Source organism: Microcaecilia unicolor, chromosome 3, assembly GCF_901765095.1.
Source record: "Microcaecilia unicolor chromosome 3, aMicUni1.1, whole genome shotgun sequence".
Taxonomy (NCBI): Eukaryota; Metazoa; Chordata; class Amphibia; order Gymnophiona; family Siphonopidae; genus Microcaecilia; species Microcaecilia unicolor.
In genome coordinates this window covers 268,048,494-268,120,582 of record NC_044033.1, presented here as the reverse complement: position 1 = coordinate 268,120,582, position 72,089 = coordinate 268,048,494, and the positions used below count along the sequence as shown (strand labels likewise).

Here is a 72,089-nt window from a genome sequence, read left to right as displayed (position 1 = left end):
AATCAAATGCCAATGATTAGGGACAGCTCTCTTAATTTCACAGAGTGCTGTGAGACTCTGTTTGACTTTTCTTTTATAAATGTGCATATCTCTAGCTTTTTTTAACCTCTGTCCTAATACTTAAGTATACGTATTATTTTGCCTCTAGCTAGAAACAAATATTCTGCAATGTGCAACAGGGCGTACAGTCACCTTATTCACACTGGCAGTAAGATGATAAGGATTCTGATAGAGAGCAATTGTGCAATTTTGTAATATATTTGGTTAGAATTAGACCCTGAATTTGAATAAGAGAATAACCCCCCTGTGCACTCAACTGATGTCCTAGATTTTACTATCATGCTTTTATGAATAAGAGATTGCAAATCAGCCTGGACTTCTACTTTGGGTGTGATGCGCACTGTCAACACTTTGCACCAGTGAAAAAAAAAATCCAACTGGGTTTCTCAGATTTGCCGGTCTCTGTCTTAATCACTTGCTTACTTCAGCTCACTATAGGGAAACATATGTACAATAAGATATGATTGAGCATCGTGTGGCATAGAAAATGAATTCTCTCACATTTTTTCACACCAATAGGAAAACTTCTTTCCCCATGGACATGCAGCCACACACTGGTGACACCATCTGACGAACCCGGAAGCGGATAAAGCTCTGAAAACGTCTTTCATGGCATCCCTGTTTTGTACATTTCTTCTTCAGTGGAGTGGAGGTATTCTATTTCTTACAAAAAGCAGAAAGTTTTTGCAAACCTCTTCCCATGATGCCGGCAGCAGAACGGCTGAGCAGCAGGAGGAAAGGAGCAAGTTCCCCCTGCAGTGAGGAAGATGTAGAAGCTCAGGGACCTGTAAGAGAAGGGGGCTGGGATGAGAGATGAGGCTGGGCTGGAAGGATGAGGCTGATGATAGGAGCAGATAGAAGGAGACTGGGGCTGGGACAACGGAGTTGATGTTGGGGGCTGGGACTGAGGCTGGAACAGGAAGGCTAATGCTGATCAATGTTCCCTCTAAGTGGAGCGCATGAGCGATTGCTCATACATTTTAGGAGCGTTGCTCACAAAAAAGTTTTGTGTGTGTGCTACGTACAGAAATGCATTGCTAATACTGGTGCTCAAAACTTGTTGGTTTTTAAAACTTGTTGCTCACAGAAAAAAATATTTGCACACACTAGGCCACTCCTTAGAGGAAACATTGATACAGATGTTTTGGCTGGGACTAGGAGAAAGGAGCTGATGATTATGCTGGGGGCAGGTAGGAGAAGAGGTTGGGGTTAATGCTAGTGAGTACTGAGAGACTGCAACTCGAGGTCGCAGCAGCCATTTTGTTAATGAAGCTGCATTGGGCAGGTGCAAATGGACATCCCTCTTGCCCTTAAGACCTCACTAGACTAAAAGGACTTGAAAAGTTAGGCCTGGGGGGGGCTATAGAGGTGGGAGGGGGAACTTGGTTGGCTCTCCTTAACAAATGGGGTGGGAAAGATGGGGCACCAGAAAGACAGATGCTGCAACCCAGAAGTTAAACAGACATCAGATAATATTCAGACTGGTGCCTGGTGTTGAGAATTGAGGGGTCCCGAGCCCCCCCAAGAAGGCTAGAGTGACCTTAATCTGACTCCATCTCCAAATAGCATTAGTACTGGGGTAATCAGGGAGTTGTGAAGTTCTAAGAGGAATTGCCACTGAGAGAGACGTTAGGTCTAAGGGACCCGCATTAGTCCGCCTCTCAGCACTGGCAAGGAATAGATACCAGCCTTATGACAAACTGGATTTAGGCTACAGGTTATACAATGCAGCGAATGATAGCCTGATACAGCAAAAGCATTTATACTTACAGCCTTTCATCATTAAGTGAAGCCCACAAATCATCATTTGGAATGAGGAGTTTATTTGCTAAGGTATAAGTCAAATCAGTGATTGACAACAGGCAAGTACAATCAATTAATTATAGGAATATAATAAGCTTCAAACAGGTGTTAATTAGTTCCTAATCTTTTATAATTTCTCTTACCAATTAGAGGTTTTACAAGGGAAAGCAATTAGGTAATTTGTTAATTCTTCTGGACACATTGGTTTCCCTTGGAGAGAGAGTGCCAACCCTTTTCTCTCTAACTTAAACCAGGAAATACCCTGATTTTTATAGGTGCCCTCAGGATATGGATAATATGACAGTAGATATACCTGATTGGATCTATGCTAATGTCATGGTTGTCACTGATTGGCTCATGCTAATGAGTAGCTTCTATCTTGCTAACATGGTTTTGTCTTTAGCTCGCTTGACCACAAATCGTAAGCAAGACCCTGCTCACAGGAAAGTCTCCCTCCTCTCTTGGACAGCTAGTTCCCTATTTCTCTGCACCTGGCATGACTCACTCATTTCTCAACTTGTTTTTCTAACTTACATTAGAGAAAATTCCACTTTGCAACAGATATGGGCTTCCATTTTGTGCTGAAATCCTCCACCATTCCAGTGGGGGGGTCTCTGGCTGTACCATAATTATACACTGGTTAGCTTTGTGAGTAGTTAGGACAGCTTCTCCCAGGCTTCACCCATGGTCCACTCCAGCACTAAATGAACAGTGCAAGGGCAGCTGAATATTAACACTTTGGTCACAATTGATTTAAATGGGCAGTCCTGGTTAAATTGCTTTGAATATTGGACAGATCCTTTTATGGAATAATTCCGTTAAATAACAGAACTTATAGCATGCTGTGTTGAGACAGATGAAGAGGAGAGGACAGTGATATACCACACTACTGTGAAAACAAAGGTTAGTTGTCATCAGAGATCACATTGAGATTAAAGCTTTAGGAACTGTTAAGCAGTGGGAAATACTATGGAATAGTAATAGGCTTTTAATTAGGTTTCTGAGTAGATGTAGCACCCACACTTTGGAATTTTTTCCCCTATACAACACTAAAACCTATCACTAAAACCTATCACTAGAGACCCAAGCAAAATCCACCATAAAGAAAATATTTCTCTCAATGTGGAAACTCTGCCCCCTCTTTTCAGCCCCCTTATTCCACCTGCCCCTAGTTCTAGCCCCAGCCCACATCTCCCACCTGCCCCCCTTTTCAGCCCCACTATCCCACCAGTCCCCAGCCCTTTTCTCCAATCAGTCCCGAGCTTCAGCCCCAGCCAGTTCTCCCTGTCCCCTTTAAAGCCCCCAGTTTCAGCCCCTGCCCCGTTTCAGCCCCCAGTTCCAGTACTAGCCCCCTTATCCCAAATACCCTCCTTTTCAGCCCCCAGTTCCAGCCCCCTTCATCCACCACATGCCTTGCATCCCCCCTTTTCAGCCCCAGACCCATTCTCCCACCTGCCCCAGGCATGGACCCATTTTCCCTCCTGCCCCCTTGTCAGACCCCCAGACCCCTTCTCCCATCTGAGCACTTCCCTCCCCAATCCCCTTCTCCCCTATGACCACCCCCACCCTCCCCAATCCCCTTCTCCCCTCTAAGCACCCTCCCCAATCCCCTTCTCCCCTATGACCACCCCCACCCTCCCCAATCCCCTTCTTCCCTCTGAGCACCCTCACCTTCCCCAATCCCCTTCTCCCCTCTAAGCACCCTCCCCAATCCCTTTCTCCCCTATGAGCACCCCCACCCTCCCCAATCCCCTTCTCCCCTATGACCACCCTCCCCAATCCCCTTCTCCCCTATGAGCACCCCCACCCTCTCCAATCCCCTTCTCCCCTATGAGCACCCTCCCCAATCCCCTTCTCCCCTACGGTATGAGCACCCCCACCCTCCCCAATCCCCTTCTCCCCTATGAGCACCCTCCCCAATCCCCTTCTCCCCTATGGTATGAGCACCCCCACCCTCTCCAATCCCCTTCTCCCCTCTGAGCACCCTCCCCAATCCCCTTCTCCCTATGAGCACCCCCACCCTCCCCAATCCCCTTCTCCCCTATGACCCCTCTGAGCCCCCCCTCCGTCGAGAGGCCTGAGCCCTCTTCACCCTAAAGCCACCACGCTGCTTTTTTTTTTTTAAATCCGTGCAGCGATGCAGGCAGCGCATCTGCCCTGCATGAACTGAAAAGAGGAAATCGCTTTGCTGACGTCGGGCCTTCCCTCGCTTGTTGTCCCGCCCTCTTTTGAGGTAACTTCCTATTTCCTCGAGGGCGGGACAACAAGCGAGGGAAGGCCCGACGCCAGCAAAGCGATTTCCTCTTTTCAGTTCATGCAGGGCAGACGCGAGGCGCTGCCTGCATCGGCGATCGCTGCATGGATTAAAAAAAACTGTCGGCTCTTGCGGAGCACCCCCCACCCGCTGACACCCAGGGCGGACCGCCCCCACCGCCCCCCCCCCCCCCCTTGGTACGCCACTGGTGTCATATACCTGTTTTTAGGGTGGAGGAGATAATGGAATGGAAATAGGAGACAGGAGGGTCAAGGAACCGTTTACAGAGGTTTTTGTAGAGAGAGTCAAAGCAGCATTACCAATGACCTTAGTGCAGTGTGGAGGTGTAAACTATTTGCTACAGTATCAAGTGTAGGAGTAGCCTAGTGGTTAGTGCAGTGGACTTTGATCCTGGGGAACTGAGTTCAATTTCCACTGTAGCTCCTTGTGACTCTGGGCAAGTCACTTAACCCTCCATTGCCCCTGGTACAAAATAAGTACCTGAATATATATAAACTGCTTTGAATGTAGTTGCAAAAACCTTAGAAAGGTGGTATATCAAGTCCCATTTCCCTTTCCCTCTTCTGGGATGGTTGTAATCATTCTGTCTAACCGTATAATAAGCAAGGGACCACTAGGTGGCAGTGTGGAGTTTGCTTTGTATTTGTTAGAGAGAGGCTACCACCGGCCCAACGCTGATAATGGCAATAGTCCCGCTCCAAACGCTCACCATTTCCAGGACAAAAAAGAAAACCCCCCAGAAATGGCTTGTGCGGCGGTAACCTGGCGGTAATCAGGCATTGCCGCACACTGCCTGGTTACCACCAGGTTAGCTCAGGAGCCCTTATCACCACCTCAGAGGGTGGCAGTAAGGGCTCCCCTTCGCATTTACATCCGGTAACCACATAGCCATGTACGCCTGGGGTCTTTTTACCTGCTGCGGTAAAAAGGGCCCTGGCGCGTGGGAAAAACATCCCCCGCAATTAGCGCAGGGCCCTTTTCCCGCAGCTTGGTAAAAGGACTCCTAAGTCATGTGAAAAAGCCTCTCTTGAGTTTTAAGTATGTCCTTTATGAATACATGTGAGAATCAGAGTTTAAACGACTCTTCTCCCTAGCTAAAAAAAAAAAAAAAAAAAGGAGTGAACTAAAAAATGCGAACAACAAAACACATGAGGAAGCAGAAAGTAAACACCAAATTAGAGCTTGACTGACAGAGATAAAGTGCAGTGCGAGTGAGTCTGTTTTGCACAACTCTTGAGTAAAGTTTAGATTGAGTCTTTGTGATGTTGGAGAAGAGCAAGATACTACACCTGGGCCTTGAAGGGAAATTCCTTCCCCTCTGCAGAAAACCTACCCCTGGAGATGAGAGTGCATATGCTGTGGTGTACCCTAACACTTGTTTTGGTAAATAGACCCTCAGTTAATATATGTATATGGAATATTCATATTCAGGATTTTGCTGAACAACCACAGGAGGCAGGAGGAAATGGGGTGGGTTTTTTTGTAATGTTTTCAAAGGGTTTTTTTTAACAGATGTCACTTTTAAAGCAGTACCTGAAGTTCCCTTCCAACTAGCAAAAACAGCAAAGAATCCACAGTGAAGTGGGACCCAAAACCTTCCCTGCGAGGGAGCAGCATGTTGACAGCTTGTGTTATTCTACTAAAGGCTCCATATGTGCAGTATTCATCCCAATTCACACTTTGCATTTACATTTTGCATTTACAAATGCCGTGTATTTGTAAATCCTGCTTGCCATAAATCTATAATGATTACACATTTGGAGGGTAATTTTTGCAAGCTGCCTGGCTTATGCAGCAGTTATGTGTATCATCTACACCAGTCTTTTCATGGGACAGACATGCAGAATTTCCTTTGGAAAATTATCCCACAAAGAGTACCCTCAGAGATTGACACCTGCTATTTAAGATGTAAAAATTGCCTGGCTTTAAATTATGCATACATGTATGTATTTTATAAAATATGCACTTAAACACTAACTCCTCTGTAATCCTGACCTCTGGATTGCCTTCAACACCTTTGCTCAGGTCAGATAAAATATATGTAGGGTTGCCATATTTGCAGAGACAAAAAAAGAGAACACAAAAAATAAAATGCTGTCCCGCCCCAGCCGCACAGTCACCTTGTTCCCTCAAGAAAGCCAGATTGTATAAGCAGTGAAAATACTGGTAAAATAACAGAAATGCACTTTCTTCCTTAGTCTGAATACAAAATTAGAAAATATGTATATTTCCAAAAAAGCAAGCATCCATGAGCTGCATGTCCACCTTTCCTTTCCCTCCCATCCATGAGCAGCATATCCCCCACTCTTCTCCATTCCCTTCTATCTATATGCTGCATTTTCCCCTTTCCCCCCCCCCCCCCCCCCCCCCCCCGGCCGGCCCTCCCAGGCCTATCTTGTAGCCCTGGTGGTCTAGTGGCCTCTTTGGGGCAGGAAAGATCCCCACGTTTTCCTGCCTGCTGCCACTGCATCTTGAAAATGGCTGCTGAGACTACAAGTTGTGGCCTCACAAGACTTTCATGCTTGTAGTCTCGGTAGCCATTTTCAAGAAGCGGTGGTAGCAGGCAGGAAAACGTGGGGATCTTTCCTGCCCCAAAGAGGCCACTAGACCACCAAGGTGTGCTATGACAGGCTGGGAGGGGAGGGAGAAGGAAAGTCTGTCCATCCACCTGCCGGCTCATCAGTTTGCCAGCACAGAAACCTGGACAAATGACCTGGCTGGAAAAAACATCCAGACCCCCGACAGTCTCCTGAAAAGGAAGATATGTCCGGGGAAATCTGGACATATGGAGGGGCATAATTGAACGAAAACGCCTATCTCCATGGGCGTTTATCTCCAAGAACGGGTCCGTGAAGGGGCGGACCGAACCGTATTTTGGGAAAAAATAGACGCCCATGTTTTATTCAACAATGTGTGAGCTGGGCGTTTTTGTTTTTCAGCGATAATGGAAAATGAAAGCGCCCAGCTCAAAAACGAATAAATCCAAGGCATTTGTTCGTGGGAGGGGCTAGGATTCGTAGTGCACTGGTCCCCCTCACATGCCAGGACATCAACCGGGCACCCTAGGGGGCACTTTTACAAAACCAAACAAAAAGGTAAAAGAGCTCCCAGGTGCATAGCACCCTTCCCTTGTGTGTTGAGCCCCCGAAATCCCCCTCAAAACCCACTGCCCACAAGTCTACATCATTACTATAGCCCTAAGGGGTGAAGGGGGGCACCTACATGTGGGTACAGTGGGTTTGGGGGGGTTGGACGACTAATAAGCATTAAGCAGCACAATTGTAACAGGTAGGGGGGATGGGCCTGGGTCCACCTGCCTGAAGTCCACTGCACCCCCTAACAACTCCTCCAGTGACCTGCATACTGCTGTCAGGGAGCTGGGTATGACATTTGAGGGTGAAAATAAAAAGTTGAGAAACTTCATTTTTTTGTGGTGGGAGGGGGTTAGTGACCATCCCCGATTCCCTCCAGTGGTCATCTGGTCATTTAGGGCACTTTTTGGGGCCTTATTTGTGAAAAAACAGGGTCCAGGAAAAGTGTCCTAAATTCTAGCTAAAAACGCATACTTTTTTCCCATTATCGGTGAAATGCGCCCATCTCTGTTCGGCAGATAACCCGCCCCAGTTCCGCCTTCGCCACACCTCTGACACGCCCCCATCAACTTTGTCCGCATCCGCGACGGATTGCAGTTGAAAACGTCCAAAAATCGGCTTTCAATTATACCGCTTTATTCGTTTTTGTGAGATAAACGTCCATCTCCCGATTTAGGTCGGAACTTGGGCGTTTTTCTCATTCGATTATAAGCAGGATGGTAACCTTAACTATATGCATATATTTACACATATACAGGAGGCCCACATTTTAAGAGCTCTATCCCTGATTTACACTGTAAATACTGGCATTTATATGCGTATATCGAATAAAATTTAATACCACAGGGGAACCATGTTTTCTTTCCTGGCTATTGCCACCCTACACCTCCTCAAGGACACTTACATTCTCGACACAACATTGTTTCATAGTCCCTACCTTCGGGGAACTAGTTCATGACAGCATTAGACACTCCATTTTTTCAGTACAGGGCTCTGAACTCTGGAACAAATTACCAGAGCACTTGAAGCTACAGATGTCCCTAGATCGGTTTAAGGCTGATCTGAAAACCTTTCTCTTTACAGATGCCTTTGGTTGAACCCTTACTCCCGAGGAACCTGAAGATGCACCAACTACCCCTATATGAGCTACTGAGTAGTGATGGTGTCCATCTATCAAGGAAGGGACGGAGTGTCTTTAGCAACAGACTGGCTAAAATACTAAAGAGGGCTTTAAACTAAAATTGCTGTGGATGGGTAAAAAAGATTCCCAAAGCCATAAATAACCCCAAGGAAGGTAGGACATCGAATGCCCCTATAGAAGAGGAAAACAAGAGTAACATCTGGGAGAACCTTGTATACCAATGCCCGTAGTATGGGAAATAAACTTCTAGATCTAGAGGCTACAATGATAGAAGCAGACTTGGATTTAGTGGTGGTCACAGAGATGTGGTTCATGAAGAACTGTGACTGGGATATAGCTATACCAGGCTATTACCTACAGTATGTAGGAAGGACAAGGTAGGAAAAAATGGTGGAGGAGTGACTTTATATGCTAAGAATGATATTAAAGTGACGGAACTGCAGGACACATGGGGTACAGAAGAAGCGCTGTGGGTTAAACTGGAAAGAGGGAAAGGAAAATGTATTTATATCAGAGTAATATACAGATCACCTACACAGTCAGAGACATCCACATTTGGGCCGGCGTTAGAGATGGCCAGCGTTAGAAATCGCCACCATTGGTTTCCGCCGATAATGGAAGCTAATGTCGGCCATCTCAAACCCGGCCAAATCCAAGCCATTTGGTCGTGGGAGGAGCCAGCATTTATAGTGCAGTGGTCCCCCTCACATGCCAGGACACCAACCGGGGCACCCTAGGGGGCACTGCAGTGGACTTCACAAATTGCTCCCAGGTGCATAGCTCCCTTATCTAGGGTGCTGAGCCCCCCAACCACCCCCCCCCCAATATCCACTACCCACAACTGTACAACACTACCAAAGCCCTTAAAGGGTAACGGGGGGCACCTAGATGTGGGTACAGTGGGTTTCGGGTGGGTTTTGGAGGGCTCCCATTTACCACCATAAGTGTAACAGGTAGGGGGGGATGGGCCTGGGTCCGCCTGCCTGAAGTGCACTGCAGTACCCACTAAAAACTGCTCCAGGGACCTGCATAGTGCTGTGATGGAGCTGGGTATGACATTTGAGGCTGGCATAGAGGCTGGTACAAAAATGTTTATAATTTTTTTTTTGGTGGGAGGGGTTTGGTGACCACTGGGGGAGTAAGGGAAGGTGATCCCCGATTCCCTCCGGTGGTCATCTGGTCAGTTGGGGCACTTTTTTGAGGCTTGGTCCGAAAAATAAATGGACCAAGTAATGCCGGCCAAGTGCTCATCAGAGCCGGCCTTCTTTTTTCCAATATCAGTCAAAGCCGGCCATCTCGTACCCACGCCCCCATCCCGCCCTCGGTACCCTGCCAACATGCCCCCTTGAACTTTGGCTGGCCCTGCAACGGAAAGCAGTTGAAGCCGGCCAAAATCGGCTTTCGATTATACAGATTTGGCTGGGTTTAGGAGATGGCCGGCCATCTCCCGATTTGTGTCGGAAGATGGCCGGCCTTCTCCTTCGAAAATAAGCAGGAAAGTAAACTCAAATTCTAAGAAAAAAACCCCAAAGCATACTAAACCTAAAAACCTTTAAAATGTGGTTAAAAACAGACTCTAGAACACTAATAAAAATGTGCATATTAATAAGGCAAGTCGATTGAATAAACTGATTAAAAGCATAAAAAACAAATGCATACAACTTAAGGCAATGTTTCAATAGTATCTTAAAAACAATGGACAGGATCGTGAAAAACTCTAAAACTTAGTAAATCAAATAATACAGCACAGTGCCTCCCTCTAAAAAAATGAATGTGTCCTTTATCTTAAATTTAAAAAGAAAAGCAATTATTACAGAAATACATCAGATCTAATTCTTGATTGAGACCATTAGGGCTCAATGTTTGCCATCTATAAATAAATTGTTGTTCAATTGTTAATGTCACCATCAATATGTTTATGAACAATCAAAAATCTGTAATCATTGAACTTATGTTTAGCTTTTACAGAATATTCAACTAGTGGCTTGTCAAGCAACTGCCTTTTAATAGCACTGCTATGTTCTATTAAATGCTCTTTTTGTTTTTCCAATATATATTAAACCACAGGGGCATATTGCTACATAAATCACTTTTTCCGTTTTACAGTTTGAAAAATGTCTCAATTCATATCTTTCATTAGTCGCAGACTGATAAAAGCATTTTCTGCTTGAGTTGACATCTCACACGGAACAATATCCACAAGGGAAATGACCTAATACATTATTAGAATAACCAGAGTGAATTAGAGGTAATGTCGAGGGTGCCAGCTTATCTTTTAAATTATGATTCCTTTTATGTGCTATTATAAGGATTTTATAACTAAAACCGTCTGCATTCTGTACTATATGCCAATGTGTCTTCAAAATCTTAACAATGTGTTTAGACAAATGATTAAAACCTTCGTTCTATTGTGGATGCTCTAGTAAACAATCTGTTTACTAAGCTGCGTTATAGGCACGTTAGCATTTTTAACGTGCGTTAACCATGTACGCACCTACAATATCCCTATAGGCACCTACACGGTTAGCACGCGCGCTAATTGTAGGCACATTTAAAATGCTAACGCACCTTAGTAAACAGGGTCCTTAAAAAAAGGAGAAGGAAAAAAACTCCGTGAATGGAACAAACCAAAAGACCAAGAAAAAAGTGAAGCCAGTCAATGAAAATAGGAACCAGATAATTGTTTATTATACTCAGCGGCTGAAAACAAGAGAAACCAGACACAGCTATGTTTCGGTAGATCATTCTTAAGACAGTGCTCAGATAAAAACAGCACAGCACTGCTGTATCTGAGACTGAGTGAGCGCATGGGAACTGTACAGTGTGACACTGTAACTGCTGGGCGAGGCTGAACACTGCCTTAAGAATTAGCTACCCCTGAGGCAGGCACATGTGACGAAACATAGCTGTGTCTGGTTTCTCTTGTTTTCAGCTGCTGAGTATAATAAACAATTATCTGGTTCCTATTTTCATTGACTTTTTTCTTGAACTTTTGGGATGTTCTATGAAAACATTTCTCAACTGTAGCCTCTGGATAATCCCTGGCTAAAAATTGATTACCAATATCAATTGATTCTTTCACAAAATCTCTCTTTGTAGAACAGAGACACTTAAGGTGTAAAAACTGGCTATATGATAAACTGGTTTTCAATGCCGTACTGTGACAGCTTGTAAGATGCAAAACTTTATTAGTGTCAGTTTTATTTCTGTATATAACAGTTCTATTTTACCACATTTCTTCTTGATCAAAATGTCCAGAAACGGACATTTAGTTTGGCAATTTTACTTGGAGTCTCTATGTGCCAAGTAAAACATGGATTGCGATGTAGATGCAGATCTAGCAGTATGTGTAGTTCTAAACCAAAATTTATTCCATAGTTGTTCGTCGAGTTGAAGATTTAAATCATGTTCCCAGGATTCCATAATATTAGTAGGTGCTTTGAATTTTGCTTGTTGAAATATTTTGTACCATTTGGAGGCAGCTCCTTTAGATAACATTAAAGTTCTACCAATTTGCCAATACAGAGTGGAGGAGTGGCCTAGTGGTTAGGGTGGTGGACTTTGGTCCTGAGGAACTGAGTTCAATTCCCACTTCAGGCACAGGCAGCTCCTTGTGACTCTGGGCAAGTCACTTAACCCTCCATTGCCCCATGTAAGCCACATTGAGCCTGCCAAGAGTGGGAAAGCACAGGGTACAAATGTAACAACAAAACAAAGGAGGAGGATCAGTAGAAAGTTTAGTAATGTCAGTAGCAGCAGTTATGCTGTGCTTAAGTTGAAGATAAAACAAACAGGAGGTAAAAACCCTCACAAAACCGTGAGATATGGAGGAAATTGAATGAGGATACCAAATATGTTTATTCACATAAAAAATGACAAAATTTTGGGCCGAAACACGGCCGTGTCGGGTCATTTTTTATGAAAATTTCATCATTTTTTATGTGAATAAACATATTTGGTATCCTCATTCAATTTCCTCACTTTTTTCTCCAGTGCTTAAGTTGAATCCATTTATAGTGGTGGGTAATAGGAATACCAAATTTCAAGCATAGCTGTGAGAAGGGAACCCAGGTTTTGTCTTTTATAATATCATTTAATGACCATGTGCCGGCTTTTTTCCATAGAGGCCAGTTTATACGAGTTTTGTTGATTTTAAAGGTAGGATTGTTCCATATTGTGGTAAATATGGAATGCTTTAATGGCTTTTTAACAACAGTGTCAGGTTCATTGAATACAGTATTAAGAGTTAGAAACACAACATTCTTATTAAACTTAGTATATTGAGACCATGGAAGATAATGTAAAGGCACATCTTTATGTTTATGAGTTTCTATATAGAACCAATAGAAATCAAACAAAATAAAACATGGAAAAGAAAATAAGATGATACCTTTTTTATTGGACATAATACATTTCTTGATTAGCTTTCGAAGGTTGCCCTTCTTCGTCAGATCGGAAATAAGCAAATGTGCTAGCTGACAGTGTATATAAGTGAAAACATTCAAGCATTACTATGACAGTCTGACAGGGTGGGAGGATGGGGGTGGGTAGGAGGTATGCATGGGGACATCAAAGCATATAATTGATATTCTAACAGGATGGGTGTGGATAGGTGAGGGGTGGAGAGAAATACAGCTTTATGGTTTATAATGGGCTAGGAACCCCAGATCCTTGTTAAGTCCTTTCTGTTGGGTGTTAAAATATTCAATCATTCTGAATATAGAACCAAGAAGGGTAATTAAGTAGTTCCTCTTTGGGCATAAATATTGAATTTTGTTTCAGGAGAAAAGACATGTGATAGTCATAAAAACTAGGAAAATGTTTGATGCTGCCTTTTATGTGCACTTCTATTTAACTGAGCAGACTTTATAGAATTGCCCCATGTATGTACATTTTTCAAATCCTGTAACCCAATATTTATGTGTTCCTCTACAGTTCAACAGAATAGCCACAAGAGGGCACAAGACAACCAGGAATGCTCTTTATATTTGAAAAACGTGCTGTATTAGTCTAATCAACTTTTGTGGCCTTTTGTGTAGTTTTGTTGTTTGTTTGTTTGTTTGTTTGTTTGTTTTATTGTCCATTTTTTATTTGTATCTGTTTTACAGACATATGATAATTATGTCATATGTTTGTTGTATCTTGCCTAAAACTATGTCTGAGTAGGTTAGAAGTACTTTTTACTAAATATATACACAAATAAATGTATTTGTTGACCGTTATTTCTGATAACACTAAATAACAAAGGGGCCCGTTTACTAAGCAGCACTAAAAAGTGGCCTGAGCCACCCCAGTGCAGGTCTTTCCTACATGCTCAGGCCACTTTTAGGGGTCTTTTTACTAAAGGATTGCTGTGCGGCAAACCAGAACCACCACCGGCCCAACACAGGCGCCGGTGGTAGCTCCACCCCCAGCGCACGTCATTTCCGGTGCTAGCGGAAATATTTGAAAAATGTTTCTGCAGGGGGTTACCAGGTGGTAATCAGGCACCGTCACATGCTGCCGTTGACCACCAGGTTAGTGCAGGAGCCCTTACCGCCACCTCCAAGGATAGCAGTAAGTGCTCTCTCCGAAATGGCCACATGGCAAGTGTGAACTTATAGCATGGCCATTTCTTTTTTCATTCTTTTTACCCACTGCAGTAAAAGGGGCCCTGATGCGTGGCAAAAACACACAATGCAGCTAGCGCAGGACCCCTTTACCGCAGCTTAGTAAAAGGGCCCTTTTAGCGAGGTTTAAATGCCCCATTTTCCATTTTTCCTATTAATGGCCATATGCTCATTTCCCCATTAGTGTGTGGCCATTAGCATGTGAAAACGCACTGCCACCTATTTTGTAGGTGATAAGGGCTCAAACGCTAACCACAAACTGATCAGTTAGCATACGGCGATGTAGCTGCACTAACTGATTAGCACAGAACACGCCTACTCTCCGCCCAACACGCCACCAGCACTAAAAAATACCATTTATTTTTTAGCCGTGGGTAGCGCATGTCAATCCCCAAATTTCTGGGGGATGCCTCAGCACGCTCCACAGTAGTACTTTTTAACCTTTAGTGAAAGGACCTCAAAGTAAATCAAGTCTCATCCTACAATTCACCTGATTTTCTTTTGCTCCAATATCAACTAAGATTGAAAAGCAGTTATCTCTGAAGAGTACCTCTGAATATTCTTACACACTGCCTCAGTACTACGATGCTAATGCCGGTGCAGAGTGCAGGATGATCCAAAGTGGTCCTGGAGCTTGTCCGGATACTGCTCTATGGCTAACTTAGGAAAGATAAAAGGCTGTCCTAAGTTATCCAGATAAGTTATTCGGGTAGAGGGCTGCATGTTGCCACAGTTCAGATAAGTTCCACTGCTGACCGCTCTATCTGGATATTCAGCACTGGCTGAATATCTGGGTAATTTCTGATCATAACAACAACAAAGAGAGGGTTCAAAGCACAAAACAAAGTCCAAACCGCAAAAAAAGTACCAGGAGCCTTCATAAGCGGGACTAAATCTTTAATTGCACGTCATATGTCTTGTAAATGAATCTTGTACCATTGACCCAACACAGGCCGTGTTATCGCCCTCTAAGCTCCCATTGTTTCCTCCCAATGTTTCAATGTTTGTGCTCCATTGTTACACTCCCAACGACACCTCAATTGTTTCGCATAATTATGCAAAATGTAATCCATAACCAATCTGTAACAAATTGTATTTCCAACATTTAACTCATATTGTAAGCCACACTGAACCCGCAAAGAGGTGGGAAAATGTGGGATACAAATGCAATAAATAAATAAATAAATAAACACAGGCCGTGTTTCGGCATGAAACTCCTGTGTCAGGGGTCTCGTTCAATTGTAATTGTCTAGAATGAAGAAACCAGCCGACAGCTGAATTCACATCAAATGTGACTAAAGTCCAAGGAAAAAGCATGCAAAATCTTCCTAGTTTCTCTACACAGGCGCAAGTGCATTTTGCATGGACTTTAGTCACATTTAATGTGAATTCAGCTCTCGGATGGTTTCTTCATTCTAGAAAATTACAATTGAACGAGACCCCTGATGCAGGCGCTTTGCGCCGAAACACAGCCCGTGCCGGGTCAATGGTACAAGATTCATGTACAAGACATATGGCGTGCAATTAAAATTTTGTCCCGCTTCTGAAGGCTCTTGGTACTTTTTTTGCTGTTTGGACTTAATTTCTGATCTTCACAGTTGGCATTTTAAAAAATACTGACCATGGTGGCTGGGTTTTTTTTTTTAATAAAGTTTTGAAAATCTACATTTCATAAAGGAAAACGAATGGAAATATGAAAAGTCCACATCAAGGAGAACATAAAGGATTTAAAACAAATTAGAGCACCAAAAACAATCTCAATAAACTGGATATCAATATCCACCTAAACCAGCCTACTTTATAGACCCTACTAAATCTTCTCCTCCAGTCATAATCTCTTTGCTCAACTGAAAATGCTCTAGCTGAGCAGGATCAAAATAAACATAGGGCTCCTTTTACTAAGCGGCAATAAGCCCAATACGGGCTTACCGCTCGCTATGCAGGAAGTGCCATCGGGCTACCGCAGCAGCCTGGTGGTACTTCCCACCCCTAGTGCGCTGTCATTATTTTTGTAGCACCAGAGTGTACCGAGCAGTAATCAGGCAATGCTGCAGGCTGCCCAGTTGCTGTGGGTAGTACTTTTTTTTTTTTTTGCAGTGTCCGTTCAAGTAGCTAGTGTCACTTATCTGGATCATCATTATGGGGCCCTTTTACCTAGGGTTACCATATTTTGTCCTCTCAAAAAGAGGACACATGTCCCGCCCCTGCCCCACCCCTTTCACATCCTCGCCCTGCCCCCAGTCACATACTCTCCTCCCCTCCCCCCGAGTCACATATTCCCCTCGCCTGCCCCCCTGTCACCGCCCCTCCCCTTACTTACTTACTATCTACTGCCCTGGTGGTCTAGTGACCTCTTCGGAGCAGGAAAGAGCCCCCTCTTTCCTGCCCGGAGCGCTGTCCTTGCCCTGCATCCTGTTGCTGTGATGGTCTCGGGATTCAAAATGGCCACCGAGAGTTGACATCTCACGAGGCCTCTATGCCAGCCTCAAATGCCGTACCCACCTCCATGACAGCAGAATGTGTTCTATCCTGTGACAGCCTTTCCCTGGTTCTGATGTGGCTCTCGGGTGAGTGTGACTCCTTTTCTGTTATGCGCACTGCAGAGTCACATCAGCAATGCATTGTGGTGGGTGTAGGGTATTGGGCTCCATGATTCCAGTAACTTGTGGCAAATGCTCACGATGTTGGTAGTTGGTAGGCTCTACTCCCATGGTGCTTTTCCCCCTATTAACTGGGTCAGAGTGTGCCCTGTTTTGTTTCCGGTAGTCCATGAGGTAGTGGCCATTTTTGTAAGCCAGTTTTAGATCCCTTTCACGTGTTAGCCACGTTACAGAACTTAGTTCTTCCCTTGAATGTGGCTGAAAGAGGGCATTGTACACCATTCTGCCAGCTCTGACCTACTGCTAATCTCAGTACCAGGGAGACTCGTTGCCAGTGGGGCACAACCTCTGATATGCAGTTAACTGTGAGTACGCGTGCTTATTCCAATAAAGGACATTTTCGGAGAGATTAGTCTTCAGGTGTCAACTGGTGTGCCAATGTTATATAGCAGCAACAAGTCCTAGAGGCCTGCGTGTATGCAGGTCCCTGGAGCACTTTTAGTGGGTACCGCAGTGCACTTCAGCCAGGTGGACCCAGGCCCATCCCCCCTACCTGTAACACTTGTGCTGGTAAATGGGAGGCCTCCAAAACCCACTGTACCCACATGTAGGTGCCCCCTTCACCCCTAAGAGCTATGGTAGTAATGTACATTTGTGGGTAGTGGGTTTTGGGGGAGGGGGTTGGGTGCTCAGTACCCATGGTAAGGGAGCTATGCATGTGGGAGCGTTGTCTGAAGTCCACCATACTGACCTCTAGGGTGCCCAGTTGGTGTCCTGGCATGTCATGGGGGTGAGTGTACTACAAATCGTGGCCCCTCCCACGACCAAATGGCTCGGATTAGGATGTTTTTGAGCTGGGCGTTTTTAGTTTCCATTATCGCTTTAAAAAAAACGCCCAGCTGAAAAACGTGCATTTTTTCAAAAATACGGTCTGTCCCGCCTCTTCACATACCCGTTTTCGGACATAGACGCCCATGGAGATAAGCGTTCGCGTTCAATTATGCCCCTCTATATCTCTGTTTTTATGTTTATCTGTTTGGAGTATTTATCTCTAATTTTGTGTGTGTGGGACTAGTTTGTGGGCAGGAGATAGTTTTATGGGAGTAGTGAGAGGGTGGGGATAGTTTGGGGTCATAGTTTTGGGTGTAGTTGCAATTTTTCACCATAATGGTTTATTAAATTAGGCCTTATGATTGGTGACATTGATGTTATTATTATTAATGTATATTGTTTTACAGTACATTTTTACATATATGCATTTTACTTTAATATTATTCTTATATGTATATGTATTTACTTGTAGACTCCTGATGCAGGCCTAGTGGCTGAAACACAACATTTGTGTTGAGTCCTTTTTTAAATAAACATTTTGTTTTTAAGTCCATTTTTTCCAGTCTCTGGTGTCTGTGGTCAACTTCCCACCCTTTTCTGTTTTTCACTTTTTGTGGTATACAGTAGAAGGTATACAGTAGAAAACAGGGAGCAGACAGGTTGAAAGAACTAATTTCCTAATTGGTATGTTTCACTATATGTAATCTTTCAATCAGATGACTGGTGAGGATGTATAGACAGACAATTGTGTATCAAAAACTGGTAGCAGTGTGATTGGAATAATTACAAAGGTGGCTTTCTAAATGGCAGCCGGTGTATCATATGAAATATAACATGTCCATTGTTAGGGGTTACAGGATGATGTGATGTCAGGGTCTTGTGATGTATATGACTGGATCCATCCTGTCTAAAAATTGAGTTCCTTTTTAAATGTTTATGGTATACTGTTTTGTAAACCGCTATGACCTGTTTCTATTTAGCGGTATATCAAGTTCTACAGCTAAATCTAAGAGGTTTTTGATGTCGTCAGTGATGCAACAACAGATTTCTCTGTCAAGTACAACAGCAACCCAAAAGTAGAATGGATAAAGAAGACTGAGTGCCCAACAGATTATGAAATTCATTAAATGCCACAAAAACCAAGGAGTCAGTATTCAAATGGATTTAACAAGGCAGGAAAGGCTCCTGGCTAGTTAAAACCTGTTGAGATGGTGATCCAGAAATATTCAGTGTCATTTAAGCAGGTAGTGCCGCTGAATATCACTTGTGACTGCTCAGAGACTGTCTGATTAGTACCTGGGCAGTCCAGGGGCGGAGCTTGGGCAGAGCCAGTACTAATCAGTTAGCAGCGATATGCAGTCTGCTAACAGGCTAAGGGGCCCTTTTACAAAGAGTCGGTAAGCCCGATGCAGGGTTACTGCATGCTAACCCAGAACTACCACTGGCCCAACGCAGCCACTGACGGTAGTTCTGCCTCAGTTGGAAAAGATGCTGAGAAGGGTGACAAAGATGATACAGGGGATGGGACGGCTTCCCTATCAGGATAGGCCAGTGGCGTAGCCAGGGGTGGGCTTGGGTGGGCCCAGGCCCACCCACTTTGGGTTCAGGCCCACCCAGTGGCAGCATACCTATGATGTGGCTGGCAGGGATCCCCAAGCCCGACCAGCCAAAAACCCCCAACAAGTGTCCCTCCTACATACCTTGTAAGTAGCAGATCTTCGCCTGCAGTGAGCAGTGACATACATACTGCTCGCACTGGCCCCACAGCCTTCCCTCTGATGTATTTCTGCCTAGGCGGAAACAGGTAGTTGCATCAGAGGGAAGGGTATGGGGCCAACATGAGCAGTATGTATTAGTTGCTGCTTGCTGCTGGTGAAAATCTGCTATTTCAAAGGTATACGGGAGGGGAGTATGTTTGAGAGACCATATGGCATGCAGGCGAGAGAAGGAGAGACCAAATCACCTGTGGGACGGGGCGAGGTTCTGCCCACCCATCTTGGGCCCAGGCCCACCCAAAATTGGGTGTCTGGCTACGCCCCTGGGATAGGCTGAAGAGGCTGGGGCTCTTCAGCTTGGAGAAAAGGCGGCTGAGGGGAGATATGATAGAGGTCTATAAGATAATGAGTTGAATGGAATGGGTCGATATGGAGCGTCTGTTTACGATTTCCAAAAATACTAGGACAAGGGGGCATGCGATGAAGCTGCAGTGTGGTAAATTTAAAATGAATCTGAGGAAACTTTTCTTCACTCAAAGCGTAGTTAAACTCTGGAATTTGCTGCCGGAAAAGGTGGTTAAGGCGATTAACAGCGGACTTCAAAAAAGGGTTGGACTGCTTCCTGGAGGAAAAAGCCATAGAATGTTATTGAATGGACGAGGGAATACAGTATTTCTAGAAGGGGTGGGACAAATTGCTTGTTCTTTTGGCCGCTGTCGGTGACAGGGTGCTGGGCTCGATGGACCCTTGGTCTGTCCCAGCATGGCAATGCTTATGTACTTAAACATGCACCAAAAGTTTTATTTTTTAGTGTGGTACTAACCCGGTGCTAATAGGGCATCGCCATGTGCTGCCTGGTTACCACCAGGTTACCGTGGGAGACCTTACCACCACCTCAATGAGTGGCAGTAAGTGCCCCCTCCCCCCCAGCATGGCCACTTGGTAAGAGCAATCTTATCGAATGGCCATTTTTTAGGGGCTTTTTACCCACTGTGGTAAAAAGGGCCCTGGTGCACTGGAAAAACATTCCCCACTGCTACCACAGGGTCCTTTTTCCCACAGCTTAGTAAGAGGTCCCGTAAGTTAGCAGATAGTTAGGACAGCAAAAAGACTGCCCTAACTTTATCCGCCAAACTAACTGCGCACTGGTTTCAATAGTGGCCATTATTCAGTTAGCTTCCAGGTGACTACTGTAACCTGGGTATTCACTGCTGGTGCCTGGACATGTTTCGGTATCGAATACCTGGTCTCAGTTCAGCCAGTGGTGTGCTGGTAAATGTTTAACAACAGGCTCTCTCCTCGGTCCCCCTCTGCACCCCCCCCCCCCCCAAATTGCAGAGCTGGCTATAGCCGGGGAGAGAGCCTGGGGGGGGGTGGCAATGCATTACTCCAGGAAAAAAAATTAAATGATCCCAGGTTCCAATCTAATTCATGTTTAATGTGCGATAAAATGCCATAAATAAGTAAATAAATATAAACTTTTAATATTGAGCACCTGATTCTCAAAGTGGACATATTCCAAACACTATAATGAAAATAAAAAAAAAAATTTCTACCTTTGTTGTCTGGTGACTGTTTTTCTGATCATGCTGGCCCAGTATCCGATTCTGCTGCTATCTGTCCTCTTAACTCCGTTTCCAGGGCTTCCTTTCCATTTATTTCTTTTCTTTCCTCCATTCTTCTTCATTTCTGGTCCTCAGCTTCTGCCTATTTTCTTCATCCATGTGCAGTTTTTCTCCTCTCTTCCTTTTCCCTCATCTCATCTCCTTCCTCACTCTTCCATCCATGTCCAGCATTTCTTCTCTCTCCCCTCCTCTCCCTTGCCCTCCATCCACCCATGTCCAGCGACCCTTCTCTCCCCCTGCCCTCCATCCACCCATGTCCAGTGACCCTTCTCTCTCCCTGCCCTGCATGCACCCATACCCAGCGACCCTCCTCTCCCCTGCCCTGCATGCACCCATACCCAGCGACCCTCCTCTCGCCTGCCCTGCATGCACCCATACCCAGTGACCCTCCTTTCCCCTGCCCTCCATCCACCCATGTCCAGTGACTCTCCTCTCCCCTGCCCTGCATGCACCCATACCCAGCGACCCTCCTCTCCCCTGCCCTGCATGCACCCATGCCCAGCGACCCTTCTCTCCCCTCCATCCACCCATGCCCAGCGACTCCCTTCTTTCCCCTGCTACCCCCTCCTGTTGTTCAGTGAATTCTCCTCCCTCTCTCCGGATCCGGTCCCTCACCAACTCCTTGTCCTTCGAATTCTTCAGGGCAGGCAATCTTGCCTGCCCGCTGCCAGCGCTGACTCTCCCCCGCTGCCGGATCACGCTTCAAAATGGCCGCCAAGACTTCAGCAGAAGTCTTGCGAGGCCGCCTCTGGAAGTCTAGGTGGCCATTTTTAAAATGCGAACCGGCAGTGGGGGAGAGTCAGCGCTGGCAGCGGGCAGGCAAGACTGCCTGCCCCGAAGAATTCGAAGGACAAGGAGTCAGTGAGGGACCAGATCCGGAGGGAGGGAGGAGGGAGGGAGGAGAGCCAGAGCCGGCTCGCGCTTTTTAACAACCGGCTCGCAAGTCGGAAGAAAATTTAACAACCGGCTCTTGCGAGCCGGCTCCAGCACACCACTGCCTCTACAGCACCCCCTCCCAGCAGTGGCACTCATAGGCTGCCTACGGCCTGCACTGGGACTTCCTCTCAGAACCATCCCACCCCTGCTGACACAGCTTCCTGTTTTCTGAAGGGTGGAATGGTTCAAACAGGAAGACCCAGTGCAGGCCGAAGCGAGCCTATGAGTGCCACTGCTGCTTCCCAGGCAAAGACTAGAACAAAGATGATTTTAAGGTATCAAGGACGTGTGGGTAGGGGCACAGGGTGCGCAGGAAACGCATCCTCAGTAAAAAAAAATTCCTGGTTACGCCACAGAAGTTAAGTATAAAAAGTTAGGACAGCAAAAAGGATGTCCTAACTTTATCCGCTGAGCAAATCAGGCGCCAGTCTAAATATCGATTAACTTCTGAGTGACCATACTTACTTGGATATTCAATGCATTGAATACCTGGCCTTAAATCAGCATACAGCTGTCAGTAACTTAAAAACTGCTGATCATGGTGGGCTGAATATCGGGCCCAGACAGTCCTGTTCCTAAACTCTAATATCACACCCCTTCTCTTTATAGAAAACTCCAGAAGCAAATCATCCTCCTTGTGAACTTATGTTTATCATTCCAGAATATTTATTCTTCCCAGGAACAACTAACATTTTGTACTACATTGGAGATGGCTAACCTCTACTCAGATTTCAGCCACTTGAAATACATCTCTGACAGAGCAGAAGTAGAGAGTTACTGGAAAAAGTAGGCTGGGCTACTTCCAAACTGACAGAACTATTGACAGAGATATTTTAGATTTTTCATGTGTAGGTGTCACCCGCAAAGTAATGAAAGTCCAAGGGAATCTCTTTTGATGGAGCTGTCAACACGACCTACCAACAGCTATTTTTGTCTGCAGTGAGTCAGGCATTCAATCAAATCTCCTCTTGCCCAGCAATTAGAAGTCAAATTCTCATACATCTTTGATTTCTCTAGCTCTAATTGATGTCGCACTTTAAAATTGTTTTCAGCTTGGTCTGGGCACTTGAAGTCTATCCCTTGACTTTTGCCACCTGATTTTTTAAACCATTGAACCGACCAGGAACGGCTCCTGGCCGGTTAAATAGCACTTAGCCGGCTATCTGGCAATATTCAACGGGAAATAGCCGGCTATCTCCCACTGAATATTGCTGGTTAGTGCTTAGCATATAGCCAGTTATATCACATGATATAACTGGCAATCCGCCAATATTGAGCACATCGCCAGCCAAGGTTGGCGGCCAAATTAGTCCACCAAAACAGCAGGAATATCTTTGGCCAGTTTAAACTTAACCGGCTAGCACTGAATATCAGCTTGGCTGGTTAAATTTAAACCAGCCAAAAAACACCCAGATATTCAATGCCAGACACCAGAAATGGCCCGGCATTGAATGTCTGGGCACAAAGCTGACCACAGGAGGCAGCCCGACTACTTCCCAATGTCTGAGTGTCTTGCTATCTGGGTGTGTATATTTCCTGACTGGCAGAGAAATCCCTCGATATTTCAGTCTGACTGAATAGCAATACTTAAGTACCCTAGTGCTATATTAAATAGGAGGGGCAATAATGGGCACCTTGTCTGGCGCCTTAGGTCATGGTTCTCTGTGAACCATGTCTCTGTGATTGCCACTAAGTCTAACTTAGCCTCTTCCATCATAGCCTCAAGATCTAAAACCTTATTTCCTGTACTTTGAGCATTAGTATATACTGTTTTTTTTTTTTGGTTACATTTGTACCCTGCGCTTTCCCACTCATGGCAGGCTCAATGCGGCAGGCAATGGAGGGTTAAGTGACTTGCCCAGAGTCACAAGGAGCTGCCTGTGCTGGGAATTGAACTCAGTTCCTCAGGACCAAAGTCCACCACCCTAACCACTAGGTTGCACCTTTTTCCCCATTTCTGAAGAGGTATTTAATATTTCACTTACCTGAGGGCTTGTACTTACCTCGGGGCAGGGCTTTGATCACCCTGTACCAACAATTCTAGTTTAAAGCCCTCTTCAGTAGGTTAGTCAGCCTGCTGCTGAAGATACTTCTTCCCTTCTGTGATAGATGGACACCATCTCTACCCAGCAGCCCTTGGAAAATTGGGCTGAGATCACAAGACCCTGCAGGATCGATACCATGACTCAACCTGCCCTTGAACTAAAGAACGAATATGTAGCCCAGGCACATACTTTTCTTTATAGATAGGCACATTCATGTGTTATGAAAATCATCCTCCATACGAATTGTAAAAGGCCAGTTAGATACTATCTGATGCTATCTGTATATTTATTTATTTATTGAGATTTATTAACCCCCTTTATAAAGAGATTCACCCAAGGCAGTGTACAGCAGGTACAGTTTAACATAAAATACCAGAGCTATAATACAATGTTAGCATAATACTAATGATACACCTAATAAGCATGCATTATTGGTTGAAAATCTATGGATAAGAAAGTTATTCATTCAACGGGCACTTGTGAATGTATAATTTCCTTCGAATCTCAGACCGATATTCAGCCAGCAGTGGTCAGTGTTTTTTTTTTTTTTTTTTTTAGCTAACCCCGCATTATCCCTGGATATTCAATGGTGGGTCATATGCGGTTAAGTGCAATATTCAGCATTTAACTGCATAAGGTGAACTGCATAAAAATTTGATTGTGTTTTATGTGGTCCTATTACCCGGTTACCTTATGTGGTTTAACTGCTGAATATCTTCCCTATACCACCCATAAATTAGCCGATTTCAGCTTAGGCACTAAAGGCTGGATTTTATACGTGGTGCCAAAAAATAAGCTGGGCTTAAAATTAGGCAGCACTTACGCTTGGGAATCAAGCCTAACTTTAGGCGTGGCCATTTTCACCAAATGTGCATGCCTACATTAGGCGCATATCCCGTTATTCTATAACAATGCATGTTAATTTTAAGAATGCATGTATTCTACCCATGACCCACCCATTTCTGCAGCCCCTTTTTCAAATCATGTGTAAATTTTAGGCACGGATCCCGCATTTAAATTCACACATGTAAAGTTCAATCTAGTTTAATTTGTGCTAATAATTGCTTGTTAAAAAGCCAATTATTGGTGCTAATTAGCTTGGGCATGTGCCCAAATTTCCACACACAAGTTTTGGCAACGTTTACAGAATTAGGGGGTAACCCGAGATTCAGCGGCATTAACTGGTTTAGTGCCACTGAATATCTGTGATTAGCCCGGACAAATGATTTAAATGGCTAGGAACCTCTCCTAGCCATTTAAATCACTTTGATTATTGACCCCAAAGTTGTATTCGCCAGCTTAGTCCACTTGTATACTGTACATGGCAATAAGGTAATTTATCTTTGACAAGTTTTCAAGAGTAATCTGCTCTTCATCATGTCTGTAACAAATGTCTTGTAAGTTTATGGACGAACATCAAGAAATTGAATTTGAGTAAAACTTCTGATAGAAGATATAAGGATGCTAATAAGCCTTATTTAGTGTATTTTTTTGACAAGTTTCCTTATATTATGGAGTTTACTGCAGTTTTGCAGAAAAACTCTGATGTCTGTTTATCTTTTTAAAAAATTGTTTGCTGGTCAGAAAACATGAGTTTTGCTAGGTTCTGAGTCCAGCTCAATTTGTAATTTAATACAAGCTGTGAAGTATCTTGATACAGTACCAGAAATTTAGCCCAAAGTAACTGAAAGATCCCTATAGTTAAAGCAAATCAACAAAATTGTCTGGCTTCATCCTCTGAACAATTGAAGGGCACTGAAGAGTACAATGAGAAAACAAATCAAAAGCCTTGTCAGTTTGCTTTGCCCCTAGGCTTACACTGCCACTTTAACTTGCAAAATATGGAGAATCCATTGATGTCTGCATTTTTAATTTGTGACTGTCTACATAACACTCTGCCATGGGTGCAATTAGAAAATGACACAGTTTGCTCCCCCCCCCCCTCCCACCCCCATCTCCCTGAGCTCTGTCCTCATCCCCGCCCTGTTCCCAGGAGATCTGACCCCATCACCACCTCCCACCCCCACCCCTGGCAAGCTTTGACATCATCTCCTCAAGCCTGGAATAGTTATGTACTACAACACCAGAGATACAAAAAAAGAGGCATTTACTCCTCTGCTGTCCAAAATATAAAGAGAAAGGGAAATGGGACTTGATATACTGCCTTTCTGAGATTTTTGCAACTACATTCAAGGTGGTTTACATATATTCAGGTACTTATTTTGTACCAGGGGCAATGGAGGGTTAAGTAACTTGCCCAGAGTCACAAGGAGCTGCAATGGAAATTGAACTCAGTTCCCCAGGATTAAAGCCCACTGCACTAACCACTAGGCTACTCCTCCATAAAGATGGCACATGCTAGGGATGATGTTAGGGGAAAGCAACTAAGGCAACTGCCCTTGGTCCCTGACCAAAGAGAGCCCCAAGCCAACTAGAATCTGAAGAAAGTGCAGCCTGGTAGTGGGCGTTGGCATCTCTTCCCAAATACCTGCCCTAGGCCCCAGCCATGCCTAACACCAACTCTGGCAGGATTAGGGTTACCATATGTTGTCCTCTGAAAAAAGAAGACACATGTCATGCCCCCCTGCCCCGGACCTGCCCACCCACACCATGCCCATGCCCCGCCCACACCACGTCCCTTTCGGATCCTCATCCCGCCCCCTGTCACAAATTCCCCTCCCCTCCCTCGGGTCACATATTCCCCTCCCCTGCCCCCCGTCACCTCCCCTCCCATCACATATTCCTGTCCCCTCCCCTTACTTACTATCTACTGCCCTGGTGGTCTAGTGACCTCTTCGGGGCAGGAAAGAGTTGAAGAGGCCTCGTGAGACTTCAACTCTCAGCAGCCATTTTGAATCCCCAGCCGAGACCGAGAAAGATGAAAGGCAAGGCAGCGCTCCGGGCAGGAAAGAGGGGGCTCTTTCCTGCCTCGAAGAGGTCACTAGACCACCAGGGCAGATAGTAAGTAAGGGAGGGGAGGAGAGACCCGCGGTGCTGCTCGCCCACCCGCCTGTTTGACCAGAAATCTGGACAAACAGGCGGGCGGGGCAAAACCCGCCGGATGCCCCGGACATGCCCTCAAAAAGAGGACATGTCCGTGGAAATCTGGACGAATGGTAACCCTAGGCAGGATGTACATTTCAAATCTGACATACTGTAATCACAAAATAGAAAATAAAATTATTTTTCTACCTTTTGTTATCTGGTCATTTTAGACTGGATGGACCATACAGGCCTTTCTCTGCCGTCATCTACTATGTATGTATGTTACTATGGTGGTCTCAGGCTCTGGCTTCCCACAGTCTTCTCTTAACTCACTCACCAGGGTTTCCTGTCCATTTGACATCTCTCTTTATATCCACCATCATAGGAGTAGCCTAGTGGTTAGTACAGTGGACTTTGATCCTGGGGAACTGAGTTTGATTCCCACTGCAGCTCCTTGTGTCTCTGGGCAAGTCACTTAACCCTCCATTGCCCCTGGTACAAAATAAGTACCTGAATATATGTAAACCGCTTTGAATGTAGTTGCAAAAACCTCAGAAAGGCAGTATATCAAGTCCCATTTCCCTTTCCCCCATCTCTGTGTCTGTATCATCCTCTATGTTCAGCATCTCACTTCTCTGTGTCCATATACTTCCCTGTACAGTATTTCCAATGTGTTCATATCTGCATATCTCCCTATCCTCTCCCTTTGTGTTGAACGTCACTCATCTATGTCCCTTCTGTATTCCTATCTCCCCTCTACCTCCCTCCTGTGTCTGGTATTGACCCTCTGTATCCATATACCATCCCCACACAGCATCTCCCCTTTGTGTCCCTGTCTCTATGCCCCCTCCCCATGCACATCATTTCCCTTCTGTTAATGTTATCTCCCTATGTCCAACTTCTCGCCTCTGTCCTCTCCAATCCCACCCAGTGTCTCTCCCTCTCTCCCTTCCAGTCCTCCTTCCCGTTGGTCTAGCATCTCTAACTACTACTACTTGTAGCTTACATTTTTCTGTGACTCAGCACCGATTCATACAGGCTGGCTCCATGTCCTTCCTTCTGCTACATCCTACCCTCTCTAAAACAACTTCTTGTTTAGCAGTCAAAACAGGAAGTTGCAGTAGAAAGGGCGGGATGCGGCAGAAGGAAAGTCATGGAACCAGTCTGTATGAATTGCTGCCAGGCCGCAGGAACTTGTAAGTTACAAGAAGTGGGTAGAAAGAAGTAACAGACCCACGAGGAGGAGGATGGGAAGGAAGCAAAGGTCTTTATTTTTTTACCACAGGAACAAGGCTTTTTACCATTCCCACATGTGCAGTAATTCAGACTGCAGTGTTACTGTTACCGTGGATTAACCGTGGTAAATCCGCAGTAACGGTAACCATGTCATTATCTAGGTGCAAACCTATCCTACCAAGTACTTCTTGTGACCTGGATTGGCTGTTGGCAGAGACAGGATGCTGGACTCGAACATTTGGTCTGCTGCAGTATGGCACATCTTATGTTCACATCACATGTTTTCCATTTCTATATTAGGTGCAATTTTTTTAGCGCCGTTGGAAGATACATTTGTTTCAACAGGCTTTCTCTGAGGGTTGGCTTTTATTATTTATGACAGGTGGATCTTGCATTTTCATTGATTTTATGTTTAATTTTGATTTTAATATCTGTTTTATTGAGAGGCTCCTGCCAGTCCTGAATATCCAGTGGCACTTAACTTATTTCATGATATTTATATCTACATATGGGAAGCTTTCAAATAAATTAAAAAGCTGTCAAGTAAAAATAAAAAAACTTTTGATCTTCACCTTTTAAGGCACTGGGCTGAAAAAGGGTGCAGGGTGAGAGAAGGGGGGAGGGAGAAGAGAGAAAGGAGATCCTGGACCGGGGTGGGGGCGCCAACTGATAGCTTGCAGGGGGGCACCAGAGACCCAAGCACCGGCCCTGCTAACTCTAAACCTAGCTCTAACCCTAATATTAACCGTAATTCTAAACCTAACGCTAATAGTAACCATAATTCTAAACCTAGCCCTAATGCTAACTATAATTCTAACCCTCATCCTAATCCTATCACTAACTCTTATCTTAATCCTAACCCTAACACTAGCCCTAATTCTAAACTTAACCCTAGTTTTAACCCTAACCCTAGTCTTACCCTTAACTGTAGCCCTGACACTAACTAGACCAATATGAGTATATACACTGGGTATTCTTAAAGTCAGTTTCTTATATATGAATATAAGTAAAAATCAGAAACTCCAATTTTAACTCAAAATTTAAATATACAAACAATGAAGAGATTCAAACATTTTTTATGATATGTGCTCAGTTTTAGGTGTATACACTTAAACTCAGGAACTGAGATGTTATAGCACCTTTCCATACATCATAGCACACCCTGCCTCCTCCTGATAAGTTATAACTCAATCAAATCTTCAAAGTAAACCAAAAAAAATTTTTGTTAATACAAATTATGTAGCACTGTTACTTAGCTTAATCAGTGGGTTTAATGCAGTCAATGGTGTGTATAAGTCATTTCATACAGATTCCTGGTTAGTGTATAACTTTTTTTATATATAGTGCAAAACTTCTTCATTCATAAAAAAAGTTATACACTAACCAGGAATCTGTATGAAACAACTTATACACATCATTGACTGCATTAAACCCACTGATTAAGCTAAGTAACAGTGCTACATAATCTGTATTAACAAAAATTTTTTTGGGTTTACTTTGAAGATTTGATTGAGTTATAACTTATCAGGAGGAGGCAGGGTGTGCTATGATGTATGGAAAGGTGCTATAACATCTCAGTTCCTGAGTTTAAGTGTATACACCTAAAACTGAGCACATATCATAAAAAATGTTTGAATCTCTTCATTGTTTGTATATTTAAATTTTGAGTTAAAATTGGAGTTTCTGATTTTTACTTATACTAACTACACCAAGCCATATTCTAAACCGTAACACTAACCCTAGATCTATCGCTAATGCTCAACCTTATCCTAACCCTAATAGTAACCGTAATTCTAAACCTAGCCCTAATGCTAACTATAATTCTAACCCTCATCTTAATCCTATCACTAACTCTTATCTTAATCCTAACCCTAACACTAGCCCTAATTCTAAACTTAACCCTAGTTTTAACCCTAACCCTAGTCTTACCCTTAACTGTAGCCCTGACACTAACCCTAACCCTAGACCAAACCATATTCTAAACCGTAACACTTACCCTAGATCTATCCCTAATGCTCAACCTTATCCTAACCCTAATAGTAACAACTGAGCGATGACTGAGACTCCCCCCCCCCCCCCAGGAACTGTGAATACATTCTCCACTGCATCCCTTGTCCCAGCTGACCCAGTAAGTACAGCCTATTAGAATTCCAGCTTAGGTCCTTCAAATGAAAGTACACAGCACCACCAATGATCTATCAGACTGGTCCAGAAGCAGTTTTATTTAGAACAAAATTTTGCTAGTTAAGCTCATTTTTATTTGGTCATTAGTCATTGTGCAATCAAAACACATCTGACACCAGACAGTTATTACAAAACTCCTGCGCTCTTTCCCAAAGATAGTAATGGATTCATAAGAAAGTAGTCTGACAACCTTTTTTAAGGTATCTCTTCAAAGCAAAAAATATGTTTGCTGAGATGAGGTCGGAGCATGCCATGTTCCAAGAGACAAGAAGCAAAAGAAGGTGTGAATGAAGTCTTCTGCAAGGGGTATTGGCTCTGTTTTCTGGCAGTTCAGGGATTACTTTCTGCATAAATATTCACAGCTCATTCCAATGGCTGCAGCCAGGCATTGAAAAGATGAAAACACAGTTTCTCACTTATACAGAAGAATTTGTTCATAAAGAAAAACCATAGCTAACATTATTATGCTCTAAACCCTCAGGTAAAGTGCAATACATTGTTATTAGTCCTAAGAGAAAGCTTTCAGTGTACTTTCCAAACTCCAAGATGCATATCTTTTCTTTTTAAAGAAAAACAATTCAGCCTTTGGGAGAAATCCTTCTGTTTCATGCCAAATGTTAACTAAATTCTGCAAATTTTATTTTGTAGTGGGCTCCAGCCTCCCCAGTTCCATCTCTCATTCCAACTGCAGTTATCTCTCCTTCTAACTCCCAGCAAGACCGGAATTCAGTCTAAAGTCTTCTCTTGCATATAATATCCCTACCTCTCATTCTTCCTCCCCCAAGGCACACACCCTTTATTCTTTCTTGTCCTCTCCCCAGCTTTCATTATATCTATCTCCCACCTCCTCCATGGCACACCCACAAGCTTGATCTCCCCCACATCAGCAGCATGCTCTCAGCCTTTTCTGCTATCCCCCCCACCTCCACTGCACAATCTCAGCTTTCTCTGCTGCATATTCCATCCCCATGGTGCATACACTGCTTTCTCTGACCCACATCACACTTTCAGCTTTCCCTGCCCTCCCCCAATCCCTGTGACACGCTCACCTTGCTCTGTGCCCCACCATCCCCATGGCACACTACCTTGCTCTGACCCTGCACCAGGTCTTTTTTTGAGGGGGAACTTGGGGGTACTGAGTACCGGCACCTTTTCCATAGGAGTGGCCTAGTGGTTAGGGTGGTGGACTTTGGTCCTGAGGAACTGAGTTCAATTCCCACTTCAGGCACAGGCAGCTCCTTGTGACTCTGGGCAAGTCACTTAACTCTCCATTGCCCCATGTAAGCCGCATTGAGCCTGCTATGAGTGGGAAAGCGCAGGGTACAAATGTAATAAAAAAATAAATTGTCTGCTAAAATTGACCCATGATCCCCAAGTTTTAATGAAAGAGCTCAGGCTCTACACACCAATTCTACCTTGTCATAGATTCTGTGACTGGTTGCAGGAGGTCTGGCTATTGTGGGGTGGGTCCCTCAGTGATCACTCCACCTCTGAAGGGTGGCCTGGCATTTGAGTACCGGCACCTTTTTCGCTAGAAAAAACACACTGCCCTGCACCAAACCTATGGCATACTTATTTTGCTTTGTCTCCCCATCCCCTTTACACAGTCACCTTTGCCCTCTCTCATCTCCATGGCCCACACTCAGCCGGCAAGAGGTCTCTCAGTCTCAATCCCCCTCTTCCTCGGGGATTGCGTGGCAAGAAGAGGAGGAATTGAACTACTCCAGATTGGCTCAGTGCAATGTAACTGGGCAGGAGCCTATCTTGGCCAGTTCAATTGTTTGAATATCATGTACTGTGTTTCTTTGCTTAGGTAAATTTCTAGGCCAGATAACTCAGGTCCGCAGCTTGAATAGCAGAACCACTAGGGTCAGCCAGACCTCGAGGTGGGAGGGAGCCAGAGCCCAAGGTGGGGGGGGCAAATTTTGGTCCATCACCCCACCGCCGTCCCCTTTGCCACCTTGCCGTTCCCCACCCACTGCTGCCGCTGTACATCTATTCTAGGTCACCTGCAGTTGAGCTTCATAGTGGGTCTATGGTCCAGAATATCGATCTGGGGTTTTTGGAGGCACTTGTACCCTCATGCTCAAAGATACACTGTAGATGCAGCTTATGCAAACTCAAACTGTTTATTTCTTCCAACTCTGCAACAAGGAGTACTTCAAACCTTTATTAGGCAGTCCAAACAGCATATAAACTCCAATTTAGATCCAATCCTTCTGGTGACTTCTATACCACTTCTTCTCTCAAGTATATTTACAGGGATACCTCATGGGCACCAAATATATGTACACTTCACCTATCCATGCCTATCCTGTAGGTCAGTGCTATTCTCAATGGCTGTTTCTCCTCCTCTCAGCACAAATTCAATCTCTGTGGGCTCAGACATTACCTGGTCTGACCCTCTCCTCTGCCCATCTGTAGCACACATGGAGGGGCATAATTGAACGAAAACGCCTATCTCCATGGGCATTTATCTCCAAGAACGGGTCCGTGAAGGGGCGGACCGAACCGTATTTTGGGAAAAAATAGACGCCCATGTTTTATTCAACAATGTGTGAGCTGGGCGTTTTTGTTTTTCAGCGATAATGGAAAATGAAAGCGCCCAGCTCAAAAACGAATAAATCCAAGGCATTTGTTCGTGGGAGGGGCCAGGATTCGTAGTGCACTGGTCCCCCTCACATGCCAGGACATCAACCGGGCACCCTAGGGGGCACTTTTACAAAACCAAACAAAAAGGTAAAAGAGCTCCCAGGTGCATAGCACCCTTCCCTTGTGTGTTGAGCCCCCAAAATCCCCCTCAAAACCCACTGCCCACAAGTCTACATCATTACTATAGCCCTAAGGGGTGAAGGGGGGCACCTACATGTGGGTACAGTGGGTTTGGGGGGGTTGGACGACTAATAAGCATTAAGCAGCACAATTGTAACAGGTAGGGGGGATGGGCCTGGGTCCACCTGCCTGAAGTCCACTGCACCCCCTAACAACTCCTCCAGTGACCTGCATACTGCTGTCAGGGAGCTGGGTATGACATTTGAGGGTGAAAATAAAAAGTTGAGAAACTTCATTTTTTGTGGTGGGAGGGGGTTAGTGACCACTGGGGGAGTCAGGGGAGGTCATCCCCGATTCCCTCCAGTGGTCATCTGGTCATTTAGGGCACTTTTTGGGGCCTTATTCGTGAAAAAACAGGGTCCAGGAAAAGTGTCCTAAATTCTAGCTAAAAACGCATACTTTTTTCCCATTATCAGTGAAATGCGCCCATCTCTGTTCGGCAGATAACTACGCCCCAGTTCCGCCTTCGCCACACCTCTGACACGCCCCCATCAACTTTGTCCGCATCCGCGACGGATTGCAGTTGAAAACGTCCAAAAATCGGCTTTCAATTATACCGCTTTATTCGTTTTTGTGAGATAAACGTCCATCTCCCGATTTAGGTCGGAACTTGGGCGTTTTTCTCATTCGATTATAAGCAGGATAGTATCCCAGTTGCCACTTTCAGGAGCCACAACCCTCCTTTACAGCCAAGGGTCACACTCCTCACTCAGGATTCCCCTTTTCCTCCTCCTGATCTCTTGGCAGGGGACTATCAGGCAACCAAAGATGACCCCTCTATCAGTATAACTCCAACCTTTATCCCCTCTGTAACTTCTCCCCCCCCCCCCCCCCTTTCATTCTCTACAAGGACAACTCTTTTCTCCTGCAATGTTTCAAAACCACTCCTCTTGAGCTGGGCCTCTTCCCCCCCCCCCCCCCCCCTAGACCTCTGGAAAAATCTGTCACTTTAGTAATACCCGATCTCATAGGGTATTATATTGTCACGGACTGTCACGGAGTCCGGAGTACTGAGCCCTTGGGCCACTGCCAGTGACTGGCAGCAGCAGGTGAACCACCCAAACAGGAAGCGAGGCTGAACACAGACAGGCTGGTACAAGCAGGACCGGAACTAGCAGGATGGGAACCAAAGCTGTAGATGAGCAGGGCTGGAATAAGCAGGACTGGACCTACCGGACTGGAGCTGAAGCTGTAGATAGGATTCTCAAACAGGATTCAGGATTCTCAAACAGGCTTGGCTGGAACAGGATTCAGGATTCTTAAACAGGATTCAGGACTCTCAAACAGGCTTGGCTGGAACAGGATTGAGACAGAGCTGGAATGGAAGCTGAAAGCAGACAGGGCTGGAACGAACAGTGGAGGAACTGAAGCTCAAGACAAACAGGGCAAACACAAGCAGGATTAGAACTGAGGCTGAAGGCTTGCAGGGCTGGAACAAGCAGGGTTGGAGTAGAAGTTGAAGACTGGCAAGACAAGAACTAGCAGGGCTGGAACTGCAACAAACACACACAGACAAAAACTCATCTGAAGACCTCTGTTGCAAAGGCAAGCCTGAAAGTTCCCAGGTGCTTAATAAAGGTAATTACAGATGAGGTCACAAGTAAGTCTGGAAGGCTGGAACATCAGCATAGGACTGGAATGGGCTTGGCTGGAACCGGATTCTGGAACATGTTTGGGAAACAGGGAGAAGACAGTCCACAGCAGCCATAGGGCCTGGTCACCAGGAGGCGAGGTGAGTGTAGGCATGTGGGATACAGTCACAACCGTGACATATATACAGAACTCAGACCCACAAAGTCTGTCTGGCACCAGTCTTCACAGCTGGAGTTGCTGTCCCAACATCACTCACACATCCACACACCTGCAACCATTTAAGGTTTTATTTTTTGTTTTAAATACCATCCATTTTCTAAATAGAGATCCTCTGTGTTCATCCCATGCCTTTTTGAATTGTCACCGTTTTAGTCTCTACCACCTCCCTCAGGAGGTTATGCCAGGCATCGACCACCCTCTCCAAGAAAAAGAATTTCCTGACATTTATGCATGTTGTTTTAAGTTTCATAAGTACATAAGTAATGCCACACTGGGAAAAGACCAAGGGTTCATCGAGCCCAGCATCCTGTCCATGACAGCGGCCAATCCAGGCCACTGATTTATTTAACTGCTTTTTTTATTAATCAACCCCACATTTTATTATTTTAGCATTCTAAATTTTAATGGAATCCACAAGGCAATAGTCTGAGATAGTCCTTGTATTCAATTTTAGCCATAACACTCATCATATGACAGCACTCTTCACCGGCATTAATGACCTGTGGGCAGTGCTTTTTTTGTGCCGGTACGCAACGGTACGGCGTACCGGCACCTTTTTTTTTTTTGCTCCCCCCGCCCCATGACGGACGCAGTGCCAGCCCCCATTTCCGGCCGCTGCTGCTTCTCCTGTTGAGCAGCAGCGGCCGCTACACAAAGAAAAAGATTTTAAAAAAACTTCAAACCTGGCTGAAACGCGGCACCCCGGCACTGTAGACAGTCATTAGGCATTGGCTGTTGTCCCGCAGCTGCTCCTCCTCTTGCCTCTACGTCACTGCGCTCCTCTGGGGTCTTCCTCCAGGGGCAGTGACGTAGAGGCAAGAGGAGGAGCGGCTGTGGGGCAACAGCCAATGCCTAATGGCTGTCTACAGTGCCGGGGTGCCGCGTTTCAGCCAGGTTTCAAATTTTTTTTTTTAATCTTCTTTTTCTTTGTGTAGCGGCCGCTGCTGCTGCTCAACAGGAGAAGCAGCAGCGGCCGGAAATAGGGGCTGGTGCCGCGTGCGTCGCGACTTCGCGCCGTTCGCGGGAAACTTGGCAGGGAGAGGGAAACCAACAGAGGGAAGGATTGGGGGGAGAGAGAGAAAGAGGGAAACCAACAGAGGGAAGGATTGGGGAGAGAGAGAAAGAGGGAAACCAACAGAGGGAAGGATTGGGGAGAGAGAGAAAGAGGGAAACCAACAGAGGGAAGGATTGGGGAGAGAGGGAGAGGGAAAACAACAGAGGGAAGGATTGGGGAGAGACAGAAAGAGGGAAACCAACAGAGGGAAGGATTGGGGAGAGAGGGAAAGAGGGACACCAACAGAGGGAAGGATTGGGGAGAGAGGGAAAGAGGGAAACCAACAGAGGGAAGGATTGGGGAGAGAGGGAAAGAGGGTAAACCAACAGAAGGAAGGATTGGGGAGAGAGAGAAAGAGGGAAAACAACAGGGAAGGATTGGGGAGAGAGAGAAAGAGGGTAAACCAACAGAAGGAAGGATTGGGGAGAGAGAGAAAGAGGGAAAACAACAGGGAAGGATTGGGGAGAGAGAAAGAGGGAAAACAACAGGGAAGGATTGGGGAGAGAGAGAAAGAGGGAAAACAACAGAGGGAAGGATTGGGGAGAGAGAGAGAGGGAAAACAACAGAGGGAAGGATTGGGGAGAGAGAGGGAAAAACAGATGGAAGGATGGGGAGAGAGAGGGAAAAACAGATGGAAGGATTGGGGAGAGAGGGGAAAACAGATGGAAGGATTGGGGAGAGAGAGAAAGAGGGAAAACAACAGAGGGAAGGATTGGGGAGAGAGAGAAAGAGGGAAAACAACAGAGGGAAGGATTGGGGAGAGAGAGAAAGAGGGAAAAAACAGAGGGAAGAATTGGGGAGAGAGAGGGGAAAACAGATGGAAGGATGGGGAGAGAGAGGGAAAAAGAGATGGAAGTATTGGGGAGGGGAAAACAGATGGAAGGATGGGGAGAGAGAGGGAAAAAGAGATGGAAGTATTGGGGAGAGGGGAAAAACAGATGGAAGGATGGGGAGAGAGAGGGAAAAACACAGATGGAAGGATTGGGGAGAGAGAGAAAAACAGATGGAAGGATGGGGAAAGAGAGAGGGAAAACAGATGGAAGGATGGGGAGAGAGAGAGAGGGAAAAACGGAAGGATGGGGAGAGAGAGAGGGAAAACGGAAGGATAGGGAGAGAAAGAGGGAAGACGCTGGATGGAAGAATGCAGAAAGAAATAGGGGAGACACTGGAAGGATGGGGAGAGAAAGCAGAGCTGCTGGATGGAAAAGGGGAATAGAGAAAGATTGGAGAATAAGAGGAAGGGGCATGGGGAGAACAAGGGTGAGGAAAAGATGAAAAGCCACGGGTAGATGAAGGAAATTAAAGAATGGATAGTAAGAATGAATTAAATCTGGACGGAGAGAGAGCCTGAAAAATATTGAAGAAAGCAAAGAAAAAGGAGACAAAAAATGACAAATGGCACAGAAGAGTTAAGCGAAAACAAAGGAAAGGAGAATCACAGACTGGGACCAATATGGAAAGAAAAACAGTCACCAGACAACAAAGGTAGAAAAAAATCATTTTATTTTCATTTTAGTGTTTGTAATATGTCCAATTTGAGAATTTACATTGGCTGTCTTATTCACTGCTACTACTTAGCAAATCACGTTATTTTTTTCTCCTATAGTACTGTAATATTTTCAATGATGTCTGTTTATATGCGCCATGGCTGGTATAGGGGGTGTGGTTAATGTGGGTGTGGCTATCATAGGGGTGGAGCCATATGTGGTGACCCCGCCCATAATGAGTACCGGCACCTTTTTTTCTACAAAAAAAGCACTGCCTGTGGGAATACTCTATATATGCATGCGCAGATTTCATACTTTCTTTTGCACCAAACCTTGGACTGCACCATAGCATAAATTCTTCCATCTCTGAGTGGAGCACTTTTAATATTCTGGCTATCGCCAGTTTGTAACATAGTAGATGACAGCAGATATAGATCTGTACGGTCCATCCAGTCTGCCCAAGAAGATAAACTCATTACATGTGGTATGTGATACTTCATATGTATACCTGGTCTTGATTATAGTACATAAGTACATAAGTATTGCCATATTGGGAAAGGCCAAAGGTCCATCAAGTCCAGCAGTGGCCAATCCAGGTCACAATATACCTGGCAAGATCCCAAAAAAGTACAAAACATTTTATACTGCTTATCCCAGAAATAGTGGATTTTCCCCAAGTCCATTCAATAACGGTCTATGGACTTTTCCTTTAGGAAGCCGTCCAAACCTTTTTAAAACTCCACTAAGCTAACCGCCTTTACCACATTCTCTGGCAATGAATTCCAGAGTTTAATTACACGTTGAGTGAAGAAAATTTATCTCCGACTCATTTTAAATTTACTACATTGTAGCTTCATCGCATGCCCCCTAGTCCTATTATTTTTGGAAAGCATAAACAGACACTTCACATCTACCCGTTCAACTCCACTCATTATTTTATAGACCTCTATCATATCTCCCCTCAGCTGCCTTTTCTCCAAGCAGAAGAGCCCTAGCCACTTTAGCCTTTCCTCATAGGGAAGTCGTCCCATCCCCTTTATCATTTTCGTCGCCCTTCCCTGCACCTTTTCTAATTGCACTATATCTTTTTTGAGATGCGGCAACCAGAATTGAACACAATATTTGAGGTGCGTCAGCATGGAGCGATACAAAGGCATTATAACATCCTCATTTTTGTTTTCCATTCCTTTCCTAATAATACCTAACATTCTATTTGCTTTCTTAGCCGCAGCAGCACAATGAGCAGAAGGTTTCAATGTATCATCAACAACGACACCTAGATCCCTTTCTTGGTCCGTGACTCCTAACGTGGAGCCTTGCATGACATAGCTATAATTCGGGTTCCTCTTTCCCACATGCATCACTTTGCACTTGCTCACATTAAACGTCATCTGCCATTTAGATGCCCAGTCTCCCAGTCTCGTAAGGTCCTCTTGTAATTTTTCACAATCCTCCCGCGATTTAACGACTTTGAATAACTATCCAGCTTATAATCGAAAGTGATCTCCGGCCATCTTCCGACACAAATCGGGAGATGGCCGGCGATTTCTTAAAAGCCTTTCCCAATATGGCGAAATTGGTATAATCAAAAGCGGCATTTTTTACAGCATCGCCGCTTTCCCGTTGCTTCGCCGGCGAAAGTTCGAGGGGCGTGTTGGTAGATTAGCTAAGACGGGACATGGGCGGGCATGGGCGTGGCTACCAGATGGCCGGCTTTCGCCGATAATGGAAAAAAAAAGCAGCGTTAAGCAGTATTTCGCCGGCTTTACTTGATCCTTTTATTTTCACGATCAAGCCTCAAAAGGTGCCCCAACTGACCAGATGACCACTGGAGGGAATGCTGTATGACCTCCCCATACTCCCCCAGTGGTCACCAATCCCCTTCCAAACTAAAAAAATAAAACTAAAAACCTTTTTTGCCAGCCTGTATGCCAGCCTCAAATGCCGTACCCACCTCCATGACAGCAGAATGTGTTGTATCCTCCGACAGCCTTTCCTTGGTTGCGATGTGGCTCTCGGGTGAGTGTGACACCTTTTCTGTTAGGTGCCCTGCAGAGTCACATTAGCAATGCATTGTGGTGGGTGTAGGGTACTGGGCTCTACTCCCATGGTGCTTTTCCCCCCTGTTAACTGGGTTCAGAGTGTGCCCTGTTTTGTTTCCTGTTGTAGTCCATGCAGTAGTGGCCATTTTGTAAGCCAGTTTTAGTTCCCTTTCCTGTGTTACCCACGTTAGAGAACGTAGTTCTTACCTTGAATGGTGCTGAAAGAGGGCATTGTACACCAATGTGCCAGCTCTGACCTACTGCTAATCTTAGTACCAGGGGACTCTTTGCCAGTGGGGCACAACCTCTGATCTGCAGTTAACTGTGAGTAAATGTGGTTATTTCACGAAAGGACTTTTTCAGAGAGATTAGTCTTCAGGTGTGAACTGGTGTGCCAAAGTTATACAGCAGCAATAAGTCCTAGAGGCTGTATGCAGTCCCTGGAGCAATTTTAGTGGGTGCAGTACATTTGTGGGTAGTGGGTTTGAGGGGGGGTTGGGGGGCTCAGCTCCCAAAGTAAGGGAGCTATGCACGTGGGAGCTTTTCTGAAGTCCACCGCAGTGACCCCTAGGGTGGCTGGTTGGTGTCCTGGCATATCAGAGGGGCCAGTGCACTAAAAATGCTGGCTCCTCCCATGGCCAAATGCCTTGAATTTGGCCGGGGTTTGAGATGGCCGACATAACTTTCCATTATCGCTGAAAAACAAACCCGGCCATCTCAAACCCAGCGAACTCCACGGCATTTGGCCGGGCTAAACCGTATTATCGAAAAAAAAGATGGCCGGCCATCTTTTTCGAGAATACGGTTCCGGCCAGCTGTAGCACCGCCGCCAACATAGATCGCTGGTGATCTATTTGGCCGGCGACATTCGATTATTCCCCTCTTTGTGTCAACAGCAAATTTAATTACCTCACTAGTTACTCCCATCTCTGTTAAAAAGCATCGTTCCCAGCACAGACCCCATGGGGAACCCCACTAACTACCCTTCTCCATTGAGAATACTGACCATTTAACCCTACTCTCTGTTTTCTATCTTTTAACCAGTTTTTAATCCACAATAGAACACTACCTCCTATTCCATGACTCTCCAATTTCTTCTGGAGTCTTTCATGAGGTACTTTGTCAAACGCCTTCTGAAAATCCAGATACACAATATCAACCGGCTCACCTTTATCCACATGTTTGTTCACCCTTTCAAAGAAATGTAGTAGATTGGTGAGGCAAGATTTCCCTTCACTAAATCCATGTTGACTTTGTCTCATTAATCCATGCTTTTGAATATGCTGTGTAATTTTGTTCTTAATAATAGTCTGTACCATTTTGCCCAGCACCGACGTCAGACTCACCGGTCTATAATTTCCCGGATCTCCTCTAGAACCTTTTTTAAAAATTGGCTTTACAATGGCCACCCTCCAATCTTCCGGTACCATGCTCGATTTTAAGGATAAATTACATATTTCTAACAATAGCTCTGCAAGCTCATTTTTCAGCTCTATCAGTACTCTGGGATGAATACCATCCGGTCCAGGAGATTTGCTACTCTTCAGTTTGTAGAACTGCCCCATTACATCCTCCAGGTTTACAGAGAATTCATTAAGTTTCTCCGACTCGTCAGCTTCGAATACCATTTCCGGCACTGGTATCCCACCCAAATCTTCCTCAGTGAAGACAGAAGCAAAGAATTAATTTAATCTCTCCACTACGGCTTTGTCTTCCATGATCGCCCCTTTTACTCCTCGATCATCTAGCGGTCCAACCGATTCTTTTGCCAGCTTTAATTCATCCTTGACATTTTCAGAGCATAGACCATAGAAGTCTGCCCAGCTAGCTTTGTCCTTGCTCTCCAACTTCTGAAGCTGAAGCTGAATCTGTCCAGCCACAATCAGAGCACAGACCATAAAAGTTTGTCCAGTACTAGCTGTTGCTTCCTAGACTCTGCTAGAATTCTTTGGATCCATTCCTTCTAAAGAGGATTCCTTTGTGTTTATCCCACACATTTTTGAATTCTGTTACCATTTTCATCTCCACCTTCTCTCGCGGGAGGGCATTCCAGGTATCTACCACCCTCTCTATAAAAAAATACTTCCTGAAATTATGCCTGAGTCTGCACCCTTTCAACCTCAATTCATGTCCTCTAGTTCTAGTGTCTTCCTGTCTATGGAAAAGGTTTGCTTGCAGGTTAATACCTTTCAAATATTTGAATGTCTGTCATATCACCCCTGTTTCTCCCTTCCTCCAGGGTATACATGTTCAGGTCAGTAAGTCTCTCCTCTTATGTCTTGCAACCCAAATCCCATACCATTTTTGTCACTTTTCTTTGAACCGCTTCAAATCTTTTTACATCCTTAGTAAGAATTGGCCTCCAAAACTGAATATAATACTCCAAGTAGGGTCTCACCAATGACTTGTATAGGGGCATTAACATCTCCTTTCTTCTACTGGTTATACTCCTCGCTATGCAGCCTAGCATCCTTCTGGCCATGGCCACCGCCTTGTTGCATTGTCACCTTCAGGTCCTCGGACACCATCGCCCCAATGTCTCTGTCCTGAGCCGAGCTTACCAATTTCTCCCCTCCTACCTAGAATATCTCTTTTGGATTTCTGAATCCCAAGTGCATCACTCTAAATTTCTTGGCATTAAATTTTAACTGTCAGACCCTTGACCATTCTTCTAATATTTGGAGATCCCTTCTCATGGTGTCTACTCCCTCCATGGTATCCACTCTATTGGCTATCTTCGTGTCATCTGCAAAAAGGAAACTTTTCCTTCCAATTCTTCTGTAATGTCTCTCAAAAATATATTAAACAGTATCGACCCCAGTACCAACCCCTGAGACACTCCACTACTCACCCTCCTTTCCTCCAAGCGGACTCAATTTACCACCACCCTCTGCCGCCTGTTGGTCAACTAGTTTCCTATCCAGTTCACCACTTTGGGTCCTAAGTTCAACCCTCTCAGCTTATTCATGAGTCTTCTGTGAGGGATCATATCAAAGACTTTGCTGAAATCCAAGTAGATTAGATCTAGTGCATGTCCTTCATCCAGTTCTGTGTGCTTGACTTGTTTGAGACTTTGAGGGGCATTTTCGAAAGAAACGTCCAAGTTGCGATTTGGACGTCTTTGCAAAACGTCGAAATCCAGGGTCAGGGAAACCTGTATTTTCGAAAAAAGATGGACGTCCATCTTTCATTTCAAAAATACCGTCAGATACGTCTAAATCCTTAAATTTGGACGTCCCTAGATTTGGACGTCCTTGGATCTGGACATTTCAGATTTTCGGCGATTTTCGAAACCAAAGATGTCTATGTCAAAAACATGCAAATGCAAGCCATTTGGATATGGGAGGAGCCAGCATTTGTAGTGCACTGGTCTCCCTGACATGCCAGGACACCAACCGGGCACCCTAGGGGGCACTGCAGTGGACTTCATAAATTGCTCCCAGGAACATAGCTCCATTACGTTGTGTGCTGAGCCCCCCAAAACCCACTACCCACAACTGTACACCACTACCATGGCCCTTACAGGTGAAGAGGGGACACCTATATATGGGTACAGTGGGTTTGTGGTGGGTTTTGGAGAGCTCGCTGTTTCCTTCACAAATGTAACAGGTGGGGGGGGAGGTATGGTCCTGGGTCTGCCTGTCTGAAGTGCACTACAGTACCCACTAAAACTGCTCCTGGGACCTTCATGCTCTGTCATGGACCTGAGTATGACATCTGAGGCTAGCATAGAGGCTGGCAGGAAATATTTTTAAAGATGTTTTCTGATGGTAGGGGGGGGTTAGTGACCACTGGGGGATTAACGGGAGGTCATCCCCAATTCCCTCCGGTGGTCATCTGGTCATTTTGGGCACCTTGTTGTGCCTTATTTGTAAAAAAAAAACACGTCCAGGTGAAAATGTCCAAGTGTTCATCAGGGACATCCTTGCTTTTTTTGATTATGGGTCAAAGATGTCCAAGTGTTAGGTACAACCAAGTCCCGCCTTTGCTACGCCTATGACACACCCCCTTGAAATTTGGACGTCCTTGCAACGGACTGCAGTTGGAGACGTCCAAAATCAGGTTACGATTATACTGATTTGGACATCTCTGTGAAAAGGACGTCCATCTTCCGTTTTATGTCGAAAGATGGATGTCCTTCTCTTTCAAAAATGAGCCTGTTTGTAACCAGGTTTTCTTTCCAGTAGATGCTTCACATTCACGCTTTATTCTGTCCCAGCTTTGATCTTCTCTATTTCATTGGATTGTTTCATGTGTATTTTTCCTCTCACTGTTTCCACATTGGCCACACTTATTGTAAGTGTGTTTACATTTACTTTTTTACTACTTATATACTGCACTAAGAAACGTTTACTGTGTGTGGAATATTTCAATTCCTTTGCAGTCAACTACTGCACGCTTGTATCTGGTATCATATCCTCGCTTTTCATTCATTATTGTACACTGTAATCAGGTATCATATCCCTGTGTTTCGTTCACTATTGCACACTGGAATTAAGTATTATGTCCTTGTCTTTCGTTCTTCGCTAGTCGTAAAAGTAATTTTTTCTCTTTATTTAAACCCATTTTTACTTGGTGCAGAATTCCTGAAATACTGGATATTCTCAGTGTATGAGAATCTTGTCGCATAGAGTAAATATACACACCATGACTCCAGATCAGTTGGTTTATAACTTTCTCTTAATTTAGGGTTACATTGGGCACATAATCTTAATATATTTTCCATATGTTTATTGGTATTCGTTTTTTTGACAACTACACTATACTGTTCAGTTACAGTCGCTATTGTACCCCCTTTTATTTTAGATTTACTGATTCTGCTCATGGATTAATTAAATGCATTCACGTGTTCATTGCCTTGGCTCAATGTATGATTATGGTTTTCAACAAGAATTTTAAGTTCACACATATCTATATGCTGTGGGTTCCGGGTAATTCTGTACTCATTTCAGCACATATGTGTATTAAATTATACTACAAATCCATTTATTTTCTGGGTTTTATATTTATTTATTTATTTATTTGTTACATTTGTATCCCACATTTTCCCACATATTGTAGGCTCAATGTGGCTTACATAGTATCGGAGAGGCGTTTGCTGGCTCCGGTGAGAACAAATACAAAGTGATGTTGTAGTCAGATAAAGTTCATGTGGCACAGCCACAATTAGGGAATCGGACAGCAGAAGAGTTATGTCCATTACGTACTTTAGTTTTTTTGTGTCGCAGAGATCAGGCATTTAGGTTGGATCGGCAGGGTATGCCTTTTTGAATAGATTAGTTTTTAGTGCAAGATCACATCATTAATCTCCCTGTTTACTAAGCCATGCTAGTGGCTGCCATGCACTAATGCCGACATAGCTCATTCACTTTGAATGGGCTGTGTCGGCGTTGTCACACAACTTAGTAAACAGGGGGGGGGGGGGGGGAAATATTTACACTATAATTTTATGTCCACACTCATATTTGCATGTTGTTGCATTTATGGAACTATGTATTTATAAACCTCAAGGCACCTCAATTATTCAATATTAATATTATTTTAATACATCCTGTTTTACCAATACAACTCAGCTGATCCTCTCAGGAAATCACATATATATATATATTTTTTTAATACATTTGGTTTGAGATTCTACTAATTCTTTCACAGATAAATCACTTGATATGTGCAATGGTTTTGAAATGCATATATATATATTTTGGTTCTACCCTTGCATCAGGTTGTTGCATAATGGAGAAGTGGCCTAATGATTAGAGTACCAGTCTTGAAATCCAGAGGTGGCCAGTTCAAATCCCACTGCTGCCCCTTGTGATCTTGGGCAAGTCACTTAACCCTCCATTGCCTCAGGTACAAAATTAGATTGTGAGCCCTCCTGGGACAGAGAAATATCAAGTGTACCTGAATGTAACTTACCTTGATCTACTACTGAAAAAGGTGTGAGCAAAATCCAAATAATGACATTTATAATGGCATTCAGGTTTATAAACACACTTGTATATAGCTGGCTCTTATATTTGTTTTTAAACCTCTGCTCATGTACTTTTGCTAACATTTTAGACATATTAAGTTACTTTATATATGTGTTTTTGCATAATATTTATTTATTTGGATTTATTTACTGCCTTTTTGAAGGAATTCATTTTGTTTTTACCTCTAGATAGTTGTTTGACCCTCTAAGTATTTTTTGTTGCTATTTATTTATCTTTATAACCATAATGTGTGTGGGGGTTTTTTTTACCATGACACTTTTACCTTGTCTAGTTGGTTCTTGCCTTTCTGTTTTTAATCCCTGCCCATTTACTTTTACTAAAAACATTCCACACATACTGAGTTACTGTATATATGCCTTCTTGTACAGTTTGTTTTTACTCCAGATCTTTGTTTGATCCTCTAAGTATCTTTTGTTGCTATTCATTTATTTTTATAACCATAATGTACATTTTTTACCATGATAACTTTACTGTGTCTAGATGTTTCTATATCATGATGTTAATAGCCATATTTTATGTGTTCCTTAGATTCCTGAGGCAGACTCTTTAGCACTGTAACATGGTGCCGTGTCGAGTCTTTTCTGGTGTATCTCTAATCAACATTGGATCATCTGGCCTTCCTTGTGTCTTGGAAGTGCCTACCCTTCTACCCTACTTTTCTGTTTTTTTTATGCACTAGTGTCCTGAAACACTTCTCTGCATCGTGTGGCCAAAAAATATTGTATGCAAATATCTCACTAACCACACGCTACCACCCGTTCTAGCTTTCTGCACTGGCCTCTTTGTTTGCCAGTCAGTTTATCAGTTTATTTTGATATTTAAAAAAAAAAAAAAAAAAAAACTTACTTCCTGCTGTTGCAACTTACTCAGGAAGAAGGGGACTAGGAGCATCCGAGAGGACTTGGATTGCTTGGAATGTAGCTTTGGTTTTTCTCAAGTGCATCCCCTCCCAGTACAATTTATAGTATTGCATTATATTTGTACTTAAAAAAATGAACTCCCAAGCTCCACAGTATCATATTTTGCAGACCCAGGATGTTACTGGAGCAGGTATGTAGCTTTTTTTTTTTTTTTAATTGCAGTTCTAACTGTGAGAACATTCCCTCCAGCTGAGTCAAACAAATGTGTATTTGCGAACTTAACCAGCTCTAACCTCACATATCGCTTGGCAAATAGTTACTTCGCAAAAGCAAATGTACAAAGTGGCACTCTCTCTCTTTGACAAATGATCTTGAGTAGCGGTGGAGAGAACACATACCTTCTGTGCACAACAGGTCAACCACACAATTTGCTTTAACAGACTTTCACTTTAACAGATGTGTGTAAGGCATTCCACTATTCATTCATTTGTAACCAATGCAAATGTACGGTTTACTTTAATGTACAGAAAAGCTAGTTTAAGAACTACTTTGCACTATGTTTTGTCTGCCTGTGCACTAGAATACTATTATTTCAGAAGTTTTTGAAATAATAGTATTCAAGTGCACTATCACAGGATGATTTGGCCTGGTGATAGTGTGCTGACACAGAAAGGAGCAATACTTACATATAAAACCTTACTGTACAGTTGTTTACAAGCACAGCTGTTTAGATTGGGGGGGGGGGGGGGCCTGGCACTGCTTGCACATCGGCATTTGGCAAGGCTTCTCAGCATTCAGAGGTGACGCTGGCAGCCGCGCAGGCACAAGAAAGAAGGCTACAATGCATTCCTTGGTTTTTTGGGTTATCGCGTTAATGCGTAACTCATCACATTGTCTTCTGTGCCACAGTGCTGCTGCAAGTCCTCATCCTTTTTCCTCCTTCCTCGCTCATCCTGCCTCCTCCTGCCTCTATCACTTACTGTTTCCACACCGCAGGGTGCGGCAAGAACAATCTGCAGGCTGCTGCAGCAGATAGACTTAGGGTTAATGCGTGAATGTGATAACCTGGTCTCAGCCAGCACACAGCACGAGCAGCAGTGCAGCAGGAGATAGATAACAGTCCGATCCGGTCCTTCTCTGATGGGGAGTACTAGTCTGCAGATGCTGAGGTAGGGTCATCATGTTTGATAGATAAAGGTGCTAAAACCCCATCCTGCAGGTTGATAATTTACAAGACAACGATGTGCGTGGGGAGGGGTTGTGGCCCGAGTGTGTGTGTGTGTTTGGGAGGGGGGGGTGTCAGCTGCAGTGGCCCTGCCCCGGGCCTGACTCTGTCTCTTGGCGGCCCTGTTAACAAATGTAGGTAGCCCTGGTAAACTGCATGTTTCAATTAATCCCTAAGTGGCTAGATGTGCAAAATTAAACATAAGATTTTTCTGCAATGTTTTCTGCATGGTTAATATTTAGGGGACATTTACCGCAGCTTAAAATGTCAGAATTACCGTGGAACACCTGGGTTGGGGGCAGAGAATAGGTGTCTACTGCACTAATCAGTTAGTGCAGGTCCATTGCCACATACTAACCGAGTAGTGCGCTACTGTGTGAGCCTTGGTGGTAGGGGCTCATGCGCTAATGGGAAAATTAGCGTGTGGTCATTAATTTAAAAAATAGAAAGCTCGGCCATTTTACCCATGCGGAAAAATGGCCTTAGTACAATGGTTCCCAAACTTTCTCGGTTCAAGATGCCCTTAGTGTGTCAGTAAGTTTTTCACAGCGCTCCTAAGTCAAAAGAAATACCTAACAGTTCTGCTTATTAAGTAGTTAGTTCCAAACAATTAAACTGAAACAAAAATAATATTTTATTCTTAAATAACTACAATGCAAGTAAGAAGTCCAAATCCAACCTCCCCCCCCCCCCCCCCCCCCCCGCGTCTCCTTTTGCCCAATCAGCATGTTCAGCCTGTGGTATGGAAGGTGCTTCCAGCCATCTTTCCTCCCTAAACCTGATTATACCACCTTAATGGCATGCTCAAATTATTTCAAACTGTCCAGATACCGGTGGTGGGGGGGGGGGGGGGGGGGGCAAATATTCAAAGACACTGACTGCACATTATAGGAAAATGAATTTAACACAAAAAGGTATTCTGGGGGAAAAAAGTTTTAATGGAGGGTTGCACCTTTAATCACCTGTGCATAGAAAGAGCTTGTTCAGCTGCTGCCATGGCCCGGTGCCAGTAGCTCTTACTACCTCTACTGTGCTCCCTCAGTCTGTCTCCTTCTCCTGTGTACTAGGACCCAGGTTAATGCATTAATGAATTAACTCTGCTCTGCTGCCGACCATGGGTCAGGTTCTTCTTCCTGCTGCGTCCCCTCCTGCCTATGTGAAAACAGGAAGTACTTCATGCAGGAGGCAGGATGAGACAGGAAAGACTCATGGGCAGCAGCAGAGCAGTGTTAACACAGCACACAGGAGTAGGAGACCAATTAGCCTTCTACCTGTGTGCTTGCCTGGAGGTGTGCGCTGATTCTGCATCTCTGTTCACGGCACCCCTCTGAGTTTGCCGTGGCTCACTGGGGCACCACGGCACACCGTTTGGGAAACGCTGCCTTGGCACATGGGAATGATCCATGTAAGCATGCACTAAGGCCACTTTTTCCCGCAGTATGTTAACCCTTTATTTGCTTTTTATTCTATAGAGTCTCGCTTATCTATTGCCTGGGTGTCCTCCCCACAATTTGCATCCACTAGATATTCAACTTTTTAAAATACTGCTTTTCAGTTTTGATTTTAGCACCAAAACTGCCTTGTGCACTCCCTCATTAAATGGTATATTAAGCAACTCATAAACAACCACAATATGACTACAGCAGGTGCTAAAGTTTGGACACCCTATCAGTACGTGTCCATTGGCAGAAATAACAGCTGTAGCCAGCTAAAGGCTAGATATTCAGCTGGAGGTGGAGAGTGTTTCTTTTTAGTTGGCAATGGTGTTATCCCCGGATATTCAATACTGAGCCTTGTCTAGGCACCGGCATTGAATATCCAGGTTTATGAGGATAGCTATCTCTTAAGTGGTTAAGTGCAATATACTGCGCTTAACCACCTAAGCAGCATCACATAAAGATAGGACTGAGTTTTATGTGGTCCTATTTGGCTGTTTAACTTAGGTGGTTAAATGCTGAATATTGGTATTTAATCGCATAAATGTTGACTCTGCCCCCAGACCACCCACAAAATTGCTGGCCTTCAGCTTAGGTCTGTGGTGATACTGAGCGGCATTAACGAGTTAAGTGCTTTGAATATCAGTGGAAACCCCCACACAAGCGATGAACTGGCCAGGAGACATTTCTGTCCACTTAGATCACTTTCAGGGGCATTTTCAAAAGAGAAGGACGCCCATCTTTCGACACAAATCGGGAGATGGGCGTCCTTCTCTCAAGGTCACCCAAATCGGCATAATCGAAAGCCGATTATGGGCGTCCCCAACTGCAGTCCATCGCGGGGATGACCAAAGTTTCTGGGGGCGTCGGAGGCATAGTGAAGGTGGGACTGGGACGTGCTTAAGAGATGGGCGTCCTCGGCCGATAATGGAAAAAAGAAGGGCATCCATGACGAGCATTTGGTCGACTTTACTTGGCCCATTTTTTTCAACACCAGGCCTCAAAAAGGTGCCCAAACTGACCAGATGACCACCGGAGGAAATCAGGGATGACCTCCTCTTACTCGCCCAGTGGTCACCAACCCCCTCCCACCCTAAAAACAAAATATGTAAAAACTTATTTTGCCAGCCTCTATGCCAGCCTCAAATGTCATACCCAGCTCCATGACAGCAGTATGCAGGTCCCTGGAGCAGTTTTAGTGGGTGCAGTGCACTTCAGGCAGGCGGACCCAGGCCCATCCCCCCCCCTACCTGTTACACTTGTGGTGGTAAATGTGAGCCCTTCAAAACCCACTGTACCCACGTGTAGAGCTATGGTAGTGGTGCACAGTTGTGGGGAGTGGTTTGGGGGGGGGGTTGGGGGGGTCAGCACCAAAGGTAAGGGAGCTATGCACCTGGGAGCAATTTTTGAAGTCCACTGCAGTGCCCCCTAAGGTGCCCGGTTGGTGTCCTGGCATGTCAGGGGGACCAGTGCACTATGAATGCTGGCTCCTCTCATGACCAAATGCCTTCGATTTGGTCGTTTTTGAGATGGGCGCCCTCAGTTTCCATTATCGCCGAAAAACGGGGACGACCATCTCTAAGGATGACCTAAGGACGACCATCTCTAAGGTCGACCTAAATGTTGAGTTTTGGGTGTCAATAATAGCAGTTTCCCTGCCCCTTTGCCGGGACGTCCTTAGAGATGGTTGTCCCCATTCGATTATGCCCCTCCATGGGGCTCTTTGACTAAGACGCGATAAAAAGTGCCCTGCTCTAGTGTGAGCATGTGAAATTGGCATGCGCTAGGCCATTTTTTACCACAGCTGGGAAAAAGGCCTGTCAGCAAGACTGAAAGATGAGAATGGTTATGTGGAGAGTGAGGAGGATAAAGCAAATGTGCTAAACAATTACTTCTCTTCAGTATTCATGGAGGAAAATCCTAGAGAAGGACCACGGTTGGCTGCCGAGGGAAGATCTGGGAATGGAGTGAATACTGCGCTGTTTACGGAAGAAAGAATTTATAAACAGCTGGAGAATCTGAAGGTGGACAAAGCTACAGGGCCAGATGGGATATATCCCAGGATACTGAGGGAGCTCAGGGAGGTCCTGGCGGGACCTCTTATTTAATAGATTTTTAGAGACGGGAGAGGTTCCGCGAGATTGGAGATGAGCGGATGTGGTCCTTCTTCACAAAAGTGGAGACAGGGAAGAAGTGGGAAACTACAGACCAGTAAGTCTCACGTCAGTGGTAGGAAATATAATGGAGTCGCTGCTGAAAGGATAGTTAACTTTCTAGAAACCAATGGGTTGCAGGACCCGAGGCAAGATGGCTTTACCAAAGGAAAATCCTGCCAAACGAATCTCATTGACTTCTTTGACTGGGTGACCAAAGATCTAGATGAAGGACATGCGCTAGATGTAATCTACTTTGATTTCAGCAAAGACTTTGATACAGTCCCCCATAGAAGACTCATGAATAAGCTGAAAGGGCTGAACGTAGGACCGAAAGTGGTGAACTGGATAGGAAACTGGATGACCGACAGGTGGCAGAGGGTGGTGGTAAATGGAAGGTGAGCAGTGGAGTTCCTCAGATGTCAGTGCTGGGGCCTATTCTGTTTAATATATTTGTGAGAGATATTGCTGAAGTGTTGGAAGGAAAGGTTTGCCTTTTTGTGGATGACACAAAGATAGCCCATAGAGTGGATACCCTGGAGGGAGTAGAAACGTTGAGAAGGAATTTCCAAAAGCTAGAAAAATGGTTGAGGGTCTGGAAGTTAAAATTGAATGTTTCCATTAAATGTTTAATGTCTGCAGAACCCTGCTCACAGTTGTGCTGGAATACAAGCAAGCCCACCACCTCCAAAAGTTAAGTGCAATTTATCATTTATTTGTTTGAATTGTTGAAGGGATCGCTGTTTTATAGGTAGGGAGGATAGGGTTCTTGTGCTGTGATGGCAGGATGGTAGCATTACAAACTTTGAACCTTGACTGCAGTCATGTGTAATGCACCTAACACTGAGCACAAATCACATTATTTAACTAAATTGATGTTTTAAATAAAAACTTTAGAAAAATTATACGAAAATAGACTGAGGGATTTCTTTTTAATTTTATGAGTTAAAATGTAATGTGAAGAATTGCAGAGTGATGCATTTGGGGTGCAGAAACCCAAAAGAGAGATACCAAATAGGAAGGGAGACATTAGTAAACTCGACTCAGGAGAGAGACCTTGGGGTGTTGGTGTCCGAGGATCTGAAGGTGAAGAAACAATGTGACAAGGCAACGGCCGTGGCCAGAAGGATGCTAGGCTGCATAGAGAGGGGTATAACCAGCAGAAGAAAGGAGGTGTTGATGCCCCTCTACAAGTCATTGGTGAGGCCCCACTTGGAGTATTATGTTCAGTTTTGGAGGTCATTTCTTGCTAAAGATTTAAAAAGACTAGAAGCGATGCAAAGAAAAGCTACAAAAATGGTATGGGATTTGCATTGCAAACCGTACAAGGAGCGACTTGCCGACCTGAACATGTCTACCTTGGAGGGAAGGAGAAACAGGGGTGACATGATACATACGTTCAAATATTTGAAAGGTATTAATCCTCAAACGAACCTTTTCTGGAGACGGGAAGGTGGTAGAAATAGAGGACATGAATTGAGGTTGAAGGGGGGCAGACTCAGGATTAATGACAGAAGTATTTTTTCATGGAAAGGGTGGTAGATATGTGAATGCCCTCCCGTTGGAGGTGGTGATGATGAAAACAGTAATGGAATTCAAATGTGTGGGATAAACACAAAGGAATCCTGTTTAGAAGGAATGGATCTACAGAATCTTAGCAGAGATTGGGTGGCAATTCCAGTAATTGGAGAGTAAAATTAGTGCTGGGCGGCTTCTACGGTCTGCGCCCTGATCGTGGCTGAATAGATTTGAATGGGATGGAGTGTAAATTTTAAAGGGGCTTAGACATTAGCTTCAGAACTTTTAGTACAGGAACAGTGCTGGGCAGACTTTTACGGTCTATGCCCTGAGAAAGGCAGGGACAAATCAAACTCGGGTATACATAAAAAGTATCACATACCATGTAAAATGAGTTTATCTTGTTGGGCAGACTGGATGGACCGTTCAGGTTTTTATCTGCCATCATTTACTATGTTACTATGTTAATGGGGCATTAAATGGCAGTGAACTAAAAAGTAGAATGCAACCATTTACTGCCTGAGCCCTTAACGCCACCTATTTACTTGGCAGTATGGGTTCACATGTTACTCCTGCAGTAATCAGGCAGTGCGCGGCTATGTGGCTGCACTGCCAACTGCCGTCCGGAATGCCCCCTGTGGTAGAAAATTATTTTCTACCACGGGAAACTGCGCACTCCAACTTCAAGACTACCATGCTACCCCTACGGTAGGATCAATTTGGTGTATGCTACCCACATGTTAGCTCTACAGTGGCTTAGTAAAAGGGCTCCTTTGAATATTGGCCCCTAAAAGTCTTCTATTTGTGCTTTTGGATTTTCCCCCTATTCTTCCTTGCAGAACTCTTCCAGCTTAAAAATATTCTTGGGTATGCCATGCACTGTATGTCTGAGATCTCCCCACAGATTTTCAGTAAAATTCAAGTCGCCATTCCAAAACTTTCATCTTCCTGTGCTGTAAGTTTTTCATGGTTGATTTGAAGGATGTTTGTATTGCTGTCTTGCTGAAATATCCAGCTGCTTTTCATCTTCAATGTTTTCACTGATTATGGGACATTACCTTCTAGAAGAATTTGATATTTAATTCAATTCATCTTTTCTTCCACCTGGATACTTCTTGAGCCATTGGAGGTGTAGCCTAATGGTTAGTGCAGTGGGCTGAGAACCTGGGGAACTGGGTTTAATTCTCACTGTAGCTCCTTGTGACCCTGGGCAAGATAGTTAACCCTCCATTGCCCCAGGTAGAATACAACTTAGACTGTGAGTCCACTAGGGACAGAGAAAATACCTTAATATAATATGTAAACCACTTTGGTTGTACTACAGAAAGGCAGTGTATCAAATTCATGAACCTTTACCATCTCTGTGCTTCATTGTTTTTCTATATACATACCTCATTCACTTGTGATCAAACAGCTCAATTTTTGTTTCAGTCCAAAGCCCTTTGGTCCAAGGAGTTTCAGGGTGATCAAGATTTTTTTTTGCATACTTCAGACAATGAGCTTGTAGAAAAAGGTTTCATTCTCACATCTCTCCAGTGTAGACTATTCTTGAATTAGCATGAGTGTACTATGGACAATTACACCAGTGTTAGCTAAATGTTTCAGCAGATCATTTGCGGTGATCTATGGGTTCTGTTCTGCAGATATGAGCAGTTTGGGGGGAGTTTCATCAGAGTTTTTTCTTGGTCTTTAAGATCTTGCCTTGACTTCAACAATTCTGTGCCCTATAATGTCTCTGATAGCTGACATTGATGGCTGGAAGCTTTTTGTGTATGTTGATGTTTTACTAAGGGGCACATTTTCAAAAGAGAAAAACATCCAAAAAGTGGCATAAATCTGTATTTGGATGTTTTTCTCACAAAAACATCTAAATTGGTATTTTTTAAATCAATTTTTAGATAGTTTTCTATAACGTCCATCAGAAGTGTGCTCAAATCTCAAGGGGGCGTGTTAATGGTGGGATCTGGATTCCTAACACTTGGACATTTTTCTGCCATATTGAAACAAAACAAAAACATCCAGGCTCTAATTTGGACATTTTGGTCTAGGCCTGTTTTATTAACAAATAAGCCAAAAAAAAGTGCACTAAATGACCACTAGAGGAAATCAGGGATGACCTCCCTTTACTCCCCAAGTGGTCACTAACCCCCTCCCAGCCCCCCAAAAAGTGATTAAAAACATTACTTACCAGCCTCTATGCCAGCCTCAGATGTTATCCTCGGGTCCATTAGAGCAGCATGCAGGTCACTGGAATAGTCTAGTGGTGGGTGCAGTGCACTGCAGACAGGTGGACCCAGGCCCATACCTCCCCGTACCTGTTACACTTGTGGCAGAAACTATGAGCCCTCCAAAACTCACCAGAAACCCACTATACCCACATATAGGTGCCCCTTCATCCATAAGCCTTCTCTCTGACATAACTTCCTGCTCTCTGCCACTGACCGCTAGAGACAAGACAACTTTTAAAAGGTACCGGGGGTGGGGGGGAGAGACAAGAGGCGATGCCTGGTCATCGGCTGGACAGGGGACATGAGGGACAGATGCTGGACTATTTGTGAGGGTGGGGTAGGGGAAGAGAAGGTAAATGCTGGATTATTTGGGGGAAAGAGAAGGTAAATATTGGACTATTTGTGGGAGGGGGAGAAGGTAAAATGCTGGACCATGTGTGGGGGTGGTAGAGGGGGAGAAGATAAAATGCTGGACCATATGTGGGTGTGGTGGGGGGGGGCGGGAGAAGGTAAGATGTTGGACCATGTGTGGGGGTGTGCCATGAGATGAAAAAGGTTGAAAATCTCTGGGGTATATGGGGCAAAATGAAGATACTATGTAGATGGTAAACAGTCTCAATAAAACATTAAAGTAATTATTCTTGAAGACCACAATGATGATTGTAGAAGAATCTCTGTATGGATGCATGATACTGGTTGTGCATTCATGACAAGTCTTGAACAGCTCAACTTATATTTTTAGGAGACAAATAAAAACAGAGCTGAAATTAATTTCATATTAACTGAGGCATGCTAAATGATACAAGTTGAGCCAGAAAATATCAATGAGGTCAAGGTATTCCTGTATAAAACAACTGCCTTTTTCTTCCTTTCTCCAAGATTGTGGAATGATCCTCCTCCAACCATCCACCTAGAACTTTCTTTTCTTAAGTTCAAATCACTTTTTAAAAGTAATTTCTTTACCATGGCATATGGTCTCTGTGACCTTTGACCGCTGCCCTATTGCCCACGTTTCTTTCTGTGGTGGATGTGCCTAGATGCTCGGATAAGCTGATTTGACTAGATGAGTTGTTTGCTAACTTGATGCTGATTGAGCTCATGGCTGAGGTTTACTTTACTATCTGACAATGAAGTTACTTTCTTTGTGTTTGTTATTTTAGATTGTACACGCTTAGATCTGCCTGCCAGAATATGCCGTATAGAAAGTTTTAATAAGCATAAACATAAAAATACTAGGGGTCACTCTGTACCACAAACTTTCATTTCAGCAACAAATATCGACTACCACATCAACAATGTTTCATACAATGTGGAAGCTCTACTTCCTCAGAGAAATTTTCCACGTTAGTTCAATCGATGGTGCTAGCACATGTCGACTACTGTAACGGAGTCTACGCATGATGCAGGGAATACCTACTAACCAGATTACAAACTGCCCAAAACACAGCCGCCAGACTGATCTACAGAAAATCGTAATATGAAAGTGCATTCCCACTACTTCAAAAACTTCACTGGCTCCCGATGAAAGCTAAAATCTTGTTCACGTTATGCACACTGACCCATAAGATCATTTTCAGTCTAGCTCCAGATTACACAACCAAACTAATCAATCTACCACTGTGCAACACTATCAACGGAGCAAGCAAATACCTGGTCGTCCACTACCCCACTTGCCAAACTTAAGATATAAATCGGTGTACACATCCGGCTTCTCCTATTTAGGCACAAAAACCTGGAACTCCCTACCCAATGAAACAAGATCTACGAGCAACTACATCCTTTTTCACAAACACCTGAAAGCCTTATTTTTCAGGAAATCATATCACTCCGTTAATACTAAATACCTATCTCACCTAATGTATCCAGTCTTGTACCACTTCATTATAAATGCAAACCCTTTCATCCCAAAACTCTGACTGCACTTTCATTCTGTATCTATCCAAACCATGCTTCTATCATCAATCATTCCTTCATGTCCTAGTCTTATTACTCTACTTGTAAGAATTGTCTTGTCTGATTTATCTGTAAGCCACATTGAATCTAATCATATGGGGGAAATGTGGGATATAAATGTCAAAATAAACACATAAAAATAAACAGATACTAGATGTCAAATATAGCAGATTGTGGCCCATAGTCTATATAAGATATTTCCATAAAAACATTTTAGACTGTACTCAGGTATAGAGGCCATTTTGCACAAATGGAGCAAAGGTCCTTAAGAAATTCAAGTATACATATGTTTAACTGAAAAGCAAAACTGTCAAAACAATATATAGCAAACTACAAGAGTAAAAATGCTACAAAAACACTTTAAAAGCAAAAGCAAACTTAGAGTGCTAGATTCAACTCTGTTCACCTTGTTGGGCAGACTGGATGAACTGTGCAGGTCTTTATCTGCCATTTACTATGTTACTATTCACCCTGTTTACTAGGCCGTGCGGCAATGCCGATACAGCCCATTCAAAGTGAATGGGCTGTGTTGGCATTAGGGCACGGCAGCTGCTAGCGTGGCTTACTAAACTAGTGGGGGGGGGGGGAGGTATGCTATTACCAGAAATCCACACAGAGGAAAGGCAGGTTTCAAAAATCTCAAAGGAAATCAATGGAAATGTTCCCTAGTGGTGATTGCAGTCCAAGGATACCCTAGCACTAATACCCAAGCATGTTCCTCAAAAAGCAAAAAGACACTGAACTGGAAGAAGGTCCCAGGTAGGAATCAATAGTTAACACAGTCTTAATGAGGAAATTAGAAAATATCACAGATGTATTCCCATATACCCATGTGCTAAATAAATCTGTGCATGCATTCAATTGAAATTGTTTTTGGTGGCTGAAGTGATTAGGGATTCATGGATTTCCTATGCAACACATGAGAACCCATCAAATATCCCCCAAGCTTGATGCAGGCAAAACACTAGACTCCAAAAATCAGATTAATTTAGAGCAAAGTGCAGCCAAACCACCAAAGAAACACTGCTACAAGCATCTATGTACAGCTGCACCAGAAATTCAAAGTATCAGTTTAGACACGTGCTTCAGAAAATGGTCTCACCATAAACAGAGTGGTACAAAAGAACACCAAGAGGCTTATTTTCAAAGCACTTAGCCTCCCAAAGTTCCATAGAAACCTATGGAACTTAGCCTCCCAAAGTGCTTTGAAAATATGCCTCCAAGTAACCTTATAAGTCAAAGTGTTTTAAAAATACACCTCCAAATGACAGCTGGGAAGGCTCAATGAGCGCTAGCAGAGAACCTATTTGTATATAAAATATGAAAACCACATGCCTAGATATATCAGTTAGTGACCAGACAAGAGAAATTGATTTCTTCCCATATTAGATCACACACAATGGCTTGTTTTTTTGTGTTTTCCCTTTGGACTTTTTTTTTTTTTTTTAATAAATGGTCCTAAAAGATAGACACACTGAGAATAAAAACATCTAGGAAATGGCCATTTTTGGAAACAAAATGTTGGACGTTTTTCTGGTTTGAAAATGGCCATGTTCCCTATTGGATTTTTGGTCATATTTCCTAAAACATCCAAATTTGGATTTAGACGTCATATCAAAAATGTCCCTCTCTATGTATGTATAAACCTAAGGTGCATAGTTGATTGACATTTCCTCATTTGAAGCTTCACCACTGGGCAGCCAGGCTAATTTGCATATAGGCATGGCTAGAAGCTGATATGCTAGAAAGAAGTTTCAGGCAGATAGAGATCAAATGGTCGTGGAGACCTGTATGTAAATAATTGAGGGCCATTTTCACACTGGCTGTTATTGTTGCAAAGTCATCAGGTGCCTTTTCATCAGTTTTTGAAGAGAAAGTATCTATAGACACTTTGTAAAGACCTCTTGTCCCTTGCCCCCTAGGAGGAGAGGACACTTTAGCCCTAGAGGCTGGAATAAGAGAGACAATCAGACTTAGATATAGGTGCAACCAGTAAAAATCTTTATTGGTATCTCACTAAGCCAATACAAAATAATTGTGCTCTCTGGAGCAGGTTGTCACCCGGTAGCCAGAAACACAGACTGAATAACAAAACTGATCAGCAAAAACTTTCTTAGTTATCATATATATACCGTTGTAAGTTTCGTTTCTCCTAAATCATGTGACTTCTCCTAAACTAACATCATATATGGATCTTCCTGTTTCCTTCCATCACGCAATATAGTAATATACAAAAATGGCAATTTCCTCCATTGTATCATCCTCTCCTACTTGTGTTCACATGCACACTTTGTGGCAACTGGCTAATTCCTTATCAGTAACGCGTGTTCCCAGCTTGCAAAACCATGTAGCAAACAAGTAAGTATTATGAAACACCTGGTGTCCTTCTTCTCTGTATTCAAATAATTACTAGGTGTTCTCTAAATTCAGTTTCTTTATATGTCAAATATATGTAAATCAAGAACCATATTTTAAGCTCAATACAATAAAAAATAATCAAAACAATTATCAATATAAATATATGTGATTTGTGCTCAGTTTTTTTGGTGTATATACAAACACCTTCATAGACATCATAGCACGCCCTACCACCTCCTACAAAGGGGGTTATTCAAAAGTCTTTCTTCAATATACAAAACTGCAAAATTATATGCAGTATAGAGCTGTTACTTAGCTTGAGCAGTAGATTTAATCTTGTTTCTTGATGTGTATGAAGTATTCAGTGTAGCGTCCTTCTTCTCTGAACACATATTTCCGTTGGAACATCTTGGACTCTGCAGGGTCCTCAGTCTCTCATCACCATCAAGGTTATATCCATTTGTATCTGCCAGGGCCGGTCTTAGCAAGTGCGGGGCCCTATGCAGACCAATTTGATGGGGCCCCACCCTAGCCCTGCCCCCACCTAACTCCGCCCCCACCTAGCTCCACCCCTACCCTAGCTCCAGGGCAGGCTACCCCTCCCTCCGAGCTCCCGGTCATTTTTTAACACCCCCTCCAAAATCCAGTACTAGGTATGCCGAGAATACAAAACACTCAGGACCTATTGAGCAATTCTACCATACCATAAGCAGTCATTTCTACGAATCACACAAAGAAAAGGAAAACATCTTAAAACACTACAGTGAGCACTAGAACATCAATTCACCTATTGTAAAATGAAACCAGACAGAATAGTACAGATCGTCGATCCTGCACAGTTATTGCCAACTGAAAGCCATGTCTTTTCACAAACACAGATACACCCTAATCCACTATAGAATAAGTAGTAATATTTAAACTTTCTATTTAGACAAAAATTAAACTGAACCCCCAAGATGCCAGACTCTGCATACAATTCAACACCACAGAAACAGAAAATGACCCCTAGTACTGTGCAAAATATAAAGACAGCAGATGTAAATTTGAAAAAACTAACAAATACCAATCACCACTTTACAAATTAACAAATAGAAATAAAACAAATACAGAAAATAAAATAATACCATTTTATTGGACTAATACATTTGGCTTCCAGAGGCCAAAATCTCCTTCCTCAGGTGAATACAGTATAGTACTGTTACAGTATCCTATCCTGACCTGAGGAAGGGGGTTTTCTTCTCTGAAAGTTAAGTCGAAATGTATTAAAATTAGTCCAATAAAAAGATTACCTTATTTACATGTTCTATTTATAAACATTTATTAACACAGCTACAATACTATATCCTAAAGCAAAAAAATAAAAATATATATTTTATTTACAGTTTGTTGTCTCTGGTTTCTGCTTTCCTCATCTTCTTTTCACTGTCTTCCTTCCATCCAGCATCTGTCATCCAGTGTCTGCCCTCTCTGCTGTTCCCTCCATCCAATGTCTGCCCTCTCTCCCTGCCCCTTCCATCCACATCTGCCCTCTATCTCTGCCCCTTCCATGATCCATCCACCATCTGCCCCTGTCTGCCCTCTCTCTCTCCCCCATCCATTCACTGTCTGCCCTTTCTATCCCTGCCATCCACTGTCTGCCCTTTCTCTCTGCCCCTTCAATCCACAATTTGACCTCCCTCTCCCATCCATCCAGGGTTTGCCCTCCCTCTCGTTACCCCATCCAGGATCTGCCCCTCTCTCCACCCCTTTTTCAGTCCCCAGTTCCAGCCCCACTATCCCACCAGTCCCCCATTTCAGCCCCAGCCCTTTTCTGCCACCAGTCCCGAGCTTCAGCCCCCCAGCCACTTCTCCCTATCCCGTTTTCAGCCTCCAGTCCCAGTACTAGCCCCCTTATCCCACCTACCCTCCTTTTCAGCCCCCAGTTCCAGCCCCCTTCATCCACATGCCTTGTATTAGGGCCCCCTTTTCAGAACCATTCTCCCACCTGACCCACGCATGCCCCATTTTCCCACCAGCCCCAGGCATGGCCCCCATTTTCCCATATGGCCCCTTCTCAGACCCCAGTGCCTGCCCCCTTCAACCATCCAAGAACCCCCTCCCCAGTCCCCTTCTCCCATCCAAGAACACCAGTCCCCTCCCCACCCATCCCCTTTAACCATCCAAGAACCCCCTCCCCACCTCGGTCCCTTTCTCCCATCCAAGAACCCCAGTCCCCTCCCCACCCGTCCCCTTCTCACATCCGAGAACTCCCTCCTCAGTCCCCTTCTCCCATCCAAGAACCCCAGTCCCCTCCCCACCCGTCCCCTTTAACCATCCAAGAACCCCCTCCCCACCCCCTTCTCCCATCCGTGAACCCCCTCCCCACCTCGGTCCCCTTCTCCCATCCAAGAACCCCAGTCCCCTCCCCACCCGTCCCCTTCTCACATCCGAGAACTCCCTGCTCAGCCCCCTTCTCCCATCCATGAACTCCAGTCCCCTCCCCACCCCTTCCCTTCAACCATCCACGAACCCCCTCCCCACCCCCTTCTCCCATCCGTGAACCCCCTCCCCACCTCAGCTTTAGAAATGTTAAGTAGTAGTCTCCTTCCCATTTGAGAACCCCCTCTCTATCCTTCCCCCACCTGAGAACCCCCACCCCACACACCCTTCTCCCATCTGAGTCCCCCCTCCCCCACCACCCACCACCCTCACTGGCTTTAAAAAAAGAATTTGGAAGCGCCAGAGGGACAGGCAGCACCTCGTGTCTGCCCTCCCTGCTACTAAAATGTCTTCGACGTCGTCATTGGGCCTTCTCACATTGAGTCCCGCCCACCCTCGCGGTAATTGGAAGTTACCTCAGAGAAGGGCGGGACTCAATGTGAGAAGGCCCAACGACGACGTCGAAGACATTTTTAGTAGCAGGGCAGACGGGAGGCGCTGTCTGTCACTCCAGCGCTACCAAATTCTTTTTTTAAAGGTAGGACAGGGTGGGAGCTGACATCCGGGGCGGACCGCCCCCACCACTCCGCCGTCGCGCGCCATCTTAGGGAGGGAGGGAGGACTGGAACTCGGGCGGGCGGGACGACCTTAGGCGCGCCGCGCGGGGCCCTATGCGGCCGCCTCGGTCGCCTCGCCTTAAGACCGGCCCTGGTATCTGCCGTATATGGGCCGCATAGCCTCAGTTCCTTCTAAGTGTCACCTTGACATATAACATGTACTTTCCATTTACTGAGAAAGCACTGTAGCTTACATGCAGCTGTAGGAAGAAACTAAAAATATGCTGATGACAGCAAAGCTAGGAAAACTGAGAGCCAGCAGGGCCATATTACAGGCCTAGTATAGGAAGGAATATACAATTTGCACTTAAGATTTTCTGTGGGTGCTTTAGATGGAACAAAAGCAACCATAAAAAAAAGTAGGTGCAGATATCTGCAGGTACCTATTCTTTGTTTTAACTTTCAAAACTGATGCAAAGCCTGTAGGTAAAATGTTTGACTTAAGACACAATTTTGTAAACACAACTACCTGTATTACAATCCTACCCTAACTTGTTCAAGGGAATACATTGCTTAACTAAGTGAAACCCTCTTCCCTGCAGGGAGAGGGGAATTTTCAAATAGGTCCAACCAGATAAATGTTCTATCACCTCTTTCAGACCTGTAATATAACCTCCAGATTTTGATATTCATTGAGGTTGTGGAAACAGTCTCATGGATTACAGCAATGGTCTCTAATGCTTCTCATACCTCACACTAACACTATCTGCTTTTGTATCACCTAGAATGTAAACCGCACTGAACCCTGGAAAGGGGATATTAGCAGTATACAAGAATTAAATAAAATGAGGTTCCTTTCAGTTTCAATTCATCAGTTATCAGAAGGGTGAAAATTTTAAATCTTTATCAGATCTGTCATATGAATACATTTATCTTCCTTCTCCTAATTCCTTTATTTCCACTGAAAAGCGAGTAATGATCAATGATAGATTCTTCAGAATGTTGTCATATGTAAGAGGATTGTTTTCCAAAGCAGTTTTAGTATTGTGTGGTGCCCTGCTCAAGTCTGATCCAGAAAATATTATTCTGTCTAAAATAATTTCTGATTGGAACATGGACAAATATTAATCTGTTGAATGATGATTGCATAAAACATCTGTATGCTGTAAGATATATATATATATATATATATATATATATATATATATATATATATATATATGAAGACCTAAAGGCGACGAAACAGTGTGACAACGCGGTGGCCGTAGCAAGAAGGTTGCTAGGCTATATAGAGAGAGGTGTGACCAGCAGAAGAAAAGAGGTTTTAATACCCCTGTATAAGACGTTGGTGAGGCCCCACCTGGAGTATTGTGTTCAGTTTTGGAGGCCGTATCTTGCGAAGGATGTTAAAAAAATGGAAGCAGTGTAAAGAAAAGCTACGAGAATGGTATGGGATTTGCGTTGCAAGATGTATGAGGAGAGACTTGTTGACCTGAACATGTATCCCTGGAGGAAAGGAGAAACAGGGGTGATATGATACAGACGTTCAGATATTTGAAAGGTATTAATCCGCAAACAAACCTTTTCAGGAGAGGGGAAGGCGGTAGAACGAGAGGACATGAAATGAGATTGAAGGGGGGCAGACTCAAGAAAAATGTCAGGAAGTATTTTTTCACGGAGAGAGTGGTGGATGTTTGGAATGCCCTCCCGCGGGAGGTGGTGGCGAGGAAAACGGTAACGGAATTCAAACATGCGTGGGATAAACATAAAGGAATCCTGCTCAGAAGGAAGGGATCCCCAGAAGCTTAGCCAGTGGTGGGAGGCAGGGCTGGTGGTTGGGAGGTGCGGATAGTGCTGGGCAGACTTATACGGTCTGTGCCAGAGCCGGTGGTGGGAGGCGGGGCTGGTGGTTGGGAAGCGGGGATAGTGCTGGGCAGACTTATACGGTCTGTGCTAGAGCCGGTGGTGGGAGGCGGGGCGGGTGGTTGGGGGGCGGGGATAGTGCTGGGCAGTGATAGTGCGGGGCAGACTTATACGGTCTGTGCCAGAGCCGGTGATGTGAGGTGGGGCGGGGATAGTGCTGGGCAGACTTATACGGTCTGTGCCCTGAAAAAGACAGGTACAAATCAAGGTAAGGTATACACAAAAAATTGCACATGTGAATTTATCTTGTTGGGCAGACTGGATGGACCGTGCAGGTCTTTTTCTGCCGTCATCTACTATGTTACTATATATATATATATATAATCTTTTAATTGCTCTCTGCACCACATATACAGATGCCCACTCTTGAGATGGGGGAGGATGGATTGTTTATTGCTAAAATGAATTCTTCTACCAACCCATTGTGCTGGAGAGACAACAGCCAGCAGGGAAAATATTTACACATGTGGTGGTCAAGAATTCTGGAGCTTTGTTGAAATAATTAGATGCTTGTTATCTCCTTTGCTGACGCTTTGCTTACTTGGCACTCAGGAAACTGACTATATAATGGGTTTCTGTATTAAGCTATGTTAATTCCCAAAAGCTACTCTAGATGTCTCCGCTGTAGGTTTGACGGGCCTGAGGTGTCACCTGTACAGGGTTATAGTTTAGCATGGGTAGTTAGGCTGTGCAGATAGCAAAACCATTTCTTCCAAATTCTTTGGACAGCCCTGATATAAAGATTGTATAATCAGTAGAAATTATGCTTTCTGAATATATAAAAGTAGTGGTGCATTGAAGTAGGTGTCCACCAACAAAACTTCATGGTACATCTTTCAGGACTGATACAAATGATGCTAGTTTGGGGCTTCATAATACAGCATTGCTCCCTACTTTCCCTATTGCAGGTCTGGAATCTGCCGCTTTGTCCTTCTTCCCCCGCCCCCGCCGCCGTAGTGCTTGCAGCTTACATTTTCGGCCATCTGCGATTCTCCCTGGCACTCTAGGGCCTTCTCTCTACCTGCCATGTCCAGCCCTCACAACAAGAAGTTATAGAAAACAATACTGGATTTTTACTTTGAATGCTGTTAGGCCTGGGGGGTTAAAGCATGAAATTGAATGAATGACACTGATCTAAGTTTGTGTTCAGACTGGATGAAATTGACCTATCCCCATACTCTGATTGGTGTTCGTTTATTCATGTGGCTTAATGGAATATAGTGAGAAAAATGACACAGCCATTTTAAACACCGCAGTGACTGAGAACTTATACGGTTTGTACTTATACTGTTGGATATACGAATACCTTTCAGGAAGAATATGCTGTAAAACTGTTTTTCATTATTTTAAGAGACTGACCTTGAGACAGCCGTTGGCGAAACATGAATTCATGTCGGTTTGAAGTGTCTCCTCTTATGCCTTTATCTGCATTCCAGAATGAGGGATTTAAGAAGAAGTGAAGCTAAGTACTTGTTATATACTATATATTGGGAAGAAAATGAAATTGAAAAAATAAAGGATCAATGACGATTACATGCTCAGCCCAGGGGCGTAGCCAGACACCCAATTTTGGGTGGGCCTGGGCCCAAGATGGGTGGGCAGAACCTCGCCCCGTCCCACAGGTGATTTGGTCTCTCCTTCTCTCGCCTGCATGCCATATGGTCTCTCAAACATACCCCCCTCCCGTATACCTTTGAAATAGCAGATTTTCACCAGCAGCAAGCAGCAACTAATACATACTGCTCATGTTGGCCCCATACCCTTCCCTCTGATGCAACTACCTGTTTCCGCCTAGGCAGAAATACATCAGAGGGAAGGCTGTGGGGCCAGTGCGAGCAGTATGTATGTCACTGCTCACTGCAGGCGAAGATCTGCTACTTACAAGGTATGTAGGAGGGACACTTGTTGGGGGTTTTTGGCTGGTCGGGCTTGGGGATCCCTGCCAGCCACATCATAGGTATGCTGCCACTGGGTGGGCCTGAACCCAAAGTGGGTGGGCCTGGGCCCACCCAAGCCCAACCCTGGCTACGCCACTGGCTCAGCCTTACTTATGCTGGGCTCAAATAGTATATATAGCCTAATGGCTGAAAGATGTGCATCTGACAGATCCAACAGTGATTCTATAAAATACTTCTAAAGCGTTTGCTGGTGAAAATAATTATTGGAGCTAGGCATGCTAATACGGTGCTACTTGCAGGTATGGCATACCAGCTCCTGTAAAAGGAACTTCCTTGGAGAGGAGGGCAATTCCTTGCCATCTGTCACAACTTAGGTTGAGACTTTGGGCTGCAGCCAGGTTGATGCTACCTAGCCAACTCGAGGTCTGGCTAGGCCCTGATTAGCAGTGGGTGAGGCAACCAGGCAAGGCTGGAGCTTGAAGGCAGGAACACAGAGCAAGAGCAGGAGCAGAACTTGAATAAGACACAGGCAGGAGCAGAAGAAAAACCAAAACAAGGCTGCAACACACTAGACAACGCAAGGAGACCTGCTGCAAAGGCACTGGCTGGGAGTCACGAACTTTCTTATATTTATTTATTTATCACATTTATACCCCACATTTTCACACTTAATTGCAGGCTCAATGCGGCTTACACAGTACCCTGGAGGCAAGCTCCGGTTTGGTAGAATACAAATACACAATAGAGAAGTAGTCATAACAGTATCATGTGTTTAAAGCACACAGGTTTAAGGAAGGGATGGTTGTGTCCAGTACGGCCCATGGGTTTGCTGTGTCGCAGGATGTAGGCATTTAAGTTGGATCCGGGGGGTATGCCTTCTTGAACAAGATGGTTTTCAGCGACTTCCTGAAGTTAAGATGGTTGTGGATTGTTTTCACAGCTTTAGGCAGTGCGTTCCATAGTTGTGTACTTATATAAGAGAAGCTGGATGCATAAGTTGTTTATATTTGAGACCATTGCAGTTTGGATAATGTAAATTTAAATAAGTTCGGGATAGTCTGGTTCTATTTCTGGATGGCAAATTTATTAGGTTCGACACGTAGCCTGGAACTTCGCCGTAAATAATTTTGTGGACCAGGGTGCAGACTTTGAAGGTAATACGTTCTATGGTGGGAAGCCAATGTAATTTTTCATGAAGGGGTTTGGCACTTTCAAATCTTGATTTACTGAAGATCAATCTGGCTGCTGTGCTCTGGGCAGTCTGGAGTTTCTTAGTAAGTAGTTCTTTACATCCTGCATAAATTCCGTTGCAGTAATCTAAGTGGCTTAATACCATTGATTGTATTAGATTGCGAAATACATCTCTCGGGAAGAAAGGTTTTATACATTTAAGTTTCCATATTGAGTGAAACATTTTCTTTGTGGTGGAATTTACTTGGCTTTCAAGTGTCAGGTTGCGATCAATTATAACGCCGAGTATTTTTAGGCTATCTGAGATAGGGAGGGTGTGGTCTGGGGTGTTTAAGGTTGTAGGTTTAAACTGATTGTGTTGAGATGAAAGGATGAGGCAATGAGTTTTTTCAGTGTTCAGTTTCAATTGGAATGAGTTTGCCCATGAGTCCATTGTGTTCAAACCGATCTTGATTGCATTGGTGCATTGGTGATTTGTCAGGTCGTGTCTGAAAGGAATATAAATTGTGACATCTCTGCATAGATGAACAGGTTAAGGTCTAGATTGGATAAGGACTGGGCCAGTGGAATCATTATGTTGAAGAGTGTTGGTGATAGCGATGATCCTTGAGGGACTCCGCAGTCTGCTTTCCACGGTGATGATATGCCTGAATTTGGTTTTACTTATTATGTTCTAGAGGTTAGAAAACCCTTCATCCAGCTCCAGCTAAGTATATTTCCACCTATCCCAAAGTAGTCAAGAAGATTTAATTGAATATTATGGTTTACCATGTCAAATGCGCTCAACATGTCAAATTGAAGGAGAAGTATACTTTTACCTGCAGCTATTTCCTGCTTGAATTTGGCCAGAAGAGTGACTAGTACAGTTTCAGTGTTATGGAAGGGGCGAAAACCTGATTGTGATTCGTGTAATATAGAGAACTTGTCCAGGTAGTTCATAAGCTGTTTAATCACCATGCTCTCCATCAGTTTAACTACTAATGGGATAGAAGCAACTGGGCAGTAATTGGTGAGATCATTGGGCTTTTTCTTGGTGTCCTTTGGTATTGGGGTGAGTAGGATGTTACCATATTCCTCAGGGAAGAGACCTGGTTGGAGCATGTAGTTTAGATGGGATGTTAGATCTGCTATGAAGCGAGCAGGGGCAGATTTAAGTAAATAATTGGGGCAGGTGCCCAATTTGCAATAGGAATTGGAGAACCTGAGGACCGCCTGGGTAACTGATTCAATGGTGAGGAGAGCAAAGTTTGACCACGTATGGTCCGCTGGGTATGCTCCCGAGGTTGGGTTGAGGACATTGATGAAATGTTCAATGTCGGTGTTGTGCTGAGGAAGTGTATTGCGTAATTTTAATATTTTTTCATTAAAGTATTTAGCAAGATTGTCAGTGGATGGAATGTCTGTGTTGGTTGTGGTAATTGGATTGGTGTCAAGTAGTTTGTTGACGAGATGGAATAGTTTCTTCAGGTCTTTGTAATCCGGGCCTATTTTAGATTTGTAGTAAGACCTTCTGGCCTGTCTACTTGCAAATTTGTATTTTCTTTGTACTTGTTTCCATGCATTGAGTGTGTGTTCATTATTTGCTTTTTCCATGCTCGTCTGAGTTTCCTGGATTGTGTCTTTAGCTTCTTTAGTTCGTCATTGAACCACAGTATTGAGTTTTGTCTTTTTGACGTTCTAGCTCTTAAGGGTGCTAGTACGTCTACTATGCTTCTACATTTTGCGTCCCATTCTGAGAGGTAGTGAATGGAATCCGTTCATGCTGACCATTCATTGTCATATATCTGTTGCCAAAATTCCTTTGGGTCTATTTGGCCTCTTGTGCTGTAAGTTATATGTTCTTGTATTTGGTGTGGTCCCTTCCTCCACCAGTGTAGGGATAAGTTAAGTTTATAGTGATCGGACCAAGGAATTTCTGACCATTTAGTATCTGTTATCCGTAGGTTCTGGTCTGTGCAAGAACAAAGCATAGTGTTATAAAAGAACCTCTTTCCATAAATGTTCATATCTTTGGGAAGCTGAATAATGAGATCTGAGCTTCTTGCTCCTTTTTAGAATAGAGCCAACAACCACAGGCTGATGTGACAATTGAATGTTTCTGGATCCTGCAGCTATTTGGACAGATGTGGTGTAGTAGTGAGATGCATCCCAGTTAATATTCAGCCTGCAACAGTCTTAAATATTGATCATCACAGGTAGAATAATTAGCCCCAGATATTCAATGCCAGGCCATGTCCGGGTACTGGCATTGAATATCTGGGGCTAATTGGCAATATGTAAGCCATCAGGAATTATGTGGGTCCTGGTTGATATTAAACTGGGCCTACATAACACATTTAGGAGTGCCCCAACTGAATATTGGCCAGGACCCACCTAAGTGAAAAGAGGTTTGCTGGCCACTTGCAATCCCCCTCCCTCCCAGAGACCAGGCCCCTCCCCCCATTGCCAACCTTGCAATGCGCTGTTGGTCTGAGGGGTCCATTGCTCACTTGATTCTGTCCATCACAGCTCTTTTTCCAATACGGTTGATGTGACCCCTACTGGCATCCTTGCAGTACTAGCAAGGGAGGCACAGAGATGGGTTTACCATCTACACAGTAATAAGCTCACTTAGGGGAGACCCTCAACTCTGAACTTTCTTTTGCTCCCCATCTCTGTTCTTTGCTTCGGTCTGGCTTTTACAAGGAAATTTCTGGATCATGATTCCTTTCATTCCTTGGTTCTAACCTTACTGGTTACAAAAATAGATTATTGCAATATTGTCTTTGCAGGATTACCTAAGATTTCCTTGAAAAAGTTTGAGTAAAGTAGTGTGTAACAGAAGAAGGGTTATCTTCGAAAGCTAATCCAAAAGGTGTAATAAGTTAGTCCAATAAAAAAGTATCATCTTATTTTCTTTTCTGTTTTCATTTATTTCTATTACCTTGAAAAAAACTTCAAACTTTACAAAATACTGCTGTTCATCTAATTTTCCATACCAGTAAATATGATTCAGTTTCAAATCTTTTTCAGAAACTTCATTGGCTTCCTGTTTTCTATCAAATTCAATATAAAATACATCTTCTGGCCTTTAAAGCTTTCAGATTGAGTTCCCCACCTTATCTCTCCTCTCTCAGCATTCTTTATTCCTCTATCCATTTGCCACATTCAATTTATGACCATCATATGATAGTTCCAAGCCCTAAAGCTGCCAAACATGAATACGTCACAGTGATTTCAACTTTTAGGCCTCTGCTTCTTGGAATAATCTTTTGTTAGATATCCATGGTGAGCTTTCCCTTCCCAAATTCAAAACTGCAATAAAAACCTGGTTGTTCAGGCTGGCATTCAGAAAGAAATGGTAGAGTCCTGGTAGCCTCATTCCCTTCCCCATTATCTCTCGTCCCTTCTATTTCTTATTACCCTACTGTTTCATTTTGAATGCTGTTTTGAGTGTTGTCTACTTTTCCACTCTTATCGTTATCTTTTACTGGAGTTCGTCTCATCCTTTGATAATTAATATTTTTTATATAAACCACTTAGCTCTGTGCATCAGTTTAGGCAATATAGCAAATGCAATAAAGAACTGCACTTAGGTGAACCCTTACAGAGTTGGTCTTGCGACCTGACTCAGACAAATGCAGAAAGTATTCATGCAGTTCTTGAAGAAAAAGGATCTAGGGCCTTGCCCTCACAGTAGACACCAACTCCTGTTCCACTTGAAAATGTAGGACCTCCTAATCAAATCTCTCCTGGAAGCAAGAAAGATCTGAGAGACACCCCGTGTTAAAAAAAGTCAACCTCTAGCCTCTCAACATCCAAGCCATGAGGGCCAGGGACTGCAAGAGAGACCCTCTGTAATGAGGGTTGGTAAGCATTCTAGTCTCCATGGATCTTCTGAAGCTAGCTCTAGAAGTAGAGGGAACCATTGCTATCACAGCCAGTACAGTACGAGGGAGATCATGGCTCTTTGATCCTGCTTGAGTTTCAGTAGAGGTGTTGGAGGATACACACAGAAGGTCCCTTCCTAATTCAGGAGAAAAGCAGCCAAGGATAGGCTGCCATGTGATCCTGTTCTGGAGCAGATCTGAGGCGCTTTGGTGTTGTGAGTAGTAGATAGATGCATCAAGAGGGTGCTCCACTCTCAAAAGACCTTCCAGATAACATCCATACTCAGGAACAGATCATATGGCTGAACAACCCTGCTCAGTGTGTGTCTGCTAGACATTTGTTCTTCCCTGTTTGGTAAGTGGTCCTGAGAACCATCCTCTAAAAGATGACCTATCGCAACATCCTGTCTGGTACCAGACAAGCACTTTGTTGTGTTTGAATTAAGATAATTTAGTTTACTAGCCAATCTCTGAAAGCTTGTAGAGAATTCCAGATCACCCTGAGCTTGAGATTGATTGGAGGTTGCCTCTCCTGAGCAGATCACCGACCTTGTGTGTGAAGTCCATCTACATGTCCCCTCCCCCCCATCCTAGGTTGGATGTATCTTTGGTCAGTGTCTTGTGGAATTTGAAATGGGAGTCCCTTGTTCAAATTGTTTTGAATTAGCCACCAAGCAAAAGAACTCCTGAGGGAAGGCGTAACAGTGATGACATCCTAAAAGGTCCTCCTTGGGCCAAGCACTGGGAAGACATGTGAATTCAGGCACACTAACTCCATGACATACACTGTGGAGGTCATATGGCCTATCATCTTAACATCTGCTGCCTCTGTTGAACCTCTAGGGTTAAAGAGGTGAGCATCTCTAGTCATTGCACTGGGAAGAGCCTTGGGCTGAGCTGTATCTAGCAGAGCTCCTATAAATTCCAATTGCTGGAATAGGTTGAGGAAGGAGTTGGGGTATTTGGCAATGAAGCCTTACAGCTCTGCAGGAGCAAAGAACATTATGCATGAGAAGACAGAAGCACGAACAGGACCCCAACATATTCCATCAGAATTGATAATCCAGCTGGCAGAATTAGTTATTTTCTACAATTATTTTTGGTATCATGATCAGTTTTACCTGCAGCCAGAGGCTGTGGCAATG

General features: G+C 44.2%; 1 long non-coding RNA gene across 1 annotated transcript; it reads left to right on the top strand.

Annotated features, from left to right (window-relative positions):
- The first annotated feature begins 18,169 nt into the window (after positions 1-18,169).
- LOC115465277 lies at positions 18,170-33,718 on the top strand. Its single transcript, XR_003941379.1, has 3 exons — positions 18,170-18,179; positions 21,971-21,975; positions 33,611-33,718. It is a non-coding gene; the product is annotated as an uncharacterized LOC115465277 (long non-coding RNA).
- Positions 33,719-72,089: the final 38,371 nt, after the last annotated feature.